At 37.6% G+C, this 65,460-nt stretch overlaps 5 protein-coding genes across 5 annotated transcripts in view; 3 read left to right on the top strand and 2 right to left on the bottom strand.

Annotated features, from left to right (window-relative positions):
• LOC111996828 (protein GOLVEN 7) overlaps positions 1-114 on the bottom strand; it is a 1,966-nt gene extending 1,852 nt beyond the window's left edge. Inside the window, exon 1 of the mRNA XM_065776074.1 lies at positions 40-114. The gene's annotated coding sequence lies outside the window, so the exon portion shown is untranslated. The remainder of the gene's footprint in view (positions 1-39) is intronic.
• Positions 115-28,242: 28,128 nt separating this feature from the next.
• On the top strand, positions 28,243-32,308 carry LOC111996829 (uncharacterized). Its single transcript, XM_024028860.2, has 6 exons — positions 28,243-28,907; positions 29,050-29,086; positions 29,950-30,186; positions 30,286-30,333; positions 31,128-31,570; positions 31,842-32,308. Exons 1-6 carry the CDS (start codon positions 28,594-28,596, stop codon positions 31,912-31,914), a joined length of 1,152 nt encoding a protein of 383 aa, XP_023884628.2. The 5' UTR covers positions 28,243-28,593; the 3' UTR covers positions 31,915-32,308.
• A 722-nt stretch (positions 32,309-33,030) lies between these two features.
• Positions 33,031-40,358, top strand: LOC111996826 (heat shock protein 90-5, chloroplastic). Its single transcript, XM_024028834.2, has 19 exons — positions 33,031-33,490; positions 33,953-34,026; positions 34,303-34,428; positions 34,511-34,604; positions 34,718-34,801; positions 34,930-35,073; positions 35,362-35,478; positions 35,932-35,979; positions 36,061-36,141; positions 36,286-36,390; positions 36,467-36,607; positions 37,909-38,001; positions 38,216-38,293; positions 38,382-38,636; positions 38,926-39,028; positions 39,146-39,320; positions 39,470-39,575; positions 39,676-39,765; positions 39,862-40,358. The coding sequence occupies exons 1-19, from the start codon at positions 33,203-33,205 to the stop codon at positions 40,084-40,086; spliced, it is 2,427 nt and encodes an 808-aa protein (XP_023884602.2). The 5' UTR covers positions 33,031-33,202; the 3' UTR covers positions 40,087-40,358.
• Positions 40,359-46,179: 5,821 nt separating this feature from the next.
• Positions 46,180-48,577, top strand: LOC112035311 (rust resistance kinase Lr10-like). Its single transcript, XM_065780583.1, has 3 exons — positions 46,180-46,263; positions 46,820-46,913; positions 47,478-48,577. Exons 1-3 carry the CDS (start codon positions 46,180-46,182, stop codon positions 48,575-48,577), a joined length of 1,278 nt encoding a protein of 425 aa, XP_065636655.1.
• A 3,908-nt stretch (positions 48,578-52,485) lies between these two features.
• On the bottom strand, positions 52,486-52,818 carry LOC136070667 (uncharacterized). The gene has a single exon (XM_065781047.1). It carries the CDS (start codon positions 52,816-52,818, stop codon positions 52,486-52,488), a length of 333 nt encoding a protein of 110 aa, XP_065637119.1.
• Positions 52,819-65,460: the final 12,642 nt, after the last annotated feature.

A 65,460-nucleotide genomic window follows, 5' to 3' on the forward strand; every position in this document is an offset into this window, starting at 1 on the left:
AAACAAATACACAACGCAAAAAGGTCAAAGCAAATATACCAGTTATGAAGTACTTCGTTGGATTGGTATAAGCTCTCTCTCCGTACTTGAATGTTACTAATCTATGAGGCTTCTTCTTTATATACTACTCCAAGTGTGATAAGCTTTAGGAGAAAATAAATAAGCTCATTAATTCTTTGAAGTGTCTCCTCGTTCATTTCATGCTCATGAATGATCAAAACAATACCCCATGAGTAAATACGCTGGTTCGGTTCACTTAGACAAATTGTTTAATTTTGAAGCCTATATATTGAACTTTCTCAACATTGTGCTGCGTCTTTTACGATTCTTCATGCGCATGGGAAAGGGAAGTCTTTAAGTGGGTCACAGTCATAGAGCAACATAGTATTGGGATGTGAATATGGGTGAGTGAGGATCACAATACTGATTACTCTTGTTTCAAAAAAAAAAAAAAAAATTACTGATTACTCTCTGTCCTTATTTTCAGGGAACAAGCGCGAATATGGGCTTTAGCTATTAACTTGGCTCTGCTATAATTAACCTAGCTAACAAATAGTTACAGAAAATTCTTTTTATTTTTATAATTGGGTCAATAGTTGGGGAAAGATGGATATTTGAACTCTGAATTGGAAACTTTAAAGATATGCCAATTAATAGAATTATAAAACTCTTGATAATTATAAACCAAACTTTAAATTAAAACAATTAAAATTGATAATTGCACGTTACTTACTTGTGGTTGGATCGAATTTGATATGACAATTTATAATTTAAAAAATTAAACTTTACTCAAACTTTTAATTAAAAGGAAGTATAAAATTGTTACAAAATCTCCACCTCCACCTCTGAATAACATTCTTTGAAAGGTAAAGTAAGTCTAGATAACAAAATAGCAACCTCATTGCAATCATAATACTACTTTAGGTTTATGAAAACCTTGAGGGACTAAAACGAACCTTTCTAAATCATAGGTTGACAAATCGATTTTGAACTCAAAATAACTGTAGCTTTAGTGTAATTAACCCGGGAAGTAATAAGAATATTACAAGAAAATAACATGAATATTGGAATCGTAGAATTTGTAATAATTAATCAATTATTAAACAATTGGTAGACACTTTTTTTTTTTTTAATAATCAATTGGTAGACACATTTACACACAACTAAGCAAAGTATGTTATGATATAAACTCAATTTCCCGCTTTCAAATCAACTCAATATAAAATATTTTAGAATTACTTTACTTTGCCTTTGATAAAAGCAGCAATATGGTCAACATGTTCCTCTATGAAAGTCAAAATTTGCTATCTGAAATTCCTTATGTCTTCTGGTAAAGAGAGCTTCCAATTCCAAGTAGTAAGAGTGACTCAGATATTTAATAACTAACATACCCTTTGTGAAAGTTCCAAAAATTATAGAATTTGATCAAGAATGTACGAAGTTTGGATTGTTTCTTTTGCAAAAAAAAAAAAAAAGTTTGGATTGTTTCTTTTTCCTTTTCTTTTCGAGGGGTGGCGTATAAAAGTTGTATTAAGTCTCCAAAACTCCCAATTTTGTAGTGTTTGGGAGAGATGATTAGTAGGCACTCTTACCATCAATTCATTTTCTTTTTAAGAGATTAATTCCTGGTTCGAGCCCACAACTTGTTGCTCTAGGTGGAAGACAATTGTTATCGCATCAAGATCTAACCTCTAAAACTAAAAATTCATATACATTTAGATTAAGTTAGAGTAGAATTTCTATCTTATATATAAAAAAAATAAATAAATAAATAAAAACTAAAAAAACATGAATAAAAAATTGACAAAATTGAAAATATAAAAAATTCTAAAATCAAAACTAAATTAATCATGAAAAAATATAAAATATATTCAATATTAACAAAAATGTAAGCAACATAAAAGATAAAATGATTTTTTTGTTACATTTAAACTTGCTCATTTGGAAATTTTTTTAACTCATTATCATTAATGTTTGATTATGTACTGAATTTTAAGAAATTTTTCATTTCAATTTGCAAAATCAAATAATCCATTAAAAATCATCTTTTATTGTTGCGAAGTAAATAAAAGTACTAATTTTGAAAATATTCATAATTAAAAATGCTTTTTTCATAATTGTAGCAAAACTAGAAAAGTAAATAGAATTACAACCCTTCTATGATGGAAATAGCTTTAACTACCCAAAAAAAAAAAAAAAAAAAGGAAAAAAAGAAGAAGAAGAAGAAGAAGAAGAGTAAACTACGTTTTTGGTCCTATCCTATACACTATTTAGTCAATTTGAATTGAGTGTTGGGTTTTCAGCCCAATAAGCCCAAACAATAAATTTATAGAGTAGGGCTCAAGAACTAGTACTGTTTTTCAGGAAGGGTTCTACTCATCAAGTAACAAGGGATACTATTGATTCGCTCTATGAGGAAAAACTCTCCTCGGCCCTCTTTCAATTGGTCTGTTATTCTCTCTATCTTTTTTCTTTTTTCTTTCTCTGATCAGAAGTCCCTTTGTTTTCTTCGTTTCTACATTATATACTTCGTTTCTCCTCTTGTTTCCTTTGTACACGTGTAGTTCTTATCCTGGGAGCTCCTTTCTGTCCCATCTAGTCCCTACCGGAACCTTCAGCTTAGTGGTCATAAAGCTGCTTAGTTACTATTCAAGTATCACCTCCACATTAATGCGCCAGAGTGTTAGGTGGACAGCATTTAATGAGGAGGTGATAGACTTTAAAGATATTTTCTACCTTCTCCGACGCCTCTTTAAGCTATATCCAACTTCCAATTCAGCTACAACCTGGCAGAATCTTTCAGTCAGTACGAAGATTACCTTCACCTCGGACTTTGGCGTCCTCGGACGTGTGCTATACCACCGTATATAACACCTGTTTATACCTTTCATATCACCTATTTAACGTGAATAAAACTTCTTTAGGCTGTCCTCGGACATACGCGTATCCTCGGATCGGGCCTTTGGGCCCTGGGCCCAATTCTGAGGGCTACTGTACCTTTTTTAGGTAACAGGCCCCACAACTATATTTCAATTTGATCCTTAACTTTTCAATTGTGTCAATTTGAACCTTAACCTTTCAGTATCATGTCAATTTACTTCCTACTGTTATTTTTTGAATGAAAATTGATGACGTGTTTAATGGCCAAAATAAAAAATTAGCTTTCATTGATGTGAGAATAAACTAAAATTTTATTTTGGTCATTTGCCATGTTAGTAATTATCATCCAAGATATAATGACAATGACTAAATTGACACAACACTAAAAAGTTAGGAACCAAATTTACACAATTGAAAAGTTAGGGACCAAATTGAAATATGATGTAAAGGATAGGGACCAAATATTCAGTTTACCAAAAAAAAAAAAAATCATATTTTACATTATATGGTCAATATTATTTCTACTTAAAAAAACCAATTAGTGTTGTTAATTTTTTCTAACGATTTAATTTTTTGTTGTTAAGTAAAAAATTAAAATAAACAAACAAAGCTACACATAAACAAAAAATAAAAATCACTCAAACAATCTTTTAAGTGCAAATAATTGATATTATCACTTAAAACCCAAAGATCCAAACTTTTAATATTGGATCCATCAAAACATGGAAACTGCAATGGCAAACATACATATAAGTTAAGATATATATATATATATTTTTTTTATAGATTAATTTAGGTTAGCGATTAATTTGGAGTTCTTAGTTTTAATTTGGAGGGAGGGATATATATATATATATATATATAAGTATTTTTTTTTTTTTTTTTTTTTATAGATTAATTTAGGTTAGCGATTAATTTGGAGTTCTTAGTTTTAATTTGGAGGGAGGGAGATATATATATATATATATATATATAAGTTTATTAGGGCAAAATGGGTATTTCTCCTAATTTGAAAACTATATAGCAAAATACTCATGTTTTGAAACTATTTAGCAAAATGCTCCTGTTTTGGAACTTAATTTTAACAAAATCGAGTTCTGTGTAAAACTCAATATCCTCAAAATCGAGTTCTATGTATATTTTAAAGTAAAACTTAACATTAATAATGTCGAGTTCCACTTAAATTTTCAAAAAAAATTAAGTGACAAAATATGCATAGAACATGATATTGCTAATGTTGAGTTTCACTTGTAACTCAACATTAGCATAGAACATGACAAAATATGCATAGAACATGATATTGCTAATTAGGTTCAAAAGATGGACATTTTGCTAAATAGTTTCAAAACATGAGCATTTTGCTCCATAGTTTTCAAATTAGAAGTAAATATCCATTTTGGCCCTTATATCTAAACTTTTTTACACACACACGCTAAGAAAACTTTAAAACATTTTCAGAGGGGAATGCATAGCCTCTCTCCATAACTATCTAAAGACGCTAGAATATGATATCATTTTCCCCTTACAATAAGTGGGGGTGATTTGAGTACAAATTCTATCTATGGAGAGGTATAAGCAATGCTATTAAGTTACACCACTCTTGGCACACACAAAAGATGATAACTTTATTGGAAGGAAAAAATGGATAATCCAATTTATGTATTTAGCAATAAGAGATCTTGCTTTAGTTGATCACTAATCCAAACTCCATGGACAGAGCCATGTTATGGCCATGGGGTTGGGGGGCATCGTCCCCCTAGCCCAACGAGCTCCCCCCTTAAGTAGACATGGCAAAACAGATCAAATTTTTTTGACCAATCTGACCCAGCCCAAAAAATACCCGATTTGAACCCGATTTTTTTGATCCTAAGCAAAAATGAGTTAACCCGTGACCCGACCTATGTTTTTTATGAGTCAACCTGACTTGTGACCTGAACCATTTTTTAAAACTTTTTTTTTTGGAAAAATAAAATAAAATAAAGACAATATTGGTTTAATTGTTTGTTGTAAGTTTTAAGGAAACAATTAAGACATTTACATAACTATATACAAATGAATTAAAAGATGAATGGTTGAGCATTCTGTAATGAGTAAAGATTTTTAGATATCAAATAACAAAGTACATGTTAAAATAATTTGGTTACAGTAAAGTTAAAAATATAAATTTAAAATTGTAGACATGTATGAGAAACATTCATAAGTGTGATAATAGTGAAACCAAAGTATCAAACTAGCATAAATTATGAATACTTAGACTTATTTTTTAACAATTGTTGATGCTCAAAAGCCCAATAGCAGGAAGAAGCCCAACAATATGGGCAGAAAAGAGTTAATAAATTGAGAGAAAAAATCATTAAGCCCGAATGGCAGGAATAATGGATCATAGACCTAGAAAATAAGAAATGGGCTTCAAAGGAAGCAAGCAGGCCTAAAGGATCCCAGAGAAAGAAGTAGTAAACTCATGGGCAGTATAAAAGCAAGGATGGGCCGAGGCAGGCCCAAAGTGATGAAGTAAGTGAGTAAGGGGTTGATGGAAAGCCCATAAACCCCAAAGGTAAAGGATATGGTAATTGGGTCGAGGAAGCTCAAAAGAGTTAGCAAAAACCTATGGGAATACAGGATTGGAATGGGCAAAGGATGATCAAGGAAAGAAAATGGGCTAAGGATGCCCAAAGAGGAAGAAATGGGCCAAGGAAGCCCGTAAGCAATGGAATGGGTCAAGAAGGCCCAAAGTAGCATGAATGTAAGCCTAATGACAATACTAGTTCACTGTAATTAAGTGAAAGAAAAGCATGCAGTAGGCCCAAAAGAAGCCCAGCAAGCATGGATCAAATAACACCACGGCAGGAATAACAGAGTGATATGGTTGGAATTCTGGCAAGTTTATGGAAAGAGCAAAGAGTGGATTAAGGAGAGAAAAGCCCATAATCAAGCAAAGGCCCAACCCTTGAAGGAAGCAAGCAATAAAGAATGAAGGATCAAGAAACTAGTTCATGCCACAAGAGGTCAAGAATGAGCAGCAAAACACACAGACGAGCCTCCAGGCCATGGCAAATGCATGAGCAACAGATAAGCTTTGGACACACACGGAAGTGGAGCATGCATAAGGCTCAGGCACCACCAACTTATACCTAGCCAATACAGGAATGGTGGGCCATGGGCTAGAGGTAAGAAAGGGTATGGTTTGGCGGTGGGGAGAAGGGGGAGCCTATTTTGGGGTTCCTGCTCAAACTCTTTGGGGAGAAAATGTCTTGTTGGGATGACATACCACCCAAAAGAGGGAAAGATGAGTTAGAACCACTGGGTGCATGCCATAAGGGATAGTGAGAGAGAATGCCCACCTTGTTCCAAATGGGAATGCCATGGTGAACAAGTAAACAAAATCAAATCTTTGGCTGGTGATAAGATGTGGCACGGCCAGCACAGGTAAGTGGTGATGGCAGCTGACAAACCAGTGAGTGGTCTGGAAGGACACCCACACCCAGACAAAAGGGGTTAAACAGTGAAATAGTAAAAAACCAGTCATGACATGTAGTATATAAGGAGCCCTCACCGTGCATAGTAAAGGCATCAACATTACAACAATCACATCACAGCAACATCAGTAAAAACAATATCACATGAGGAAGAACTAAAAAAAAGAAAAGAATGGAAAAAGCAAAGTAACGAAATAAGGAGAAGGAAAAAAAGATAGTAGGCAAGAGTGTGATGACAGGCATGCACCAATAGGCTAATCCATTCTCTTCCTCTAAAGCCTACACTCTATTAAGGATTAAGGATTTTATGGGCATAAGCCTTTTAGGCCCATGCTTATGTATTTGTGTAGGGTTTCTTTTCTCACAACCCTAGACATATATAAGGCTTATTTTTAGAAGCCGTCACATAAGAGAATACAAGGAGAATACAGGTAAAAAGTGACCAATGTCTTATTCTCTTTGAAAGAAGTTACTACGTTTTTGTGCCTTAGGGTTTTGTAACCAAGTGCTTCTTGATTTTCATTGCTGATGAAGTGAAGAACTTTGCAGCCAACATCTTTTTTAAGTTGGCGTGTTAGTCACGTACTGGGAGTCGTGCATCATTGGTTAGTCATGTACTGGATCTATGCAAAAAGGGTGACGTTCATATATTGAAGAGTTCAAAGGTTCTGAAGCAGTAGAAGGTTTCTACTTTAAATTTATCTACAGGGATTATAGAGTCTAGGGACAAAAGTTTTGTACTAGATCTAGAACTTTTCTTTACTATTGTGAATTGCTTTTCAGGAAGGTTTCCCTTAGGTTTTTTACTGTGAAACTAGTTTGTTTCATTGGATTTCCTAGGTCATCATATCTTGTCTCATTTACTTTTCCGCTATGCATGATTTTTACATGATATTGATATTAGTTTGTTTTAACAAGGTTTATTCATAATAAATCTAATTAACAACTTGGGTTTAAAACTTGCTAATTCTATCAACCGGGGTCTAAATTTTCCAACAAGTGGTATCAGAGCAAGTACACTCTAATTGGATTAATTTCTAAAGTGTGATTCTTGACCCCTGTTGTCATGGATAGTGGACAATCTCTTTTGATTCCTCATTTATTTGATGGCACTAATTATGCATACTGGAAAGTTATGAAAGTTTTTTTGCAGGCTCTAGGTGAACAAGTATGGTAAGCTATTGAAGTTGGCTGGATTAAGCCAAAGGAAGTGCTAGTGGATTGGGATGAAGCAATAATCATAGCAGCAAATTTCAACAGTAGGCCTTTAATGCTTTCTTTTGTGGGGTGACCAATGAGGAATTCAAGAAAATATCATCCACAGAAGTTGCTAAGGAAGCATGGATCATTCTTGAGACTACTTATGAAGGTACCAAGGCAGTAAAGACTGTAAAGCTTTAAAGACTCACTAGTAATTTTGAAGAAATAAGGATGGAAGAAGATGAGACTTTTGATGAGTTCTATGCTAAACTAAAGGATATTGTGAATTCTGCCTTCAACCTTGGAGAATCTATAGAAAAATCCAAGATTGTTAGGAAAATCCTTAGCTCCTTACTTGAAAGATTCCATGCCAAGATCACTACCATTAAAGAAGTGAAGGACATTGATCAACTTCCTTTGATTAAGCTTGTAGGGAACCTTCAAACCTATGAAATGGGATTAGGCTCAATGAGAAAAGGTGGAAAGAGTAAAAACTTGGCTTTTAAGGGTATAGAGGAAGAGATTGAAGACTTTGAAGATGAACATGAAAGTGAAGATGAAGATGAAGATGATCAATGGTGACTCTAGGAAATTTTGTTAGGGTATTCCTTAACAAGCATAAATTACACAATTTAATAAAAAGAAAATTTTATATATTGATAACAATAACAATAAAAAAAACACGCAAATACATAAAATTTACAATTGTCTTCTACGAGTTTTCATATTTTGAAATCGTTGCATGATAGTTTCATTATCAATGCTACAAGTTACATCTTTTTCAATATACACAATCAAGCAATCATTCATCCATTGATCTCTCATTCGATTGTACAGTTCATTCTTTATATATTTCATTGCTGAAAAATTTCTTTCTACTATTGCAGTAGCAATTGGAAGGGTCAAACCTAACTTCACAAGCAAATAGACTAAGAGATAAGTCTCATGCTTCCTTGTGCTGACTAACTTTTCAGCAAGTTCACTAACTCCTTGAAGCTCTAAAAAGAAGTCATTGCTGCGCATATCAAAAATATAATTCTGAAGTTGAGAATCAAGTGCCAAAATATCTGTCCTAAGAAAATCAGAGGGATAGAACTTAGCTAGACGTATCAATTTTTCCTTATCGAAAGCTGCAAATGAATTACTTGGATTTAAGCAAGCCATAAAAAGTAACAAATCGGTATTCACCTCAGATAAGCGGTTGTTAAGCTCTTCAAGTTACATATCTATGACTGTATAGAATAGCTCAACACGATGATGATGTAAATTTGTCTTTTGTTGAGTGTTGCGTTGCGGCCTCCCACTAACTACAAATGTTTCATCCATGTTCAAGATAGAAATATCGTGTGTGGTACAAAATGAAGATACTTCAACCAATAAACATCTCCATTCATCATCTCTCATCACTTGCAACCGTTACTTAAGCACTTTAACAAGATCCATAGCATTTACTATATCTTGATTTTTTTTTTCCAATACTATTGACAACTCATTTGTGATCCCTAAAATGTTTTTCATCAAGTGTAGAGTAAAGACAAATTCAAAAGATAGAATTGACCTTATAATAGATCAAGCTTCAACTTTTGGTCGGAAAGGCCATCTTCTTCAACAATCTCAAGTACATCAACAACAGCAGAGAACATCAAAATCAAGTTGAGAATAGTCCCATAATTTGATCCCCAACATGTATCACCAGGGCATTTAAGATTTGTCTCTTGATTCAAACCTTGCCCACTTTTACGTACACCATTCTCTAAATCTTCTTTAATTTTGGCAAATTGTGCATCTCGAAAAGCATCTTGTCTCTTACAAGAGCCTTCAACAACAGTTACTAAATTACTAACCACATAAAAAAATTTAGCAATATTAATGTGATTTTTAGCAACGGCAACAAGTGTCAATTGAAGTTGATGAGCAAAACAATGGACATAAAATGCTAACTTATTCTCTTTCAAAATTAAATTTTGAGACCATTGATATCACCTTGCATATTACTAGCCCGACCATAACCTTACTCACGTAGGTTCGACAAACTCAAATTATGTTCACAAAGTAAACATTCAATAGCACATTTGAGTTACAAAGCGGTGGTACTTGCAACATGTATAATACCAAGGAATCGCTCTATAATAATTCCTTTTTTGTTCACATAATGAAGAACGAGGGACATTTGTTATTTCACTGAGATATCATGTGACTCATCAATTAATATTGAAAAGAACCCATTGTCAAGATCTTTGATGATGGCTTTGGATGTTTCACGTGCAATTGCATTTACAATGTCTTTTTGAATATTCGAGTGGGTAAGCTTGCAATTTTTTAGAGTTGTTTGCAACACTTCATTGATAGATTCATTGTGATCCCCCAAAAATTGTACAAGCTTAAGAAAATTTCCCTTTTCACTTGAACCTTGAGATTCATCGTGACCACGAAAAGCTAATCCCCGGCATAAAAGGAATCTTATGCAATCAACTATTGCATTTAATTGAACCCGATAATCATGTTTATCTTTATTTGATTGCTTAACCAAAACACTTTGAATGTGTTGCTTTTCCTTTAGTAGATCTTCACTCTTCTTGACAGCTTGGTTATAAGCATTATTAACTCTTCCAACATGGGAATCCAACTTTGCAAGCTGATACCAAAGTTTGAATCACTTCGTTACAAAAGTCTCACCTCCTCCTTGCTTACCAACATCTTGCCGCCCAAATAGGTAGCAATAAAAACAAAAGACCACATCCTTGTCTATATTATATTCCAACCACTTTCTACACACATACCATTTGGATCTAAATCGACGGGGCTTTTCAGAAAAATATGATATAGGGTAATCATAAAGAACAGGTTGACAAGGGCCTTTTGTTAAATAATGTCTTCTTATCTCATCATGATTATTAGGATGATAAGATGATATCTTTTGTCATAGCCCAGGATCTAAAGAAAGATTTTCTACGTTAAAGTCAACACGAATTCGCTTAAAAGATGAAGATAAATCTTGCACAGGAAATGAATCTTGCAGAGGAGATGAATCTTGCATAGGAGATGAATTTAGGGTACGTGGTTTTCTTATCAAATATTTGTCCATAATTCTAGTAAAAGAATAAACAATAAACTATAAGTTCATTTGAAATATTAATAAAATTATTAATTATTGTTGTTTAATTGTTTCATTAATTTGTTTGTCTTTTATAAACTATAATTTGTTATATTGTAATTTAATTAATTATAAAATTATTAATTATTATTTAGCCTAACATAATTTAATTTATTTGTCTTTTATAATGCATTGGTTAATTATACAGTTTTAATTATTGTTGTTTAGCGTAACAATAAACTATATTACTTTAATTTGTTTGTCATTAATTATACAACTTTAATTTGTTATATTGTTTAGCCCCTTGTGCACATTACACTAAAAGAGCCTGACATTACACATCCCATGTGCAGCACAATAATTAAAGTAGTGTAATGTGCAGCACATTACACTGCTTTAATTATTATGCTCCCGGCTATGCCCATCAGCCCATCTACTCCCACCCCACTCAATGGACAAGCACAAGCCTCATGCCTGTTGCCCCAATCACAATAACCTGCCAATCAGAAAATTTCACAATCATAGGACACAAATTCACAAATCACAATACACATTAAAAGACAATTAATACCTAATCAGCACAGTGAACACACACTAACCAACCCAACGGATAAGATAAACACTAAAGCCAAATTCAAAAAGACAAAAAACAGGAAAAAGCAAAATATAAATAAAACCCATTCATTCGGCCAGCCAATCAGAGAGAGAGAGAGAGAGAGAGAGAGAGAAAGTTACTGAGTTAATTTAGTCTTAAAGAATAAAGACTAAAAAGAGAGAGACATTCATTATTTTAGTTTTCATTTCAGACTTCAGTGAGATAAAAAGAGAGAGAGAGAGAAAGACTGAGAGACTGAGAGAGAAAAAGAGAGAGAAATTAGAAATACCTTGAGGGAGCTTAGGGAGGGATCTACGATCTGCGAGCACCGGAGCTGAGCAGAGCGATTTGCGATCTACTATCTATGATCTGCGATCTGTGATGAGGGGCGAGCGATGATGACGAGGGGCGAGCAAGTGAGCGACGACGGGGAGGAGGAGCGAGCTACGGCGACGACGAGTGAGTATTGGGGTTTTTTTGGTTTGGTTTTGGTACAGAGGCTCTGCATTGGGTTTTTTTTTTTTTTTTTGATAAGCACAGTATTGGAGTTTGTTTTGCTCTGTATAGACTGTATCAGTGTATTGGGGTTTGGTTTTCTCTGCTTTCTCTACCAGTGATGTGACTGTGGGTACGGTGGGTTTGATTTTCGATTCTCTGTGTTGGTTTTTTTTTAGAATCCATGAGTGGGTTTGCTCTGTTGGGCTTGCCGTGGGCTTGGCTCTATTACAATTTTTTTTTTTTTTTTCAGATTTTAGTTCAATTTTGTTTTGGGCTTTTTTTTTTTTTTTTTTTGCTTGAAAGTTGAACAGATAAGTTTTGGCTTGGCTCTGTTACAATTTTTTTTTTTCAAATTTTAGTTCAATTTTTTTTCGAGTTTTTTTTATTTTTTTTTATTTTATTTTTTTATATATTATAATTTAAGGGTGTTCCTAATTTTGTAATTGAGGGTGTTCCTAATATAGCTTAAATATAATTTTTTTTTATAATTTTTTCAGGTCAAGGTGTTCCTAGGAACACCCTTACCTGTACGTGGCGTCGCCATTGAAGATGATGATGAGGATGAGGATCTAACATTCATAACTGATGAGATTATCAAGTTTCTTCAATTTAGGAAAAATGATAATGGCAAATCTCCTAGGAAATCTAAATCTTCTAGGAATGGCAAGAATGAGAAACCCCTTATTCAGTGCCATGAGTGCAAAGTTTTTGGTTATATGAGGATAGAGTGCCTAAACTATCTTATGAAGGAAAAGATCAAGAATTCAAAAGATAAAGGGTTGGTTGCTACCTGGAATGATACTGAGGATGACTCTTCCAATGAGTATATGGATGAATGTGGTCACTTTATAGCTTTTGCTGCCTCAACTGATAAGGTGATTATGGAAAGTGCTAGTGATAGTGAGGATTCTTCTGATGATGAAGTACCCAAGAAGATGACCCTTCAAGAAGCCTATGATAAGCTATGCATTAAATTTATAAAATCTGAAAAGACTTCTCATCTTTGTAGAAAAGAGCTTAATGAGGTAAAAACTGAAAAAGCTGATTTGTTAGTTAAACTAGATGAGACTACAAGGTTAGTTGAGACTCTTGTTATGGAGAACACCTCATTAGAAAAGAAAAGCCTAGTTCTGACAAGACTAGCTTAGGATAAGCTATCTCCTTCGACTCCTCCTCTTCCACGGCTTCTGGATCAAAGACTATCTTTGTGCCCCAGTTTGAGAAAGGTGATAAAAGTATGAAATTCAAAACTGTTTTGACTAATTCTAAATCCTTTGTTAGACCTCATGTTTGTCACCATTGTGGTGTTTCTAGACACATTCATCTTAATTGTTTTAAGTTGTATCCTCAAAAGTAAGTGTCCAAATGGTCGCAGGTTTCCTCTCAAGAACTTACACCTTTGTTTGGAGAGTTATTAAAATTATTGAGCTTTTTAACTCAATTTCAGAAGAATTTTAATTCTTCTATGTCCTTTAGTAGACATACTAGGACACATGCATTTTCATCTTCACAGCCAAAGACTCATACTGTGTGGGTGAGAAATGAGCCTAAAACTTAATTGTCTTTTTTGTTTGTCCTCTACTTTAATAATTTCTATCTAAAGTAGGACTCTCTTTACTCGATTTCTAATATGTTTTTGGAATCATGATTTTATGCATTTGCACCATTCTATCATGTCTTCATGCATATGCATCTTTCTTTCATGCTTTCATATTGTTTGTTTGTTTTTGTTTGGTTTTTTAGTTCTTATTTTTGTTTTGTTTTCAAAATAAATTAAAAAATTGAAAAATCAGAAAAAATACAAAAACAGAGTGTGTATGTGTACATTGGTACTTATATACCTTGGATAGCCATTGGAACAAAGTTCTCTAAATTTTGTATATTTTGTAGCTTAGATGAGCATCTCTATGCACAACTAAGCAAGTGAGTTTTGTGGCTTTTGTTTGTGATGAGTAAGATTAAGAAATCTCTTGTACTTAATATTACTCTTTTTGACAGGAATGACTAGAAAACCTAAGAGAAAGGCATAAATAACCATCTCACCACTGTTGTCCGCCAATCATGAAATGACATCCGTATGCTTCGGCATAGGAAAAGTGCAACGTTAAATGCTTAACATCATTGGGTATTTCTTTTCTTTTTCTTATATGCTCATACATGATTTGCTCAAAAAGAAAAATATGCAAATAAAAATAAAAAGGAAAAAGGGGTATTTCTTTTTCTTTCTCTTATATGTCCATTTATAATATCTTGTTTCATTACATTCATGTATTTTTATGGATTTCTTGTACCCCCTTGATCATCTTTATGTTTCTCGGGTGAAGCTTTATAGCTTCTTGTACCCTTTGTCAACGATGACAAAAAGGGGGAGAAAAAGTGGAGAAAATGTGATTTCTTTTTAAGATCTATATGTTAGGGGGAGAAATACATGCCCTTGAAAGGAGGAGTTGTGTTTCATCTTGTTAAGGGGAGTGTTTACCTTCTTGTTGTTCTGGGAGCTTCTTTTAGCTTCTTCTTCTTGTACGCCGATTTTGTGACCATGTTTACATATATTGTGTTTATCGTTGATATATATATGATGATGATGTATGTCTTCTTCACCTACCTTTACATGTGTTGTTTCTTTTCTATCTTTATACACATGTTTCTTATTTCTTGTATGTAATCTATTATTTCTGTTTCACACTAAGATGCCGTAATGAGTTTTGTTTAAAATATTTCAAAAATACAGGTTATCAAAGTCTTCCTTACCATGAACTTTCTTTTTGCATCGTTTTTCAAGAGTTTGTGTTAGGATAGATTTTATTGTATTTAACAAGTGAATATGAGTTGAGTGATTTATGACTTCTCTTATATTTTCATTTGTTTGTTGTGGTTTTGTCACGGATTGCCAAAAGGGGAGATTGTTAGGACATATGTGATTCATGTTAGGAACATATGTCATTATTTTGTGTAATTGACTAATCTTTTGACAAAATGCACTTTGCTTGTAATTGAGTAGATCTAGTGAAAGGCCAAAAACATATTGACCCCTTGTGATTAAATTAATTAATTAATTAGTCAAGTTATTAATTAATCAATTTAACATGCAAACGCGTAGTAGCATAAACAAATTACTAATAAACTAATTATGCGGCGAAAAAATAAATAACATTGTGATTTATTTACGAATGAAGAAAACTGACGGTAAAAACCCCATCGGGTGATTTTCAGGTCACCACTCTCGAAATTCTACTATTATCACAACAAGCGGTTACAAGTAAAGGAATTCCAAGTACCTTACCAACCTACAGTTGAACCCTTACCCTAATACCCAATTAGACTTATTCTGTAGTGACAATTTCTCCTTTTTATACACGACTTCCAAGTACGTGACTAACCAATTGTGTAGATCCCATTACGCGATTTCAATCACAAACTAAAGGAAGTTTGTTGGCTGCAAAGTTCTTCAGTTCATTCCAATGATGACGATCAAGAAGATGCTTGGTCACAAAACCCAAATTTGCACATGCACAACAACTTCTTCAGAAGAGATGAACTAGAGCAAAATTTTGTTTCCGGTCACAATTTGCTTGAACAAAATTTGCTCAATGCTTTCACAACTTATAAACCCTTTGACGGCTCTTAAAAGAATCATTTTATATGTCTAGAGTTAGGAGAAAAGAAGGCCCAAAAACACGTCCACAAATCCCAAGAAATCATATTAGAAATTCTGATTTTATAAACCTCGACAGATAGAAGTTGTCAAGCCATGGGCAAAATAGCTTCCTTAAATCTTGACATATGCTAGCTGTCGAGTTTTAGTAACTTTGCACTTTCAGCTTGTTTTCTTGAACAGACTTGAAGGCTTCAATGCTTTATCTTGAAACATGGTTTCTTGAAGTATTTCAACACATCCTAATTCTACCCAAATACAAGTAAAGTGTGTTTTGTCAAAAGATTAGCCAATTATATAAAAGAATGACATATGTTCTTAACAACTGAATCACATATGTCCTAACAATATCTCCCTTTGGCAATCCGTGACAAAACCACAACAAACAAATGAGATATGAGAGAAGTCATAAATCACTCAACTGATATTCACTTGTTGAATACAATAAAATCTATTATAACACAAACTTTTGAAAAATTTTGCAAGAAGAGAGTTTATGGCAAGTAGACTTTGACAATCTATATTTCTAAAACACTTTAAACAAAACTCATTAAGGCATCTTTGTATGAAATAGAAACAATAGATTGCATACAAGTATAAGAAGCATGTGTATAAAGAAAGAAAAGAAACAACACATGTAAGGTAGGTGAAAGAAATCTACATCAACATATAAGGAAGATAAATACAATGTATATAAAAATGATTATAAGACCCAATGTACAAGATCAGTGTATCTATAAAGAAAGAAAGAAAAAAGATACATCATATCCTCACTACATCCCTCAATGTATCAACATTCCCCTTAACAAAATGTCCTATACTAACTCTCCCCCTAAGATGATTACTTTCATATCCCGAAATTACTTTCTTTTTTTGTCACGAGTAAGAAAGGGTAGAGTGTCAAGTAGACATCTCATTAGTAGAGCTAGCATCTTCATCATCATCATTCTTAGCATCAAAATCAAAAGCCATTGGAGGAGGTGGTGAAGGAGTAGCCTTAAAAGCATAGCCACCCATAGCCACCTGTCATCGTGCAATACGACCGACACAAATGTTCACCTGATACAACTCCATAGAGAATGTATCAAGGCGAGCATCCATGTGCTGCAACTGCGCCATGATGTCTCCAAGAGATACATCGCCCATGGAAGAGGAGGGAGCAAATGTAGATGGAGCAGACTAAGAGGGTGCCGAGCGAGATGGAGTCGAATCAGAGTGAGGAGCTGCTAACTCCTGTCGTGACCTAAACTGAGCCTCACTACGTTTTACAGTAGCGGCGTCTATGGCATACATGACAGAAAAGTGATCAGAAGAGGGAAAAGGAATAGAAAAATGGCGTAGAATCCGCGTGATAGTTGAAGGAAAAATGAGCTTATCACGGGTAGCCATATCCCTAAACACATCTATGATGGAAAGAATGAAAAGTGAAGGAAAATCTATAGTAAGATGCTCTAATAAAGAAAACAAAAATCGAGCACAAGACTCAATGATAGAGTTATAGTGAGAAAGTGGGTGCAAAACAAAAGTCATCATCATGTTCATGAATCTAAGATCTTTAGCAAAAGGCCAACATGATGTAAACTGACACTCACCCTAAACAGATGGGTGCTCACAGAAAGCAGACATCATCTCGTCTTTGGACACAATCCTCAGACGCTCACAACTGGGATAATCAAGATGCTCTACCCTCGGAACTCAAAGTATATCCATAACAAGCTACAGTGTGATAACAAAGCGCGTACCTCGAATGTGAGTGTAAAAGAGAGGTACTGAAGAATCAATCCCGCGCATGTTGGAGTAAATCTCTTGAATAAGCACGAGAGGACAAGTGACCGAGACGTCACACAGTGACTCCCATCCCTGACTATGAATGACATTGGGAAGGTCAGTGTCGGCGAAGTCTGCCAAAATGACTCGGCGTTACGAATGAACACCTCGTCGAGAAAAGTTCTCCGAGTAGGCCTTTCAGGCATCCTCATCACGGAACCGAATGTTAGAAGGAGTAGGATCAGAAGAAGATAATGCCCAGAACGAAGAAGGTTCCGAGACGGAGCAAACTTATGTTTAGGTGCTATAGACACAACTAACGTAAACAAAGAGAGAGAGGGAGAGAAGGAGACAATTAGAAAAGTCCCAAAACATTTCAAATATATCAAGTATATTGAAAAGAAAGTACGGATGCATGAAAATGCATGACCATATGACATGCAAGGTAAAAAGCATCATGGACTTGGCCCAATCCAATCCTACCAGCACACAAGCATATTACACACATCTAAATGCATGAAAATATCATTATAATGCAAATGTGATGCAATGTATGAGGTTTTAAACACATTTAAATGAAAACCTAACCCAAAATTTCAACAAAAACTCATCAATTTTGAAAAACCGTAAAAGTTTTCAAAAACCCTAAAACCTAGGTTTCAAATCATGAAATGCATGAAGAATGAAGAGATAGTAAGCTTACCAAGTGAAGGAAAACTTGAAGAAGCTTGAAGAAACCTTGAGGAGCAAGATTGGAGTGAGATAAGAGTGTTTGGGAGAGAAAACAGAGAGCTATTGAGAGAGAGATTGAGAGAAATGAGGTTCAAATTACACGAGGAGCTTAAATAGAATCCTTAGTAAATCTTGACAGATGAGGTATCGAGAGGTGTCGAGACAGCTATCGAGGGAGGTTTCGAGAAAAAGAACGTCGACAGCTAAAGGTGTCAAAGAGGTATCGAGGGATAAAACACTAGACTGAGGACATAAGCTCGATCAATCGACCAGGTGTCGAGAAGCTATCAAGGAGGCAGGAGATTTCTCGATCAATCCACCAAATGTTGAAGAGGTGTCGGGATTGCGATAAGAAAAAGCTTGAGAAGTTCGACAGATAGCAAGGTATCGAGGAGGTGTCGAGCCAGCTTTTAAAAACAATTTTTCGAGAAGAGAAAAACACAGACATGAATGCAATCCAACATGCAACTCAAACACTGATCCAATCAACATATTAAGCTCTCAAAAACATCTCTCAATAAGAAATTTAAGCATATGGATCCTTACACACACACACACATACTAAACAAGTCTAACAAATTTTATATTTCAAAAACAAATCAAGATAGTTTAGTAAGTATACATTAGCACATGTAAAATCTTGTGATGGCCAAATCACATTGTACCTGCACATGTATCAAGAGTAATAAAGAATATTGCGTGTTGTGTGTAAAAAACATCGCAAGATTGCATATATGTATACATGTTATGACGATTTGAGATATGAGAAAATCACTTTAACTCACACATAATCATAACTATTTGATAGAGACTATCACCTTCGAGATACATCCTATAACTCTTACATCTCCTAGAATACATGCTTACAATCATATTTAAAGCATTTTGATCATTTTGCTTTTTATTTTCTTTGCATACTTTCTTTTATTTAGCATATCATGCATGGGCATATAAAAGAGAGAAAAAAAATACCTAAGATGTTAAGTATTTGACATTGTACTTTTGCTATGCCGAAGCATATGGATGTCTTTGACACTGCACTTTTGCTATGCCAAATCATATAGGTGTCATCTTATGATTGGCGGGCAACAGTGGTGAGATGGTTTATATGCCTTTCTCTTAGAATTTTTTAGTCATTTCCATCAAAAAGAGTGATATGAGTGTTAAGTTTAAGAGATAACTTAATCTTACTCATCACAAACAAAAGCCACAAAACTTACTTGCTTAGTTATGCACAGAGATGCTCATCTAAACTACAAAAGATACAAAATTTAGAAAATTTTGTTTTAATAACCATCCAAGGTACACAAGTATCAAAGTACACAAAAACACACACTGTTTTTATATTTTTCAATTATTTATTTATTTTTATATCAAAAATAAAATAAACAAAATTGAAAACAAATAAACAAAAACATGTTAAACAAAGTAAAGCAAAAAACTAGACTGGCTCAAAATAAAAGCAAAACACACAAGTAATGCAACAATCAAAAACAAGAAGATAGAAAAAAGTGATAAAATCACTTAGAGTCATTTTTCTTCCACACCTTGGAAGAGCCTTTCCTTTGATTAAATCCTTGAACCGGTAGTGAGGGGGAAGAATTGAAACTGTTCAAGTTTGAAAAGAACATGAGGGCTTTGAAAAGATCTCCAAGAGAAGCAAGAGAGGATTGAAGCTTATTCTGGCTTTCAGATGCTATCATGCCATTGCTCTGTTGAGTGGCTAACCACTTGTAGCAATTTGGTTGAGTATGACCGGCAGCTCCACAATAATGACAGAGATGTTGCTTCTTCTGTTTGGGCTTTTGAGAGTTAGCCTTCTTAGCCCTACAGTTCTTAACATCTTTCTTATCCTGCTTAGAGAGTGCTCCTAAGATAGATTTATCTTTATCTAAGTTCTTACTAGCTAATTCAGTTTTAACATCAATGTTCTTAATTTTTGTATTATTAGCAGGAGGAATAAACACAGAAGCACTAGTAGAAGCAATATTAGAGGAAGAAAGACCATATCCTAAACCTATTCGATCCGAAGCAAATTTTTGAATGTTGAGCATCTCATCAAGCTTTGCATTTGAAGTCCTCTCCAATTGAGCACTGACTTGAAACAGTTCCGCTTTAAGCTTCTTGGTGTTCTCAGCCAAGAAATTGTTCTCAAATCTCAATGCACTAATTGTTTGATTAGCTTCATTAGACTTTATGGAAAGCTCTTCACGATCAAGTTCCACATCACTGAGCTTCTTGGTGGCCAGCCTATACAGTTTCTCATACTTCTCAGAGAGCTTGTAAAGTTTCTCATAGACTATATGGATATCATCTTGATCATCTATCTTCTCACACTTAGAATCCACCAATTCTTCTTCTTCTTCCACGTCTTCAGCAATCCCTTTAGTAGGATTGACTGTGGTAGTGAAGGCATTCAAGATTCCGTCATCCTCATCGTCGGAATCATCCTTAGGCTCAGTGTCACTCAAGGTTGCAGTAAGTGCCTTACTCTTCCCAATGCTCTTGAGATATGGGGGGCATTCTTGCTTTATGTGACTAAATCCATGACACGCAAAACACTTTGGTCCTGCAGGAACAGTGTACTGACCGCCATCCTTAATATGATTTTTCCCTTTATCTTGGCCCTTAAACTGAGAAGAACTGGATTGTTTGCGGTCCTTGTCAAAGCTCCTCCCATTGGCATTCTTCATAAACTTCTTGAATTGCCTTATAATGTAGGACTTCATCTTGGAATCTTCATCATCAGAAGACTCATTTGTGTCACTGCTCTTTGCCTTCAAGGCTATGCTTTTGCCTTTACCTGACTTGTCAATCCTAGATAGCCTTAGCTCGTAGGTCTGCAAGTTTCCAACCAGCTCAGTCAAAGGAATCTTGTCAATATCCTTTGATTCCTTTATCGCCGTAATCTTCGCATGGAATCTCTCAGGTAGAGATCTGAGCACTTTCCTCATAATCTTGGGTTTAGGAATGGTTTCCCCAAGATTGAAGGCTGAGTTTACTATGTCCTTGAGCTTGACATAAAACTCATCAAACGACTCATCCTCCTCCATCTTTATTTCTTCAAAGCTTGTAGTGAGCCTTTGAAACTTTGAATCCTTGAAAGCCTTTGTACCCTCATAGATTGTCTAGAAGATGGTCTATGCTTCCTTAGTAGTTTCTGTGAAGGATATCTTCTTAAACTCCTCGTTGATGACTGCACTGAATAAGGCATTCAATGCTTTACTGTTGAAGTTTGCCACCTTGATCTTGGCTTCATCCTAATCGGCTGGTGCTTCCTTTGGCTGGATCCAGCCAATCTCCACAGCTTGCCACACCTTTTCATCAAAAGACTGTAAGAAAACTCTCATACGTACTTTCCAGTATGCATAGTTAGTGTTATCAAATAAAGGAGGTATGATTAATGACTGTCTTCTATCCATGACAAACAAAGGTCAATGAATCAACACAGCAAAGATTAAACATAATCAGAATGTGCCCGCTTTAATACCACTTGAAAGGCCAAAAACGTATTGACCCCTTGTGATTAAATTAATTAATTAATTAGCCAAGTTATTAATTAATCAATTTAACATGCAAACGTGTGGTAGCACAAACAAATCACCAATAAAATAATTATGTAGCGAAAAAATAAATAACACGGTGATTTGTTTACGAATGGGGAAAACCTGACGGCAAAAACTTCACTAGGTGATTTTCAGGTCATCACTCCCGAAACTCCACTATTATCATAATAAGCAGTTACAAGTAAAAGAATCCCAAGTACCTTACCAACATACAGTTGAACCCTTACCCCAATATTCAATTGGACTTGTTTTGTAGTGACAGTTTCCTCTTTTTATGCACAGCTCCTAAATACTTGACTAGTCAATTGTGCGGATCCCAGTACGTGACTTCAATCACAAACTAGAGGAAGTTTGTTTGCTACAAAGTTTTTCAGTTCATCCCAATGATGATGATAAAAAAGAGGCTTGGTCACAAAATCCAAAGGTGCATATACACAGCAACTTCTTTAAAAGAGATGAAATAGAGCAAAATTTTGTCTCCGGTCACAATTTGTTTGAACAGAGTTTGTTCAATGCTTTCGCAACTTGTAAACCCTTTGACGGCCCTTAAAACAATCATTTTATATGTCTAGGGTTAGGAGAAAAGAAAGCCCAAAGACACATCCACGGATCCCAAGAAATTAGATAAAAAATTCTGATTTTATAAACCTCGACAGATAGAAGTTGTCGAGCATCTGTCGAGATAGCTGTCGAGCTACGGGCAAAACAGCTTCCTTAAATCTTGACACATGCTAGCTGTCGAGTTTTAGTAACTTTGCACTTTCAGCTTGTTTTCTTGAACAAACTTGAAGGTTTCAACACTTGATTTTGAAACATGGTTTCTTGAAGTATTTCAACACATCTTAGATCCACCCAAATACAAGTAAAGTGCGTTTTGTCAAAGGATTAGCCAATTACATAAAAGAATTACATATGTTCTTAACAAGTGAACCACATATGTCCTAACATCTAGGATGTGTTTAATATTTCAAAGAACAAGAGTTCAAGTCTAGTATTGAAGCCATACAAATCTGTCCAAAAAATAAGTGAAGAAGTGCTGATTCATTAAAGCTCGACAAATAACTATCTATCGAGGTTTAATGATAGCTTTAATGAGGCTCGACAGATACTATCTATTAAGGTATCTATCGAGAATTACAAAAATCAGTTTTTAAAATCTAATTTTCAGCCCATGCTTATTTATTTGTGTAAGGTTTTTTTTCTTACAACCCTAGACATTTATAAAGCTTATTTTTAGAGGCCGTCACATAAGAGAATACAAGGAGAACACATGCAAAAAGTGACCGATGCCTTATTCTCTTTGAAAGAAGCTACTGCGTCTTTGCATTTTAAGGTTTTATAACCAAGTACTTCTTGATCTTCGTTGTTAATGAAGTGAAGAACTTTGCAGCCAATATTTTTTTCAAGTTAGTGTGTTAGTCACGTACTAGGAGCTGTGCATCATTGGTTAGTCACGTACTGAGATCCGTACAAAAAGAGTGGCGTTCATATATTGAAGAGTTCAAAGGTTCTGAAGCGGTAGAAGGTTTCTACTGTAAGTTCATTTATGAAGATTGTAGAGTTTAAGGACAAAGAGTTTAGGGACAAAGGTTTTGTACTAGATCTGAAACTTCTCTTTACTATAGTGAATTGTTTTTCGGGAAGGTTTCCCCCCAAGTTTTTTACAGTGAAATTAGTTTGTTTTATTGGTTTTCTTGGGTCATCATATCTTATCTTATTTATTATTTTGCTATGCATGATTTTGACATGATATTGATGTTAGTTTATTTTAACAAGGTTTATTTATAATAAATTTAATTAACAACTTGGGTTTAAAACTTGTTAATTCTATTAACCGGAGTCTAAATTTTCCAAAAAATGTCTATAGCTGCATTTTTCAAATGTGGCTATAGACCTCGTTTTTTGTAGTAATTGTCCGAATGTGTGTTTCTTCTCTCTCTCTCTTTAAAATTTTTTTGGGATAATAGTAGATTTGAAGTACACATTTTTCTTCCTTTTTATTCTTGGTGCCGAATAATACATTGTTAAGAATTAAAAGATCAACAATTCCTTTAACTTGTTTATAAAGTGATTATAGTTTCTACTATAACTACAAGATGAGCAATTTTAGTCAAAAATATTGTCAAAACTAGGTTTTATAAAAAGGAAAAAAAAAATAAAATAAAGGCTACTTGATTTTGTACATTAAAAAGGAAATTGCTTCAAAGTATATAATCAATCATAATTTTTTTAAGAATTTAAAACATTTTGAATTCATTTTCAATAAATGATTTTTTCTTGGTTGAGAAAACAATAAATGATTTTTTTTTAATTGATTGAAAATTAATTTTTTTGTACCTTTTCTTGATTTATACTCCCCCACATGTTTTGTGTAGACTTAACAAGGTTTATTCATAATAAATTTAATTAACAACTTGGATTTAAAACTTGTTAATTCTATTAACCGGAGTCTAAATTTCCCAAAAAATGTCAATAGCTGCATTTTTCAAACGTGGCTATAGACCTCGTTTTTTGTAGTGATTGTCCGAATGTGTGTTTCTTCTCTCTCTCTCTCTCCTTAAAATTTTTATGGGATAATAGTACATTTGAAGTACACATTTTTCTTCCTTTTTATTCTCGGTGCCGAACAATACATTGTTAAGAATTAAAAGATCAACAATTCCTTTAACTTGTTTATAAAGTGATTATAGTTTCTACTATAACTACAAGATGAGCAATTTTAGTCAAAAATATTGTCAAAACTAGGTTTTGTAAAAAGGAAAAAAAATAAATAAATAAAGGCTACTTGATTTTGTACATTAAAAAGGAAATTGCTTCAAAGTATATAATCAATCATAATTTTTTTAAGAATTTAAAACATTTTGAATTCATTTTCAATAAATGATTTTTTTTTGGTTGAGAAAACAATAAATGATTTTTTTTAATTGATTGAAAATTAATTTTTTTTGTACCTTTTCTTGATTTATACTCGCCCCCCCCACCCCCCCCAAAAAAAAGTTAAAGACCTAGCTCCATCCCTATCAAGCTCCAAGAAAAATCTACAAAAAGAAAATAGGGTGAGAATTTAGAATGGTGTCTAGCAATTGATATGCTTAAGTCAAATTTATCTCTTTTTTTAGCGGAAGTGTGGACTAAAAGTTCATTTAAGAATGGCTTATCATATTATTCTGGAACTAGTTTATAACTCTATGCATGTGCACGGATACAATTAAAAATAATTACAATTATTTGGTTTAAATTATGTTTTTTTATAAGAGGTTCAAATTATACATGTTATTAGCTTACATTTTTTTAAAACCATATATTTTAAAAATATATATGATTTAGAATTTAATTGGTTTTAAACTTTTCGGTTTTTATATCCAATAATTCACTTGCCACAAAAATTAAAAACTTAGATGGACATGTAGTGAAAAATTGGATTTCAATTGAAATCTAATTTAGAATCTAATTGGATTTAGACTCTTTTAATTTCTAAACTCAATAATTCACTTGGCACAAAAGTAAAAATTTAACGGGACACGTGGCATAATATTGAGAATCCAATTAAAATCTAATTTTTTTTTTTTTTTGAGAAAGCAATTAAATCTAATTGGTGCTAATTCATGGGAATGATGAATTGTAGTGGTGCTATTGATGTTAGTTTGAGTTATAAATATATAAGATATAGTTCTGCTAGGACATTTGGAGGTACTAATATAGTTTTTCCTTACAATTGTTATGGTATTAGTTACACCAAGTTTCTAATTACATTTCTATTACATATATAATTTTGAAAATCACTATTGGATACTACATATATAATATCTATTCACAATTATTGTTTGTGAAATTCTACTAAATACAACAAAAAATAAAATAATAAATTTGTCAAATAGTATCTACTAAATTGAATAGGGATAGATGCATGGGATTGTTTAACTCAATTACAGTTTATTATATTCAATGTTTTCACATACAAAATATCTAAATAGAAACAATATAAAAAGTATGTTCATTTGTTTAGAGAAAAAATAACAGCAAAAATCTAAACAATTTAATTTAATTTGTATATAAATCTAAAAAAAGTGAAATCCAATTTTGATTATAATTGAATTTTCTCTAAACTTTGGTTTAGAAAAACAAATATATACTACCTAGTTAGTAATGGACCATACATAATCGTGGTATATTATATAAATGACTTACAAATTTGAATTGTTTTTAGTTATAAAAAAAAAAAAAAAAAAAGGNAATTTAATTGGTTTTAAACTTTTCGGTTTTTATATCCAATAATTCACTTGCCACAAAAATTAAAAACTTAGATGGACATGTAGTGAAAAATTGGATTTCAATTGAAATCTAATTTAGAATCTAATTGGATTTAGACTCTTTTAATTTCTAAACTCAATAATTCACTTGGCACAAAAGTAAAAATTTAACGGGACACGTGGCATAATATTGAGAATCCAATTAAAATCTAATTTTTTTTTTTTTTTGAGAAAGCAATTAAATCTAATTGGTGCTAATTCATGGGAATGATGAATTGTAGTGGTGCTATTGATGTTAGTTTGAGTTATAAATATATAAGATATAGTTCTGCCAGGACATTTGGAGTACTAATATAGTTTTTCCTTACAATTGTTATGGTATTAGTTACACCAGCCCCCCCCCCCCCCCCCCCCGGATATGATTCTCGGGAGTCGGTCTTCGCGCTTTCATCCTCGGACCACTCTCGTATCCTCGGCGTGGGCCCTTTGGGCCTGGCTTGGAGTGGGCCGAGACTACCCAATATTCTGGCCCCACATATATATATATAGAGATTGGTTCCCTTTATTTATTTATTTATTTTTAAGTTGTTAAGATAGTTACCTCTTTACACAGTGTTCTCTATATATATGATGATTGTATTGGAATTCTTTCCATCTGAAATTGATCAATTTCTTAATCCATATTAAATCTTATAAATCTAAAGTTATATTAAGTGCCGCCAAAATGAAATTTAGTATTGAAATAACAATTTATCCCTCTCCCTAATACAGATGACTAAGAGGATAAATTAGTCTCTCAATATTAAATTTTGTTAGAGTTAACAACGAAACATATAACATGGGATTAAGTGTAATATGTGTTTTTAGAATTGGGGGTTAATTGTGCATTTCGATAATTCAAAGAATTAAGTATAATCGGAGCAATAATTTAAGGTGAAAAACTGTGATTTGCCTTTTTAAGTAGCCTTGCCGCCTGTCCTGGCGCTTCTTGATGACTATGATTGGATGCAATTGCATGCTCACCACTGTCCCAAACAAAGGAGGCAATGGGGCCAGGGACATTAACGAAAGTCCAAGGATGGTCTTATACCAAATAGCACTCACTATCCTTATCATGGGTATAAAAATTAAGTCTAAAGCTACCCAAATTTGTTAGACAAGACAATATTCAGTTGCCAATATTTTTTTCCAGAGAAGGGAATTGCTGGTAAATTAAAAAACCGTAACTGTAAAAAATGAATTCCAGTTTGGGGGGATATGGCAACTGATCAAGCTTTCATTGTTTCTCTAAAACTACTTAAAAAAAAAAAAAGAATATAACCTTTTTTGGTATGTGGCAATAAGGAGCGTGTAGGCTGTAGCACATAGCCAAAAAAGAAATGATATGTGGCTTTTCCTTTTAGCATATAGAAAGGGTTGAGTGAAGCTTGAGCTTAACCATAGTGAAAATGAAGATAACAAGTCATTCAAGGTTTAGATGTACTAATAATATGCAATCATGGGGTGTTCCCTCTCCTCTTAAAACTCAGACCCACCAATTCATTTTCCTTTTATCTTCTTTAATCCTCAGCCCCCACCATTCATCATTTCTTCACTTTTTTTGCTATTATCCTCTTATTCTTTTATTCGCTCAATTGTTTAGTCTATATACTAGTAAATTATTAAGCAGAAGAGTCATGAAAACGACTTTTAGCATTAATTACTCTAATTGGATTCTAGAATTATGAGAGGAACACATATTCACATTACATTCACGCTCTAGCTTGCCCTTAAAATCTTTGTTTTATTTTTTATTGAAAAATATTAACAGATACCTTAAAGTAGTTTGCTAATGAACCGTTATAGAAAAATTTTTATGGAAAGAGAAAAAATTAAATAATATTTTAACACTCTTTTCAAATTTTCATAAAATTTGCATTAAAACTTTTCTAAAATAACTGGTTAACAATGGTTTTATGGGCACCAATTAATCTTGAGTAGCTAGAGGATCATAGTCTTTATTAGTCGTGGGCTCACTCCACTGCCTACCTGCACTTTCAAATTTTAAGCTGTGTGAATTTCTAAATGGGTCTTAGTTAATTTGGCTCCTATGATCTAATAAAACTCTCATCGCTAATTCAGTTATATATTTCATCTTGCCATTACATTAGCAACATTTGATTTAGAGAAAGTAAAATATTAAAATCATAATTATATCGAATTGGATTACTTTTGCCTGTCAAATTTGCAAATTCTTATTTTTCTTCCTCATTGACTCAAAAAAAATGTGAGTTTTAATTAATTTAATTGATAAAAATTTTATTATTATTATTATTTTTTCTAATTTCTAAATTTAACAAAATGGATTTATAAAAGAAAATCTAGGACAGAAAACTAAATTCTTGGAAAGAAATTTCTAGAGTTCAATACTCCATAATATATGGGTTTGGTAGTTCGTACTCGTACTCGATCGTAGATTCGTAACTTATAACCATCTATACATATATATATATATATATATATAGGTCCCGGAAATCACTCTTAGCGTAAAATCCGACAAAAATTCTTTCCCCTGTCTTTGTCCTTTCTATGTTGTCTCTCTCTCTCTACACAGACCCACACACCCATAAACCAAAGCTCCAAAGATTTTCTCTAGAGCCAAACATAAACCATTAGACAGGCTACATATTCTTGAATTCTCCTAGAGTCATTCTTCCACTTCTCTTCTCTGCTGCCCTCTTACACACTCTCTCTAAGTCTCTACAAGCAAATAAACCAACTTCAAAGTCCAGCAGAGAGGCCAAAACTTTATCATGCAGTTCTCACCAATGTCCCTCATCCAAACCAGTTAATATATCACATACATAACCATACAGTTTTTGTTTTAATTTTGGGATCAAAATGGGGTCTGCAACATCTTCAATGGCAGCTAAGTTCGCATTTTTTCCACCGGACCCACCATCTTATGACATCTATGTTGATGCATCCACTGGGAAAATGAGAATGTCCGATGTTCTTAATCATCAGAGAGAGGACGTGGACGTGGACGTGTTGAAGATAAGCACCAAGAAAGGGAATGAGATTGTTGCTATGTACGTCAAAAACCCATCTGCGTCTATGACCCTGCTCTACTCTCACGGCAATGCTGCTGATCTTGGACAAATGTTTCACATTTTCACTGAGCTTAGCCTTCACCTTGGAGTTCACGTTATGGGGTCAGTTTGCTCTATATATTCTCTTTTTCTAAGCCAAAAAGAAATCCATCTTATCGTAATATAGAAATTTTTTTTCAATTATTTTTTGTGAATGTAATCTCTAGTCATTCAAAGAATCAGTATGTTTTTTTGTGCGTTGCAGATACGACTATTCTGGATATGGACAGTCATCTGGAAAGGTATTTATTTGCACAGCCTTTTACACATTTCTTGTGTGTATCTTTCATTTTTATTCCCCCTTTTTTTTTCCTTACAAGTGGGGTGGGGATTTTAACCAAGAAGAATGAGTTACAAAGCTCTTGACATCTTTCATTTTTACCATTAATTTACATTACATTTAGGTGTCATATCAATTATTAACTTTAAATTGACTGTACAGATGAGAGAGACGAAATAAAACGTGTACAAAAACTGTGAAAATAGCAATTTCCATAAAATAATATACAAAATCTTCTGCGTGGATGTATACAAATCTCATCTTTAGCCTGATTTTAGAAGGACTGGAAGCAAATTTACGCAAATAGCATTTTTTTTCCCATAAGCGCAAGCTTCAAGTCATCGGTTCTTCCCAATTGTTTGTTACTTTCTGATCAGTTTAATGGATGAAAAGTGAGCAAGCTTTTTATGTATATTTGAATTTCATTAGCACTTGTCACTTTCAGAATCATGTAGACCATAGGGGTGGTGTTTCCTTTTGGAAAATAATTTCTCAACTATCCATCCTACTTGATGCTGCAAGCTATATGTTATGGAAGTGGTGGGATGTCGGTGCTCAATTAGATTTGAATTGAAATAGTGGAATCATAAATGACAATCACATTATTTAGTCTAAATTTTATCACAAAGTCTAGCTTGTCTAGCATTTGCTTTGGAGACATTTTCACTCAGTTTCTTAACCAATTTAGATTATGACTTATGAGTCTATGATAAGTATTCATCCTACAAACCACTGTCCTAAAACTTGGTCACCAATCTTCTTTATTAGATTTGAATGTGACTAAAGAAGCAGACTACTTAATTATCTTGTGTCTGTGTCAATAAGCCAAGTGAGCAGGACACATATGCGGACATAGATGCTGCTTATAAATGCCTTGAAGAGACTTATGGAGTGAAGGAGGAAGACATTATATTGTATGGGCAGTCAGTTGGAAGTGGACCTGCACTGGAACTGGCTATCCATTTGCCACGATTGAGAGCTGTAATTCTTCACAGTCCCATCTTGTCTGGCCTGCGGGTCATGTACCCAGTGAAGCGAACATTCTGGTTTGACATATATAAGGTTTTTCCTCAACTTTATATTTTCAAACTATAGCTTTGTTGTTTTACATGAGATATAATTATGTCCTTTATTAAAAGGTACCTTTTGTTTCTGTTGCAGAACATTGATAAGATTCCACTAGTCAATTGCCCTGTTCTGGTAATTCATGTGAGTGTGGCTTTTGTTTGATCTTCCAAACCAAGTTAATCTCATAGTAAAGGTATCTTGAGCATGTTCACTGCTTTCATGGCCTGACAGCACAAGGGTTACCTTTTAGTTGGGTCAAATCAATATATGTAAAGGTTATTGCCCTCTCATAAATGGAAATTTATGTAGGTTTCGCCAATAAAAATACTTTAGAATTCCTTATATGTATGCATGAGATCTACCAGCATAAGGCCATAAATTTTGGTGTTTTTCCCCAACAGTCTTCAGTGATTGCAGATTTGGCCATGGACCAACCTGCGTGGTCAATGGTATAGGGGTGTATAGACTTAATAAATTCTTATTAATCTGTTTCTTTCCAAACTAAAAATTTTACGAAAGTGATTCTGTATGTGGAGTTTAATGAATATAATTTAAAATATTTCATATCCTACAAATTGACATGATAATGTGAGAACCTATTAATCTGTGTTTTTCAGATGCAAACCTTTATGAATGTGGTTTCTATAATGTGGCATGTAATAAGTACAATTTCAGAAAATTTTAGGATCTATAAATTTACATGACAATGTGAGAATGGCTAGCAATCCAGCCACTTCATACTGGTTAGTAAGACGCATTCTTGACAAAGTTGACACCCCTAATGGCTTTATCCCCAAACATGTAGGACTTGTACTACAGCCATAAAATTCCAGAACCCTATTTTCTTCCCCAAAAATTTTGACATTATAAGAAACTAATTTAGTTAAAGGGATTCTAGTCAGTGCTCCAGGTGACACTCTAGTTGCTAATGGCAGGGAACAGAAGATGAAGTAGTGGATTTCTCCCATGGTAAGCAGCTCTGGGAGCTTTGTAAAGAGAAGTACGAACCTTTGTGGGTCAAAGGAGGAAACCACTGCAACTTGGAACTCTATCCAGAGTACTTAAAGCATCTCAGGAAGTTCGTATCAGCCATAGAAAAACTACCGCGTCCTCAGTTTGTTTCTGAACAAAGTACAGAACAATTATCAGAGCAGTCACTCAGTACCACAGACCAAAAGTCCAGAGCAAGCTCAGAGCTTAGAGAGAAGTCTAGGCCAAGTACTGGGCAGAGAGAAAAATCTAGGCTGAGCACAGACAATAGGGAAAAATCAAGAACCAGCACTGACAAGAGGGAGAAGTCAAGAAGGAGCATGGAACGGTCTGGAAAGGCAAGGAACAGCACAGATCAGTCAGAGAGAGCAAGGAATAGCTTTGACCGGTTAGTTGAACTATTTAAGAAGCAACATTTATCTCCTGCATTGGATATATGCATCATTCCTCTCACATTGTATAGATCTCATAGTCTTATGGGATCCACATGCTGTATGTGAGAGAAAAATAATGCATATATCTAAAACATGAGATACCATTTAAGAAATTTGATTCATTTTCTTTACTTTTTTCATTACCTTACTCATTGCTGCGCTGATGCCTTAAGCTCTCTAAACAAATATGTCAATGTGACTAACTGTTGGAACCAATCATGGCAGCTTGGGAGACATGGTGAGATCAGTTGGATTATGTAATGTGGATTGTTTGAAGCAGACAGCTTTGGAGGCCTGAGGTTAAATGGTTAAAAGATTCAGTGCTTGTGATTGGGTTGTACATTTCTGTTGGACTTCCATGTTTGGTTGATTGGTTAGAACTTGGAAAGATTTAACTGAGTAGTATTACAGGAAAAGGTGAGGTCCGTGAGGAACATTCCAACTTCCAGTGTTGGTGGTTCAGGAGGGCAAGTTGTTTTGGCACAAAGTAAAATTTGTACATCTGTTTCAGATTTCATAAATTCATTTGGAATTATAACATTTTGGCAAATTTGACTTTCAATTTGAGACATACCCATATGCCTAATGTCTATACAGTGGATACAAATAGATTTGACCTGACAATTTGCTCCAAGCCACTTGAACTCTTCTATTATGAAATTCTCTCATAAATGCATTCATGACTTCAACAACTGCCTTGAAAGCTTTTTCTGTGATGTGGCAAATAAGAAAGGCCCTATGGTTTTATGGTGAGTTTGGTTCAAAATTTTGAAATTGTGCCTTTTGATAATAAAAAAAAAAAAAAAAAACCTTTTGTTAAAATTTTGAAATTGTGCCTTTTGAAAAAAAAAAAAAAAAAAAAAACCTTTTGTTATTGCTACTCACTTATTCTAATGTGAAAAAACATAAAAATTATGCTACAAGACCCAAAAGACAACATTTATAAATATTACAAAAAACATTAAATCAGGTTTTGAAATCGCAAATGCAATTTTTTTGCCTAAAACATATTAACCAAACGGGTACATTGCCTTTAATCACTAATGAGAAACATCATATTAAGATTGTGTATTTCAACTTATGAGCTATGGTGAAAATAGAAAAATCTTTCAAATTTTACCTATATCCTTATATATGGTTAAATTTTCAAAATTTATATTTAATAAAAAAAATGTAAGGCAAGTTTGAAGAGCTTCTTTCTAGGCTCCTTGCGCAAAGTCAGATGAGTTTTATTTTTCATTAATAAAAAAAGGAAAAAAAAAAAATGGAAGGATATTGTGGATGCTGAAATGGCAGCATCTTGGCCTTACAAAATTGCACACAAATAGCTCCCTCTACAGTATTGCAGCTAGTATGAAATACCAATAATATCCTCAGGCTGTGTGCAATTTATGTATAGAACCCTCTATTCTCTTCTTCGTCTTCTTCTTAAACCCCTAGCAAGCACAGCATATAATACAATATAAGAAGAAGAAAGTCACACACACTCTTTCAAGTCTCAAGTGTCAAGGGTTCAAGGGAAGGGTTTTGAGAAAGTTTGTGGTTTGTCTAGGAATTAGAATTTAGAAGAAAGGGGTTTTCATTCAATGGCTCCAGTGCTGAGTAGAAGCCTAGCTACAGCTTCTCTTGCTTCACTTCCCTCAGCCTCCTCCTCATTTTTACTGAGAAACAGCAACAGCAACAGGGTTTTAAATCTCACGACTGCCTTTGTGCCACAAAATGGTCTCAGAAAGCGCTTTTCTTCTTCTTCTGGGTTGAAGTGGAAGTATGAGAGAAGAAACCACCGGTTAGCGCTGCGGTGCGAGGCTGCCGCTGTGGCCGAGAAAGAGGCCGCCGACGACACTTCTGGTGAGAAATTTGAGTACCAAGCTGAGGTCCGTCTCTTTTCCATTTTCCCCTTTCAATTTCTTATACCCTCTTTGCTTGTTTCTAACATATATAGTTTCAAAAGTAGAGTCTTTTATTCTTACTACTGCTACAACTCTATCCAATAACTTCCACTTATTATTTCTTCTTACCAATTTAATTGATCTTTTACACTCAAATTCTGTTTCTTCTTATCCTTCTTTTTTTTAAAAAAAAAAAAATGAATATCAAAATTCATTTTTTCCCCCTTTTCGTTACCATGTTTTGGGCAGTAATCTGCTCACTTAATTTGGGTTATTTTTTTTCACTAACGAAATACAAGATGAAAACTTTGATGAGAACTCCTTTGATGAACTTTTAAATGGTTGAAAGTTTTGTTTTCATTTTCTTCTTTGGTTTTTATGGGCTTTAGAGGGACCAATTTGTTATGAGTTTTTAGTTGAAAGTTGATGCATTATGACAAATTGCAGGTCAGTCGCCTCCTAGATTTGATAGTTCATAGTTTATACAGCCACAAAGAGGTGTTCCTTCGAGAGCTTGTGAGGTGAGCAAATGCCTGCTTGTGCTTGTACAATATACACTCTAATATCTTTCTTTTGTACAACTTAATACTTGGGATTTATATGAGTGACATCTTGCAATAAAAAAAGCTCCATTTTTGTGTTTCTCATCTTCATAAAATGTATGATACATCTTGCAATAAAAAAAGCTCCATTTTTGTGTTTCTCATCTTCATAAAATGTGTGATTGCGTGTGCATGGTTAATTATGAGATTGTGTTTTGACCTATATGTTCACTTAATTCTGTTCTTCTTTTGCAGTAATGCAAGTGATGCTTTAGACAAGTTAAGATTCTTAAGCGTGACTGAACCCTCGCTGCTTGGAGATGCTGGTGATCTAGAGATACGTATCAAGCCTGATCAAGACAATGGGACTATCACTATAACGTATGGTGATGCTAAATTTTAGCTCATTCTTTTCCTGGATAATTGAGTGGTGTTTTTGAGATGGGATCTTATGAATTTGCAGAGATACTGGTATTGGAATGACCAAAGAAGAGCTCATTGACTGTCTTGGAACTATTGCTCAGAGTGGTACTTCAAAGTTCTTAAAGGCTCTGAAGGTACTTTTAAACTCTTTTATCCATAGGGTGCATTATTTTATTCCTTCCTGTGTGACTATTTTCAAGTTCTATGCTGCTTTGAAGCTTACACTTCCAGCCTTAAAATTTGTTAGGAAAATAAGGATCTTGGAGCAGACAATGGTCTGATTGGTCAATTTGGTGTGGGGTTCTATTCTGCCTTTCTTGTTGCTGAGAAGGTAACTTTTATAATTAAACTCAAGTCTTGTTGCAATTTTAAATTCCTTTTGAAGCTTTTAATGTGAATGCTTTTACTGGGTGGCCACTAATTGAGCTTAATTTGTGTACATCATACACCATTGATTAGGTTGTCGTGTCTACAAAGAGCCCTAGATCAGATAAGCAATATGTTTGGGAATCTGTTGCTGACAGTAGCTCGTATATGATTAAGGAAGAAACTGACCCTGAAAAGTTCCTACGTCGTGGAACACAGATCACACTCTATTTAAGGGTATGCCACTCTTCTTTTTTTCTTTTAATGAGATAGATTGTGCATGTTCCTGTCACACTCTGCTTGTTTCAATGGAAAACAAAATAATTGAGTGGAGCGTCTTGAGATGTTGCTTCTTCTCTGGTCTTTATCATAATGATTGTGTTGTTATTATTCCATATGATTCATGATTTTATGGAGTGAATTGAGGAGGGTATCTTGGCTGTTGCTGGAAGACTAGCAGCTTATCTTGTTATGGATATAGGAATAGAAGTTTAAGAACATCCTAATCTGTTGTTTTTCTTGCAGGGAGATGACAAGTATGAATTCTCAGACCCAGCTAGGATTCAGGGTTTGGTAAAGAATTACTCTCAGTTTGTTTCCTTCCCCATTTATACATGGCAAGAAAAATCAAGGACTGTTGAGGTGAGACGCCTTAAATTATCCTCTCTGTCAGGAAGGTTATTTGGGAGATTGAAAATTTTAGATCTCTGAATAGTTTTGTCTGTCCAATTGTAAAACAATTAGCTACTTGTTTTTTAAACAACCCCACCCCCCCCCCATTTTAAAACACCCCCCCCCCCCCCCCCCCCCCCAAAAAAAAAAACCCCAAACTAATTCTAATTTTACTACGTTTGCTACTTAAGAAATAGTGACAAACAAGGGTGTTACCCATAATTTTAGGAGTATTGGTGAGATCTTCATTCTGGGTCATTTTGTCTAACTCAGTTATTAGAGTGTCTCACTGTCTTAATCTCCTGATGTAATTTTTAACTTATGTCTTCATCACTGATGGTATTAGAACCTAGGTTCTGAATACAATAAAGCAAACCTCTTGTTGATTTGTTATCCAGTATTTACTAATTTAAACTTAAGCAGGTGGAAGAGGAGGAAAAATCAGAAGAAGGAGAAGAATTGAAGCCAGAGGTAGTTGACTTGGCATTCCCAATTGTGGGCATTGCACTTTTCTCAGTATGGTTTTGAGTGTGTTACTTTACTTTTGACTAGGGTGAAAAGAAAATGAAGAAGACTACAAAAACTGAGAAGTATTGGGACTGGGAATTAGCCAATGAGACAAAGCCAATTTGGGTGAGTTTAAGCTGTATCTGCTTTCAAAGGTCATGATATATTGTAGTAATTTTCTTTTATAGAGATATCACTTAATGGCATGCGTTTTGCATAATCTCTTATGCACATATTCTATTTTAGCTTACCTTGTCTGCCCTGCTGTAGATGCGGAATCCAAAGGAAATCCAGAAGGATGAGTACTATGAATTCTACAAGAAGACTTTCAATGAATTCTTGGATCCAGTTGCATACACTCACTTCACCACTGAGGTACGTAGGGTTCTTTTTTTTTTTTTTGGTAGCCACATCTGCAGTTAGGAATTACTTTACTCTGAAAACTGTGCAGGGTGAGGTTGAGTTTAGAAGTGTCCTCTATATTCCTGGGATGGGCCCTCTTAACAATGAGGATGTAGTTAATCCAAAAACGAAGAATATACGTTTGTATGTGAAGCGTGTATTCATCTCAGATGATTTTGATGGTGAGCTGGTAAGTTTTAACATATTAACTTGAGATTCTATGAAATTACCCTCTTGTGGTGTGAGTTTTATATTAATGATGTCTTTTATCACTTATACATTAGAGATGTAAAATTAATTTGTTATATATAGAGGATATTGGTGGTAACTATTATGTCTGTATTTTAACCCCAAAGGGTTGGCTTAGTGGTTCATAAGGCCTTATGATATCCATGAGATCTTGGGTTTGAAATCTCTTGCCAACGTCTTGGGGCCACCTCCAAGGGATTTCTCTTTGTAATTACTTGGTGTGTATGGGACGGGGAGACTGCATATATTTGAGGGAATAGTTAGATTCTTGAAGAGGTCTGGCTACCCTCATTTGTAAATAAAAAATAAAATAAAATAAAAACTAGTATTTCTGTATTTTACTCGGAGAAACTTCCATAATAAGCTGTACAATGTAACATTTTATGCATTTGAGTTATATTTGTGAACTTTTGAAGTATGAACATCTTTAAAATTATGAAACCTGAAAAGCAAACAGAAAGGGGACTCTAGATGGAAATGTTTATGTTTGCTGAAAAGTTATGCTTTGAACCTTTCTTGTTTACAACATATAGAAGCAAGAATGCAAAAATCAAGCTGAGAAAACCTGTATTTCTGAACATTGAAATCTAAATTGTCTTTAGACATGACACAGGCGTTGTACATCATCACTTGCAAAAAAAACTCAAGACAGAGGGAGCAGTTATATATACATCTGTGTCTGTGAATTTGTAGTATTAAGTATGACATAGACATAGTTTACTATCTGTTTGCATGTTTAAGAACGACAAACAGTTAAAAGAACAGAATTATTACAATGCTTTTCTTAACAAAATTGCATGGTACTTTGTTTTTTATTTTGTAATAAGTGAACGCACTTAATTTTTCTTTTAAGTTTCTACTTTCTAGTTCTATATTGAGTATTGGACACTGCTTCAAAAGGTCTCATTCCCTCAAGTGTTTGTCATGCCACTTTTTTAGTAGGAAAAAATTTCCTACAAATCTTCTGGAAAAGCCTTTTGTCCTTTTAATTAGAAGGATTGATGTGGTTTTTAAAAATACAGAAATACAAACTCTTGTACCCATATGGGGTTGAATCTATAGTTTTTACATTCTCAAGCTTCTGAGATAAGAATAAAGATACAAGTTGTCACGTGCCTTCTGTGTCTAGAAAAATTAATTTCTTATGTCTAATAATACTTGTACCCATATCGATGCTTGCTTACATTATTATTATTTTTATTTCTCATAGCACTGAATTAGAATTGGGTGTTTGATTTGCAGTTCCCGCGCTACTTGAGCTTTGTGAAGGGTGTGGTGGATTCAGATGACCTTCCTCTTAATGTTTCTCGAGAAATACTTCAAGAAAGCCGAATTGTAAGACCAAGTTTGTCAACATTTCTGTAGTATATACATAGGAAAAAAAAAAAATCACAGACATGTACAGGCACTTTATGATAGAACTACTTTACAATTTATGTGCATTTCTCAGTTATCAAGGGTTTATAATATCTCTGTTATTGGCTTATAGATTGGTTTAAAGGTCTATTATTGCATGTTTTTCTTATCTCTGTATATTTGATATTTTCAGGTAAGAATAATGAGGAAGAGACTTGTCAGGAAAACATTTGACATGATTCAAGATATCTCTGAAAGTGAAAATAAAGAGGTCTGTATCGATAAAATCTAGCCTTTCCCTTTAAGTGTTCCAACTGAGGCTTCTTAATGGACATTGAAAATTAATATTCTGATTCCAGGATTACAAGAAATTTTGGGAGAACTTTGGCAGGTTAATAAAATTAGGATGCATTGAGGACTCTGGAAATCACAAGCGCATAACTCCATTGTTGCGGTTCTACACTTCAAAAAGTGAGGAGGAGCTGAAAAGCTTAGATGATTATGTTGAAAACATGAGTGAAAACCAAAAGGCTATCTATTACTTGGCAACAGACAGCTTGAAAAGTGCCAAGACCGCTCCTTTCTTGGAGAAGTTGTTGCAAAAGGACATTGAGGTATGCATTCTATACTGTATTTTGGTGGGACTATATTAAGCTCAGTGCATACTGAGAGAATTTTGGGTTGCATGGTTGTAGGAAAAATGATCGAAGAAGTTTTTTTTTTTCCTTCGTTAAATAAAAATGTTAAGCATGGTTTATTTCCTGTCATTCTAGATACCTTTGGTTGCTGTTAAGCTGGACAACTTATTCCTATTGAAAAATGTTTCTTTTCCTTTTTTTTATGGGCAAATTTATTTAATATTTACATCCTTTCTGGATTGCTGCTGTGGGTTATATATTTTAGGTTCTGTACTTAATTGAACCTATAGATGAAGTCGCCATCCAGAACCTGCAGACTTACAAAGAAAAGAAATTTGTTGATATTAGCAAGGAAGACTTAGAGCTTGGTTAGTACTTTCTTCTTTTCTGTGTGATTATTGATGGCACTTATTTGAATATATTTGTTGTTGTAGCTTCACTTGGGATATTTGTTGTGAATCATTCTCATGACTGTTTTATACCAGGTGATGAGGATGAGGTGAAAGAAAGGGAAACAAAGCAAGAATACAATCTTCTCTGTGATTGGATAAAGCAACAACTTGGTGATAAGATAGCAAAAGTCCAAGTCTCAAAGCGTCTAAGCTCATCTCCCTGTGTGCTGGTTTCTGGCAAGTTTGGTTGGTCTGCTAATATGGAAAGGTCAGTTGTGGGCTATCAATGTTTACGAGCTGTGCTCAAGACAAATGTTATGAAAATAAAGACATATGCTATTGATTTTCAAAATAAAAGTTGGTTGTCATACTTAGTCAATGAAGGTTTAAATGATTTTTGTTTGTACACTTTTGTAGATTGATGAAGGCGCAGGCTCTTGGAGATACTTCAAGCTTGGAGTTCATGAGGGGAAGGAGAATATTGGAGATTAATCCAGATCATCCCATTGTCAAAGACCTCAATGTAAAACTATTTAACTCAATGCTGATTGTAGACTTAATTTTGAAATAACTGGTCCTGATGTTGACTAACAGTTATGTAATGTTTGTTATTCTACTTGCAGGCTGCATGCAAGAATGAACCTGACAGCACTGATGCCAAGAGAGCTGTTGAACTCTTGTATGATACAGCACTGATCTCCAGTGGATTCTCAGTAAGAGCCAACCCCAGATTTTCTCTCATTAGTTAAATAGTATGCATAAGTTTTAGCGGCTTAATGTTATTTGGATTTTTCCTTTTAATGATGCAGCCTGACAGTCCAGCTGAGTTGGGAAATAAGATCTATGAGATGATGGAAATGGCCCTTGGAGGAAGATGGGGCAGATCAGAAGAGGAAGAGGCAGAGGCAGAGGCAGAGGCAGACACACCAGAAGATGGTGCTGAAGAATCTGCTGCAGCAGTTGTTGAAGCCCCAGAGACGCAAGTGGTTGAACCATCTGAAGTAAGGGCAGAGAGTGATCCTTGGAGTGATTAAATTAAATGTCTTTTGGAAGACAGAAGTTTTGGCATTATTTCATTATTGTTAAAGGAAATAATGCATATGGAGGGGAAAAGAAAATAAGAAGAGAAAAGAAAAGATAACTTGGGAGAAAAAGGGGGGTTGGGGAAGAGAGTATAATGATTGAGTGTGGCTGGGAAGAGAAAAATAGTAAGTTTTGCTGCGATTGATCATTGGTGTTAATTTGACAAATGAATTCCTCTAATGTGGTTCTGGAAAGAGATAAAGAAGGTCCACTATTTTTATCAGGCTGGCATGAGTACAAATGCATTTTTCTCTATGATTGATTTTTGGTTTTTTAACATGTATGGCAAAAATGTATAACTCGGAACCACTCAACTCTACGCTATTTAGGCAAAACAAAAAAACATATGAAGTTTGAATTTGACAAGTTAGATTGCATTGGTTTTCCTAGAATGGTGTGGGCACACAATTGAGAAAAGAAGAAAATGAGAGTCAGTTAGGGAAGCGGAAGTTCATTTCTATACCATTCGAGCACGCAGTTGGCATTAAAAACTGCAGATAGAGTGATTAATAGTAATTAGTACCATTGATCTCATTTAGCTGAAAAAGGAATGGCAGCAGGGGGGTAAGGAAAATATATGAAGAGACCGCGGGGGGTGGGGGTGGTGGTGTAAGGAAAGGTTGAGTACATTAATGAGATAAGAGCGAGACTGTGAGAGAAATCCAACAAAAAAATGTGTATATGTACGCATTTGTGGTGGGTGGGGGTAAGGCGAGTCAAACTCGTCATTGCCCATCAGTTCTCTAAGGTAGGTAAAATTTGTCGTGAGTTAGATGAGTTCGGATGAGTTCGGTGGTGCAGGATATAGTTGCCATCTCCATTAAATAAGTGGAGAAGAGGATATTATTATAAGTGGAGAAGAGGATATTATTATGTTCACAGTATTTTTACAACATTTTCACAATAAATTATAGATGATTAGTTGTCATTAGTTTAAATTTGAACCTATCATTGAGATTACTTTTTTGCCTCAACAATAATAGTCAGTAATAACCTGTCACTTATGATTTGTTGTAAAAATCTTGTGAAAATGTTGTGGACATATCATTTTTCTATGGCTTACGACAAGTTTTGTTTTTCTCTAATAATCTATATCTATATATTACTAAAAATTGAAGCGTAGCGTTTAATGCTGTTGCTCTTATGTTGTGCCACATGAGTTACCACATCATTTTTTTTAATATAATTTGTCCTACAATTTTAAAATGGTTTTTACAATTTTTAGCTCTTGTGAGAGTGCCCTTTTTTTTTTTAGCACTATGGCCCAAGGATCCTGGGCTGTGTGAGAGGTTCTTGGTGGACTGGGATCAATTCTCCGCAGCTAACGGGCTGATTTAAGAATAGATTGGTGCACAGAACAAACTTCCTACGATTACAAAACAACTAAAAAATATTCGTATTGAATGACATTTAACAGTAAAGGAAATGCATAATAGATGAAATATAATGCAAAGAACACGTTAGGGATCCTCTAATTAGTGAGGTATGTCTCATTAGTTTCTTTTTAATTATGATTACAAAACTCACTAAGACATGATGCAAGGTTCAAATGAGTTCAAAATTACAGACTTTGATAGCCATTCAAGCTTCAAAGACTTGCAAAGTTTGAATTCGTTGAATCCGAGCGTGTACTGTAGTGGCTGCCTCTGGGATACCGGGAACAGATTCCTCTGTTTTCCCTTTAGCTTTACAGAGTCTCTCCTCAATCTTTTTGAAACTTTTGAGAAATGACTTTGAATGCCTTGACGAATGACCTAAGCATCCAGAATCGAATACCCTATCCTTTTCCTTTCCCCCCTTTTTATAGCACAGCTTCGGGCTCCTAGGGGTACTACCGATTTTTCCTTTTTGCCCTTTGAAGTCGGTTCAGAGCCTGGTTGTTTCAGGATTATGTCATTTCCCTTTTTCTCATAGTTCCTTTCTTTTTTGCTGCGACCGGATGAAAGTCTCCCAGCTAGTTTTCCATTTCCAGATTTTCCCGTTGGTTGACCTGAGGTGTTTTGGCTTTTGCTCTAGCTTTTCCAGCTTTCCCAGTTGTACTTTTCTTGTCTCTTTCTTTAAATGGTTGGAACCAAATCTCCTGCATCTTTGCTTTGTACTTCCACTGTGTGCCTGGTTCATAAGGTCCGCGTGCCTTTTGTCTTTTTTTTCTCTCTTCAAATCTGCTTCAGTTTCACCTCACGCGTCCGGGGATCCTCTGCCTCTGGTATTGCTTCTGGGCGTCCCGACCCAATTCTTCCTTCTGGGCTTGCTGTTTCCTTTATCTGTTTTCTTGGGCCCTTTTCTTCGTAGACCTCTGGATCAGATCCTCTGGGCTCCTTTCCTTTTCTTTCTTTTCTCCTTCCTTTCCTTTGTTGTGAGAGCCCACCCTTTATTCTCTCTCTCTCTCTCTCTCTCTCTCTCTCTCTTTTTGTGTGAAATGGGCCTAAAGTCTTTTTCATCTCTTTTTTGGGCCTATTTGTGGCTATTTAATTATTTTGCACCTCAACATTTAGCCCTCCGAGCTCATGGGTTGCCTGCAGCCCATGCGTGAGTTTGTTTGTTTGTTTGTTTTTTTTTTTTTTTTGTAGGATCTTCTTTTGTTTTGATCCTTCTGCGGGATCCTGATCTTCCATTTCTTCGGTGTACTGGCTTTTTTGCTTCTTCCCTCCTTTTTTGTGACTCTTCCCTTTCTCGTGGTACGTGGCAGTTGGGTTGAAATAAAACTCCCACCACCTACTTTTACGTTTCCCATAACACTCATTAATAATTGCCGCTAACTTCTTCTCTTTTAAATTTAATTCTTGGTAACTGGCGCGTCTTTTCATACATCTTCTTCTCTAACTGCTCTTATTCTAGCATTTTCTCTTTTACTCTCTTTTGCCTACCTGAGTCTTCTGTTCTCAACCCTTTTTCTTTTCTTTCGATCAGTCTCGTCGTCATCTTCTTTTCTTCTTTCCAGATACCCATTACTCCAATGGCTTCTTCTTCTTCTTCTCGAAAAAGAAAGGAGCGTACTCCTAGTCCCTTTGAAGGCGAGGGCTCCTCTAGTTCTGCGCAAGATGAGCTTGTCGTTGGGCGCCCTGCTTTCCCTTTGCGAGACTCCTGGTATACTCCTAGCTTATTCTTTCCTCGGGTGTCTCATGGCGAAACCCCTCCATCTTCTCACGTCTGGGTATTTTCCGGTCAAGCGGGTTTTGCTGGTTCTGCACAAGTTCCAGACCCTAGGGAGATTTTTGATCTTCAAATTAGGCGAGGACTTCGGGAGGCTGTCCCCATCTTCTTCGATTTTGTTGCTAGAAAGATCCAAGGCTAGCCCATTTGGGTAGATAATGAGCTTTCTGACGAGGAGTTTGTGGGTCGCTTGGATCGTGCCGGCGTCCTGAAGGCAGTGGCTATTTCCAGGAATCTCGAGGGTTTCAGAGATGCCAAAGGCCTTAGGCATTTGGTGCGCCGTTGGTGCCCTACTCTGCACACTTTCTCCTTTTCTGTTGGTGAACTGACTGTTACTTTGGAGGATGTGGTCAATAATTTTCTCCTTCCGGTGCTTGGGGATGAAAACCCCTTTAATATCAAGCTTTCTGATGAGGATCTCGAAGTGGAAGAGAAATTATTCGCTCACTTTGGTGGACGTACTGCTTCTCCTGGTGGGAAACCGGCCAGGATGGGTAGGTGGGTTATGACTCTTTCGCGTGAAAAGGATAAGCAAGTCAGACGTGCCGGGTTCCTTGCATTCTGGCTTAGCAAGTTTTTGTTCAGCGAGTTCCCCGGGTATGGAATCAAGTCTACTCTTTTTCCTCTAGCGATTAAGTTGGCTTAGGGTGCCCAATATCCTCTGGCCCCCATGTTTTTGGGCCATGTTTACTCTCAATTGGATCAACTTCATGGAGATGAGGCTGAGGGTGATTCTTGTTACGTTATCACTTCTTCGCTTCATTGCGCCATTCTCCGGGTATTTATGTGGGACCGTTCTTCAGTTACTTTAGCAAAATGTAGGAATCTAAAGTTTGTGAAAGATAAGTTTCAGGGATCTCCTGACGTGGTAAAAGGGCTTTGTGGCAGTTCCACTGACAGCCTCCCCATTATTTTCCGTTGGCTGAGTCTGAAAGGTGGCAGTCTTAATTTGGTTGAGTTATTTGATTAAACAGGTCATTTGAATTGGCGCTCCCCCTGGGAGTTTGGTACTAGTTTTGTTTGCAATTCTGCGTTATCTCCCTTTCTGTCCTTTACAGGGAATACTTTTGATTTACGTAGTGGTGATGAAGGCAGCTTAGCTTACTTGGCTTGCATTAGTCCTTCCTGGCTTCCTGTGCTTTCCTCAACTGGCCCACGGTACACCCATTACTCGGCGCATCGAGTACTTCGGCAATTTGGCTTTGATCAAGGTGTTCCCCCAGCGTTCAATGACATAGTTCCTTCTCTTCCTTCCTTGGATCCTTTCATGAGACTCCAGGCCTTCTCCTATTGGTCAAAACGGAGTCCTCAGTTTGTAGTGCCTAACTCTCAGAGAGGAGTTTTTGCCTCCAGTGGCTATGTTGGTTATTGGAGGATGGTTCAGAAGTCCTCTGCTGATTATGCTGGCTCTGGGGCAATTGGGAGAGTACCCAACCCTGACATTTCTTCCGCCCCAACATCTAACAGGCGTCTGTCCCTTCCTACTGCTGGTGTTGTTTCCACGGCTGTGAGCAGCAAAACTGGCTTTGCAGAATGACATGCTTCCAGGGAAGGTTGGGTGACTTATGCGTAGGATTTCCCAGAGAACTGGTTGGGGTGTGATCTTGTTGTTGGTGCTTCTGCTGGGGTACCAATTAAAAAGGGGGCAGTAGAGGCCATAAGTGCCAGTACTCCCGTTGGCATGAGTAGAGAGAAATCAGTTAAACAGGAAAAGTTGAAGGAGGCCGCGGCTGAAAAGAGTGCAGAGGATGTTGGCCCTAAGTCAAAGAGGAAGAAGAAGACTGGGAAATCCTAGAAGCAGTTGATACTTGTTGAAAAGAAGGCAGTGGAGCAACCTTTGGCTGCAAGGGGCCGATTGAAGACTAAGGTAGAGTCTTCTCTTCCCCAGGTTCCTGTGAGTTCTTCAGTTCATGATCCCTCGAGACCCTCTGGGCGTACCCGTAGTAAACAACAGAGACCTGAAGACCCTGTTGAAAGAGAGAGAAGGGCAAGGCCTCGTCCCTCCTTTGCTCTTTTAAGTTGCAGTTTTGTCGTTTCTCCCCTTTTTCTTTTTCGGACTAATGGGTGATTGTGTTTTTTTTTTTTTTTTTTTTTGCAGTCTAAGCGTAAGTTAGATCCCAAGAACACATCTAAGTTGCCAATTGCACTTTCTCAAAAAAAAAAAAAAAAAAAGTTACCAGTTGCAAGTCTGTTCTTTTTCCCTCACTTGGCATGGAAAATTATCAAAGCTTTAAAACTCTAATTGTATCATTTCATGCAAAAATAATTTCTCCTATTACTGCTATAAGTTTTGTACTATATTACTCTATAGCATGGAATAGAAATAGAAAGAAGTTTAGAGTACTATACACTCTTGTCTGTGAATTGTGATATTTGTTTTTTTGCTAGTGAATTGGGAATTTTGGGATGGCTTCTGTCTCTCTGTTTGTTTTCTTTCTTCTCTCACACCTCCTCCTGCTTCACTCATCTGAATAAGAAGAGAAAGCATACCCTAATTATTGTTCTCTCTTTCGGTGTGGAAAATCCGGTCCCATCAGCTTTCCATTCACCAATAACTCACCGCCATCGTGAGGTTTACTGCCAGTAAATTGTGATGGAACATCTCCGTAGATCCTCCTGCCACTGGGGCAGGGGAGTGAAATACCATATGAAGTTATATACATCTATTACGATTACACCACAACAAACACACGTATCTGACCCTATTTCAATGTAATCGCACTCTTGATAGTGGCGTCCCAATTTTTAGAAAAAAACTGCGGAGACTAATATCTACTATAGTCATATAAACGAGGCTTATGAGAGTATTCCTTCTGAACGTTCAACTATTCAGCTCCCATTACAAGGGCTGAATATAACTGCTGAGTTCGACCTCGAAGTCCATATACCTGATGTTTGTAGCAGTTGTTATATTAGAGGAGGTCTATGTGAGCTTGACAACAGGGGAAAATTTCATTGTACCATTACAGAGAAAGGTATAGATATAGGAATAACACAAATTTTTGGTGCTACGTACATATATTGAAAATGCTTATAGATTTATTTGCATATAAGTTTCTTTACATTCTCATGTTATAGTAAATCCTACAAGTGCGGCTATTTCTATTCCATGCCTTGATCCACTCCTCTACAGCAATAGTTTTAGCCAATTCATATTTGTTTCAGAATTAGTTTATGAGAAATACAAATAACTTTGTTACTGGTAGGCTTCCTATTCTGAAATGGCTCACACCCAGAAAGTAGTTTGTGCATCTTGCATAGTTATAAAAAGAGAACTTTTAAAATACCTCCAAAGATCCAACTACAGAGCAGTGGAAGACAGTACAATTTTGAAATCATCTCTCACCCTGATATCATGTTACCACGAAACAATAAACCACAGAGTTTTATAGTGAAGTTTATGCGATTGATGAATATTCCAATTGTTATAGTAGGGAATTTTTCATTGTGCCAATTTGGAACGAGGTATTGACATGGGAATTTTCAAATTAGTAAAAATTCTTATAAATTTCGTTTGTTTCTATGTATTAGTTTTTCTTAATACATGTATATGGCTTGCTGCTATTCTATTCTATGCCACCATCCACATACCACTCTTCTGCAGCACTAGATTTAGTAGATTCAGGTTTGCTCCTTGTTTTAGGAAAATAGAAATATATTGAACCTTCTTGTAATAAAATCTGTATCAGATAAATGTACACCGAAGTTCATTGCTCTTTGTTAAATACTGTTGATATTTCAAAGATTACCAATTTTGCTCTGTCAATATGTTGTATTAATTATTATTATTTTAACCCCTTCTCACGGTGTGTCTAATTATCAAATCTTTTAGAGTATTATTCATGCAATGGTATAAGGTTTTGTTGTCAATTTTGGTAATGGCTCCATTTGCTCCATTTTTTTTATAATTCAATACCATGTACTTATGTGTATGAAATCCATCGGTACAATAGCTAATTTTTCATAGTTCATGATTTTCCTCCAAAGCTCCCTATCTCCCGTCCATCAAAACATATATCCTTTAATCTGCTTATAATACTGGATGCCAAGTCATCCTTAGCATGTCCTTCATTGTTATTCTTGTGTCACCACAAGAAAATGCAATTGAGCTTCAAGACATTATCAACATATAGTTTGAGTTATTGTCGTGTCACCATATTACTTCATAACCTCTATTCTTTTATTACAGCCATTTCTTTTGCGGGAACTGGAGTTTTGATGGTTATAATCTGCTGCTCCTGGAGAAAGCTCTCATCAATTAAAAGTATTAATTTTTGGAAGAAGGAAAATTTAACTCATCAGAGAGTCAAGGCGTTTCTAAGGAATCATGGACCTCTTGCTGTTAGAAGATACAATTATTCAGATATAAAGACAATGACCAAGTCCTTTAATGATAAATTAGGCCAAGGGGGCTATGGTAGTGTTTATAAGGGGAAGTTACAAGACGGCAGTTTTGTGGCTGTGAAGGTTTTGAATAATTCGAAAGGAAATGGAGAGGAATTCATTAACAAGGTTGCAACCATTAGTAGGACCTTCCATATTAACATTGTCACTACTAAGGGCTTTTGCTTTGAGGGATCTAAAAGAGCTCTTATCTATGAGTTTATGCCTAATGGATCTCTTGAGAAGTTCATATGTAAAGGAAATCCTTCAAGTTCTAATCATCAGTTGGGGTGGGAAACATTATACAAGATTGCTATTGGCATTGCACGAGGCTTAGAGTACTTGCATAGAGGCTGCAACACACGAATTTTTCATTTTGACATAAAGCCTCACAACATTCTTTTGGATGAGAACTTTTGGCCAAAATTTTCTGATTTTGGCCTTGCAAAGATATGCCCTAGAGAAAATAGTATTATATCAACGGTTTGTGCAAGAGGGACTACTGCATATATTGCTCCTAAAATATTTTGTAGAAATTTTAGAGGGATCTCTCATAAGTCAGATGTCTATAGCTATGGAATGATAGTTTTAGAAATGGTAGGAGGCCAAAATAATATTGATGATAGTGTTGATTTTACTAGTGAGATATATTTTCCACATTGGATTTACAAGCGTCTTGAACTAAATGAAGAATTAGGCTTGCTAGGCCTTTTAAATGAAGGAGATGAAGATAATGCGAGGAAGATGATAATAGTGAGTTTGTGGTGCATACAAATTGATCCCTCAAACCGACCATCAATAAGTAGAGTGGTGGAAATGTTGGAAGGGAGTATCAACTCGCAAATCCCCCCCAAACCTTTCTTGTTTTCTCCACCAAGAAGATCACGGACAAGTCTTCAATTGTAATGGTGTCAAAACAATAGGACTCTTTGTCCTAGATAGAATGCACCTCTTCTTTAAGGGAAACATTCATTCTAGGAGGTATTGAACTTTGTGAAGTGTATTTAGTTTTAGCTTGTCAATGAACATCTTTTCATTATTGCCTAAAATATTTTATGAAACCTTTATGGTATTCGCAATGAAATCAGTAATGTTGACAGTCCAGTACTAATTGAGAACTACGGTATACCCTTTTTTTTTTTTGAGAAAGAACTACGGTATACTTGACAATACAATGAACACAAATAGTATCTTAGGCAAACTTTTAAGTTTTAGATTGAAGGATACATTTTTTATCTTTTTTAATTTTCCTTTTTCATCATGGAAAGTTGTGGACCTTATTTCTCTTGCGATCCTTAGCCCAAGTACTTTTCCAGAGGCAAGCTTCTAAAGGCATTGATGCTGAGATTACTGCTGCTAAGGAAGCTTTGGCTCGTGCTCACAAGACCTTGCAAGATCTGAAGGTCAAAAGGCAGGAGGTTCTTTCCTCTTCGGCTGTTCTTGCTTTACCCTCGGATGGCTCTTTGTTGGCTGGCCTCCTTTCTTAGTCTTCTTTTTTTTTTATATGTATGAACAATTTGGGGTTGTATAAGTCTTCTATTTCTTTGGTTGGACAATGCTTTCTGATGGCTTCTAGGTGTTAATCCCCTTTTTTTTTAATGGCATGTGGGTCTTCTTTTCTTGTTTCTTTCTGAGTCTTGATCTGTGATCCTCACAAGTTTGTTGTTGGTTCTAGTCAGGTACCCCTTTTTTTTTTTATCGCACAAGTACTGAACTGGGTACATTGGATGATGTACATATATATTTTTGTCCCAGTGCATGAATCTTGGCAGGTTTTCTCTTTTTTTTTTTATTATCAAGTACTGGGCTAGGTATCCTCGGTATATGCCCAGGATCCTGGACCATGTATTTGAGACTTAGCTACTTCATAGCTCTTTTATGGGGTGATCCTGGGTTATGCATCAAAAGATTTCCCCAGGTATCCTCCCTCTTCTTCTTGGTTGCGCAAGTACTGAACTGGGTACATTGGGCAATGTATTTTACCTGTCCCAGCTCATGAATCTTGGCAGTTTTTTATTTATTACTAAGTACTGGGCTAGGTATCCTCAGTATATACCTGGGATCCCAGACCATGTATTTGAGAATTTGCTGCTTTGTAGCTATCCGTGAGGTGGTCCTGTGCTAGGCATCAAAAAGATTTCCCCAGGTACCCTCCCTCTGATTTCGTCTGTATTAGGACTTTGCGATATTTAGGATTTAATAACTGAGAAAAAGAAGAAATTTCATTGAATTTAAAACATAAATGTCACTTAAGGAATACAGCAAATTGAGGCAAAGATAGTAAGGATCGTGTAGTGTCCTTCTACCTAGGGCTTTAAAATAATAACATATATATATAAAGCAAAACAGAAACACTTAGCAGATTGGAGATCTTGGCAAAAGGGGTCCCAGTGTACTGAGACCTTTCCCTTCTTATGCGTAGTATGGTTTCAGCCACTTCCCATTTATGGGCTCTGTCAGGTTTGTTCCATCCTCCTTTGTAAGATAGTAGTATCCGCTATCATGGGCCTCCCTGATGATGTAGGGCCCTTCCCACTTTGGGGCAAATTTGGAAGGTCCTGGTAGATTTCTTCTTACATGTTCCGCTATCCTTAGTACCAACTGCCCTTTAGTGAAAGTCCTCGGGCGTACTGCTTGTGAATATGCTCTTGTCATCCTTTGCTGGTACCTCTAGCTTCTTCTCCTGGCTAGCTCTCTTTCTTCTTCTACTCCTTCCAGGTCTGCTAATCTTCTTTCATTGTTCGTGTCCTCGGCGTCCTCCTGACTTTCCTCGAGTACTACTCTTGGTGTGGGAACAATTAGTTCTACTGGGCTGATGGCTTCTGTCCCATAGACCAGGGAGAATGGTGAGAATCTCGTGGCTGTTTTCACAAAGTTCCTGCATGCCCAAAGTACATCTGCCAGGTGGTCACTCCATTTTCCCCCATACTCTTGCCTCATTTTCTTAAGGATCTTTAATATCACCCTATTAGTGGCCTCTGCTTGGCCATTTCCTTGTGGGTAGTAGGGTGTAGACCTTCCATGCTTGATGTAGTAAGCATCTGTTAGCCCCTTCATGTCTTTATTTATGAATGGGGTTCCGTTGTCACTAATCAGCCTTCTGGGGATCCCAAACCTTGTAATGATATGGGCTCGAATGAAATTTGCTACAACTGCTCCGGTGGCCTTTTTCAAGGGGATGGCCTCTACCCATTTTGTAAAGTATTCAGTGGCTACCAAGATCCATATGTAGCCGCCGGATGGAGGATTTAGAGGCCCTATGAGATCAAGCCCCTAAGTGTGGAAAGGCCATAGAGTTGTCATGTCTTGTAACACGTTTGGGTGAGTATGGATGGCATCTCCGAGGACTTGGCATGCGTGGCAGGTCTTGACTACCTCTTCGGAGTCCTTTTTCATTGTTAGCTAGTAGTACCCTAACAGCAGTAACTGTTTATAGAGCCTCCTCTTTCCTGGGTGGCTTCCACAATCACCAGAGTGAACCTCCCTGACTACCTCTCTTGCTTCCTTTGGTCCCAGGCATCTTAGGGGATCTCCGCTGTACCCCTTTTTGAATAGGATCCCGTTTTGTAAGAAATATCTGGCTGTGAGTTTCTTGAGCTGGTGGGCCAGTGTCCTGTCAGTTGGTAGGATCCCTTGAGCCAAGTATTCCATGAAGGGAGTCCTCCAATCTTCTGTAACAAATACAGCATAGCTTTCTTCCTTGTCCACCGAGGATTGGCACTCTTGACCCAGGTATCCTCCCTCTTCTTCTTGGTTGCGCAAGTACTGAACTGGGTACATTGGGCAATATATTTTACCTGTCCCAGCTCATGAATCTTGGCAAGTTTTTTTTTTTTTTTTTTTATCAAGTACTGGGCTAGGTATCCTCAGTATATACCTGGGATCCTAGACCATGTATTTGAGACTTAGCTGCTTTGTAGCTATCCGTGGGGTGGTCCTGTGTTATGCATCAAAAAGATTTCCCCAGGTATCCTCCCTCTGATTTCGTCTGTATTAGGACTTTGTGATACTTAGGATTTAATAACTGAGAAAAAAGAAGAAATTTCATTGAATTTAAAACATAAATGTCACTTAAGGAATATAGCAAATCGAAGCAAAGATAGTAAGGATCATGTAATGTCCTTCTACCTCGAGCTTTGAGCAAAATTACTTAAATAATAATATATATATAAAAAAAACAGAAACACTTAGCAGGTTGGAGATCTTGGCAAAAAGGGTTCCAGTGTACTGAGACCTCTCCCTTCTCATGCATAGTATGGTTTCAGCCACTTCCTATTTATGGGCTCTGTCAGGGTTGTTCCATCCTCCTTTGTAAGGTAGTAGTATCCACTATCATGGGCCTCCCTGATGATGTAGGGTCCTTCCCACTTTGGGGCAAATTTGGAAGGTCCTGGTAGGTTTCTTCTTACATGTTCCGCTGTCCTTAGTACCAACTGCCCTTTAGTGAAAGTCCTCAGGCGTACTGCTTGTGAATATGCTCTTGTCATCCTTTGCTGGTACCTCTGGCTTCTTCTCCTGGCTAGCTCTCTTTCTTCTTCTACTCCTTCCAGGTCTGCTAATTTCTTTTTATTGTTCGTGTCCTCGGTGTCCTCCTAACTTTCCTCGAGTACTACTCTTGGTGTGGGAACAATTAGTTCTACTGGGCTGATGGCTTCTGTCCCATAGACCAGGGAGAATGGTGAGAATCCCGTGGCTGTTTTCACAGAGTTCCTGCATGCCCAAAGTACATCTGCCAGGTGGTCGCTCCACTTTCCCCCATACTCTTGCTTCATTTTTTTAAGGATCTTCAATATCACCCTATTAGTGGCCTCTGCCTAGCGATTTCCTTGTGGGTAGTAGGGCGTAGACCTTCCATGCTTGATGTAGTAAGCGTCTGTTAGCCCCTTCATGTCTTTATTTATGAATGGGGTTCCGTTGTCACTGATCAACCTTCTGGGGATCCCAAACTTTGTAATGATATGGCCTCGAATGAAGTCTGCTACAGCTGCTCCAGTGGCCTTTTTCAAGGGGATGGCCTCTACCCACTTTGTAAAGTATTCAGTGGCTGCCAAGATCCATATGTAACCACCGGATGGAGGATTTATAGGCCCTATGAGATCAAGCCCCCAAGTGTGGAAAGGCCATGGAGTTGTCATATCCTGTAACATGTTTGGGTGAGTATGGATGGCATCTCCGAGGACTTGGCATGCGTGGCAGGTTTTGACTACCTCTTCGGAGTCTTTTTTCATTGTTGGCCAGTAGTACCCCAATAGTAGTAACTGTTTATAGAGCCTCCTCTATCTTGGGTGGCTTCCACAATCACCAGAATGAACCTTCCTGACTACTTCCCTTGCTTCCTTTGGTCCCAGGCATCTTAGGGGATCTCCGCTGTATCCCTTTTTGAATAGGATCTCGTTTTGTAAGAAATATCTGGCTGTGAGTTCCTTGAGCTGGTGGGCCAGTGTCCTGTCAGTTGGTAGGATCCTTTGAGCCAAGTATTCCATGAAGGGAGTCCTCCAATCTTCTGTAACAAATACAGCATAGCTTTCTTCCTTGTCCACCGAGGATTGGCATTCTTGACATTTTTCCTGTATAGTTGATGCCTCTTTGTTCATATCTGGCCAGTAGTACCCCATGCGTTGCATCCTTCTGTATAGACTGATTTTTTCTGAGGTCCCGCAGACTTGAGTATGTAGTTCTTCCAACCTTAGCTTCCCTTCTTTCTCATTGATACATCTGGATAGGATCCCTCTGGGTAGTCTTCTGTATAGTTCTCCTTCTATCAGAGTGTAGTCCCTCAGCTCCTTGACACTCCCTCCGGATCCTGTTTCTTTCATTTTTTCTTTTACCTCGTTCCTCCAGTCCCACTACTTGGACTCTCCGGGGGATATCTGTTGGATGATTTTTAAGATGGAGTGTTCTTGCCTTCCTATTCTGACCAGAGTGTCTTTTCCCTGGAATGGTACTTGGGATCCCAGGGTGGCAAGTGCATCTGCAAACCTATTTTCACTTCTCTGTGTATACTCTATGCTAAAGGTCAGGAACTCCCGCTCCAGCCTCTGTGCCCATGTCCTGTAGGCCGCCAAACTTTGTTCTCTTAGTACAAAGTCGCCTTTCACCTGAGAGACTACAAGATTGGAATCTCCCAGTACTCTCATGTGTTTCACCCCAATATTGAGTGCTATAGTTAGCCCGGTTAAGTACGCCTCGTACTCAGCTGTATTATTGGAGCAAGAAAAACCGACATTAAAAGATAGAGGTATGGTGTCCCCATTTTCACAGCTCAGTACAATCCTCACCCCATTTGAGGTTGCTGTAGCTGATCCATCGAATCTCATTGTCCATTTCTTTCCTGGGATTTCTGCTACTGCTACTTCACCCGGGATCTCTTCACTTAGCGAGCTTTCCTCCTTTCCTGGGAACTGTGCCAAGAGGTCAGCTATAGCTTGACTCTTGATGGCCTTGAGGGTCCTCAGGTCTATGTCATATTGAGAAAGCAGGACCAGCCATTGTGCGATTCTTCCCGTTAGGAGGGGCTGATGCAGGAGTGCTTTTATGGGGTGTGACTTAGTCACTAAAAGGATTTGGTGAGCTGAGAAATATCTCTTCAGCCTCTGTGATGCGTAAATAACCACTAGACAAGCCTTTTCTATCCTGGGATACCTGGTCTCGGCGTCCTTGAGTGTTCTGCTCACGTAGTAAACAGGTTGCTCGTTCCCATCATCATCCTCTTGCGCTAGCAGGGCTCTTATTGCTTGGGCATTTGATGCCAAGTACAATAACAGGGGTCGCCCACGTACTGGTGCCTGGAGAGTGGGCAGATGATTCATGATCTGTTGGACCCTTTGGAAGGCTTCCTGTTGTTCTGCTCCCCATGTGAACTCAGTTCCTTTCTTTAATAGCTTAGATAAGCCTCTTGTGGCCGAAGCCAGTCCTGGCACGAATCTCCTGATGTAGAAGACCCTTCCCAGGAAGCTTTTGAGTTCCTTCACTGTTGTTGGTCTTTTCATTGTGGCAATGGCTGCGGCTTTGGCTGGATCTACATTTATTCCTTTGTGATGTACCAGGAACCCAAGGAACTTTCCTGCAGATACTCCGAAGGCACATTTCATGGGGTTCATGCGTAGCTTGTACTCTCTGCATCTTTTAAAAACTCGTTCAAGTACCTGAAGGTGTCCTGTCCTAGTTTTTGACTTAACCACAATATCATCCACGTAGTCTTCCATTTCCTCATGCATCATATCATGGAAGATGGCTGTCATGGTTCGCTGGTATGTGGCTCCTGCATTTTTGAGGCCAAAGGGCATCACAGTGTAATAAAAATTTTCGATTGGTGTCCTGAATGCTGTCTTCTCGGCATCCTTGGCAACCATGCGAATCTGGTTGTACCCACTGTACCCATCCATGAATGAGAACATAGAACTTCCCGCAGCAGAATCCACAAGGAGATCGATATTAGGGAGTGGGAACTCGTCTTTAGGACATGCTTTATTCAGGTTGCGGAAGTCTACACAGCAACGGATCTGGCCGTTCTTTTTCTTCACAGGTACTACGTTAGAAAGCCATCTGGGGTGCTGAATGGGCTTAATAAAACCAGCTGCTAGCAGTTCTTGACCTCTTGAGTTATCTGGGCTTCTATGTCGGTGTGAAAGACCCTGACTGGTTGGATTACTGGTCTAACTCCTGGGTCCACATTGAGGGCATGGACTACTAGGCCGGGATCCAGACCAGGCATCTTATCATAGCTCCATGCAAACACATCTGTGTATTCTTTGAGCAAAGCCACCAGTGGCCCCTTTTCTTGTGCTGCCAATTGACTACTGACGAAAACAGGCTTCTGGGATCCCAGTTCAGCCCCCAAGTTTACTTCTTGCAATTCTTCCTCAGGCTGGATTTGTGTCTCTTTAACTGGTTCATCTGGGACTTCCTCTTGGGCTATCATACATTCTGGTGGTCCGGGACCTTCCTACACGATGCACTCAGGTCCCGTGCACCTTCACAAGCGGTATATTAATCTTCCCCCGGGTTTCTGTACCACTACACACTCCCGGGATCCTGAGGTGCTGGGCTCCTTCTTTTGCCTTTTTCTCTTCAGGAGGTCCCTCAAGTCATGGGTACCTCCTCCTTCTTCTTTTTCCAAGATAGGTGTTCCTGGGGTCCCTGGCATGGGACTTTCATCATCGGGTTCTAGCTCATCATAGAACATTGTTTCTGCAAAGTTTACTTCTCCTTGGCTAAAAGGGTTATGGTTGGCAGGGATCCTTACAGGCCTCCCATTCAATCTCCCTTTAACACACTGATGGTATGTAGATGGTATAAGGCGGTGCTTATGGAGCCATGGCCGTCCCAGCAGTACATGGTAGGACACCTCTGAATTGATTACATGAAACCTGGTCAAGGCTACTATTGGCCTCACCCTTAGAGCTAGTTGTATATATCCTTCGGTTGATTCTACGGATCCCCCAAATCCGGTTATCTCCATGGGAGCCCCCAGGATCCTCCTTCCAGCTAAGCCCACGGCTTCCAAGGTACTTAGGGCTATGAGGTTGAGTGATGCTCCTGTGTCTACTAGTGCTCTCCTGATTTGGACACCATTTATGGTGGCCATTAGGTAGAGAGGTCTGCGGTGGTTTGAATGCTCAACCTCCATGTCTTCGTCAGTGAAAGTTATGGCATTGGTTGTCTCCAAGAAAGCTCGACTGGCATGTGATTTTGCTGTGAAACATTCCATTCCTGAGTCTGCTGCTATGGTCATGAGAGATTCCGTAGCCACCCTCCTTGCTTCTGGTCCAAATCCCAGCTGATTGAATAGTGATCTGAACTTGGAATTCTTTTGGAGGTTCCTGACTGTGCTTGGGTGGAAGGATCCTTCTGGCTCTTCTGCTTCTGCCAGGTTCCCATGAATTACCACAGCTGCCACCCCCTTTCCTTTGTGGTTGGACAGGGGGTTCCTTTGTACTTCTGGTTCCTTCTGGGTGAGCTCCAGGGTTCCTTCTCTTAGCTTCCTGTGAAAAAGCCTGCAGAGAGTCCAGCAATCTTTGGTGGAATGTTTAACATAGTTATGAATCCTGCAAAACAAAGGATTTTTCCTTTCTTCCTCGGTCGGTGGCCTGGACACAGTGAACGGCCTAACCACTCCATCCCCGATCCATTTGTCCAGGACGTGGTTTAATTCTTCTTCAGTACATAGGATCACCGGTGGTTCCTCGAATGTTTTTCCATCGGGCCTCTTCCTTTTTTCTCCTACTGATGCTGTCATGGCTTGGGATGCTGGCACCCGCTTCGCCCTCATAGTTTGTGCTGTCCTTCTTGTTTTCTGTAACAGGTCAGCAAACTGTGTGATACATAAATTTTCGAGGTTGAGTCTGTAATCGAAAAGCATGTTAGAGACACAAGTCTCCACGAGTTCCCTTTCTTCATGGTCCCCATAACAGTCTAGGGACACATCTTCAAATCTTTGATGAACTAGACAGGATCCTCTCCAGGCCTCTGCCTTACCATCTGAAGACTTTGGAAGGTGACTTTGTCCTCACCAGGGTAATATTTTGCACAAAACCTTTCCATCATTTCGTCCTAGGTCTTAATGGACCTAGGCCCCAAAGTGGTGTACCAAGTGTATGCTCTGTCCACTAGGGACTTAACAAACTCCCTTAGACACAGCTCCCGGTCTCCTGCGTAGGGGCCCATGGTGTGGACGAACCTACTAACGTGTTCTACTGTACTTCCATTCCTTCCATCAAAAGGATGGAACTTTGGTGGCTCATATCCTTTGGGATATGGCTTGCCAAGGAGTTCTGGTGGGAATGGGGGATTCCGAGAAAATTGCTTGGGGATCCCGGAAAGTTTTCCCCTTTCTTGTTCCAGGAGGGCACTGACATCTGCCAGTGTTAGGTATTGAGGGTTAGTTCCTCCTCCCACTGCTGACCCTCCCACAGCTGACCCTCCCTCTAGCTGGGCTTCATCTTGGTTGCCCACGTGGGGGGCATTGTCTCTAACTTCCTGTGTCTTGCCTTCTTTAAGAAGGCGAACTTCTTGTTGCAAATCTTTCAACATCGTTGTCATCTGAGCTATAGGGTCTAGCTCCTGCCTTGCATTCCTCTGTTCTGACACGGCCTCGTGCTCTGCTAGGGGCACCTCGCCTCTTTGTCTGGAGGTCACTTCATTTTCTCCCACGAGCTTAGAGGTCGTGGGTGGCACATTAGTACCTTTACTGTTCCTTTGTCTTGGAGGCATGTTCCGCGAAGGGATTGCTTCTTCCCTTTTCTTTACCCAGTCCCCAGTGAAGTTGCCAAAAATGTGAGAGTGCTTTTTTTTTCTTTAGCATTATGGCCCAAGGATCCTGGGCTGTGTGAGAGGTTCTTGGTGGACTGGGATCAATTCTCCGCAGCTAACGGGCTATTTTAAGAATAGATTGGCGCACAGAACAAATTTCCTACAATTACAAACAACTAAAAAAAAAGTATTCGTATTGAATGACATTTAACAGTAAAGGAAATGCATAATAAATGAAATATAATGCAAAGAACACGTTAGGGATCCTCTAATTAGTGAGGTATGTTTCATTAGTTTCTTTTTAATTGTGATTACAAAGCTCACTAAGACATAATGCAAGGTTCAAATGAGTTCAAAAATTACAGACTTTGATAGCCATTCAAGCTTCAAAGACTTGCAAAGTTTGAATTCGTTGAATCCGAGCGTGTACTGTAGTGGCTGCCTCTGGGATACCGGGAACAGATTCCTCTGTTTTCCCTTTAGTTTTACAGAGTCTCTTCTACAATCTTTTTGAAACTTTAGAAAAATGACTTTGAATGCCTTAACGAATGATCTAAGCATCCAGAATCGAATGCCTTATCCTTTTTCCTTCCCCCCCTTTTATAGCACAGCTTCGGGCTCCCAGGGTACTACCGATTTTTCCTTTTTGCCCTTTGAAGTCGGTTCCGTGCCTAGTTGCTTCAGGATCATGTCGTTTCCCTTTTCTTCATAGCTTCTTTCTTTTTGTTGCGACCAGATGAAAGTCTCCCAGCTAGCTTCCCATTTCCAGATTTTCCCGTTAGTTGACCTGAAGCCTTTTGGCTTTTGCTCCAGCTTTCCCAGTTGTACTTTTCCTTGTCTATTTCTTCAAATGGTTGAAACCAAATCTCCTGCATTTTTGCTTTGTACTTCCACTGTGTGCCTGGTTCATAAGGTCCGCGTGCCTTTTGTCTCTTTTCTCTCTTCAAATCTGCTTTAGTTTCACCTCACGCGTCCAGGGATCCTCTGGCTCACTTTTAAAGGCTCAGAAATATATGAACGCCGAAGACGCCCTGGCAGCTATAGATGGGGCAGAAAAGACGAAGGATAAAAAGAAGGACAGAGAGGACGATTGTAGGGGGCAGAAGAGAGATCGGGCTAAACGACGTAATGACGACGGGAATAGACGAAGAGATGATAAGAACCCTCAGCAGACGAAATTTACACACCTAGTGATGCCCGTCGATCAAATCTTGACAGAAATCAGGGATGAGCAATGACTCAAGTGGCCCAGACCACTCCAATCGCCACCTAGTATGCGCGATAAGAGGAAATATTGCCGTTTTCACAAGGACCACGAACATTACACAGAGGATTGCCGAGATCTAAAGGAGCAGATAGAAGAGCTTATCCAAAAAGGAAAGCTTCAAAGATATGTGAAGAAGGGAGAAGCCACCAAGTACAATAAGAAGGATCAGCACAGAGGATTCCAAAGAAGTGAAGATCAACCACCTCGTCCACAGAATGCAAGAGGAGAGATAAAAACCATCACCAGAGGACCGTCCATAGGAGGGTTGTTCAGATCCCTCAAGAAGTCATACCAAAGGCAAATAAACAGTGTTCACAGCATGCCTCCCTCAAAGCAACTACGAACGAACCAAGGCATGTACTTCTCTGACGAAGTTGCCCGAGGAGTGAAGCAACCTCATGACGACCCACTAGTCATCATGATTATGATTGAGGGCTTCAACAGAAGGAGAGTGCTGGTAGATAATGGGAGCTCAGCGGACATTATTTACCTATCTGCCTTTCAGTAATTGAAGGTAGACCCAAAGAAACTTCCTCCCTTCGAATCACCTCTCGTTAGCTTCAGTGGAGACAAGGTTTACCCCCATGGGATAGTGACATTAACGGTCACAGCTAGCTCATATCCACTCCAAGTAACTAACCAGCATAATTTTCTGGTTGTAGATTCACCATCGTCTTACAATGTGATCATAAGACGGCCTACCCTAAACCGCTGGAAGGCTGCCACTTCCACATACTGCCTGAAGGTAAAGTTTCTGACGGAACAGGGAATAGGAGAAATAAGAGGAGACCAAGTTTTGGCAAGAGAATGCTAACAGGCCGTCCTAGCCTCGAAAGAAAACCATACTTGGATAATCGAAGATAAGACCCCCGAGATTGTGGAGAAGTTAGAAATGGTGGAGCTGGTCAAAGGGGACTCGTCCAAGATGACTCAATTAGGGACGAATTTAAACCCAGTGATGAGAGAAGGAATTATCAATTTCCTAAAAGACAATCTCGATGTATTCGTGTGGAGCCACGAAGATATGCCTGGGATGCCGGCAGACATCATCCAACATCGTCTGAACGTAGACCCGGGAAAGAAGCCCGTCCAGCAGAAAAGAAGGGTCTTCGCCCCAGAATGAAACAAAGCGGTAATGGACGAGGTCAATAAACTGCTTGCAGCGAACTTTATTCGAGAAGTTTATTATCCAAAGTGGTTAGCAAATGTCGTCATGGTGAAAAAAGCGAATAGGAAATGAAGGATGTGCGTCGACTTCACAAATTTAAATCAGGCGTGCCCCAAGGACAGTTTCCCCTTGCCAAGAATTGACCAACTGGTAGACTCCACTGCTGGGCACAAACTCCTCACTTTTATGGATGCATTTTCAGGGTACAACCAGACACAAATGGCCAAGGAAGATCAAGAAAAAACTGCCTTCATCACCAGCCAAGGACTTTATTGCTACAGGGTTATGCCTTTCGGCTTGAAGAACGCAGGGGCCACATACCAAAGATTGGTAAACCAGATGTTCAGTAAACAAATTGGGAAGAATATGGAAGTATACGTGACGATATGCTCGTCAAGAGCAAAGAAGAAGAGGATCATCTGGACGATCTGAAGGAGACATTCAACACGCTCAGGCAATATAGCATGAAGTTGAACCCCTCCAAATGTGCCTTTGGGGTCTCCTCAGGAAAGTTCCTCGGGTTCATGGTTTCACGAAGGGGAATTGAAGCAAACCCGGAGAAAGTAAAGGCCATCCTTGAAATGACTTCACCAAGGACGACAAAGGAGGTACAATCACCCACGGGAAGAATAGCGGTCCTCAACAGATTTGTCTCGAGGGCTACAGACAAGTGCCTCCCTTTCTTTAAAATCTTGAAGAAGGCTTTCGCATAGACAGAGGAATGCGAGACGGCGTTCCAGGAGTTGAAGCGATACATGAGCAACCCCCCGCTTCTGAGTCCGTCCAAAGAAGGGGAAGATTTATTCCTATACTTGGCAGTGTCGGCCACAGTAGTAAGTGCAGCCTTGATCAGGGAAGAAAACAAGATACAACTTCCTGTGTATTACGTCAGCCAGGCCTTCCAGGGAGCTGAGACTCGATATCCAAGAATAGAAAAAATTACCTTTGCCTTAATAATAGCCTCCAGAAAACTGTGTCCTTACTTCCAGGCTAACTTTATCAAAGTCATGACAGACCAATCCGTCAAGAAAGCAATGAACAAACCTGAGGCAGCTGGACGAATGGTACAGTGGGCGATCGAACTCAGCCAATTCGATATCAAATACCGCTCACGAACCACCATAAAAGCCCAAGCATTAGCAGACTTTGTAGCAGAATTCACCATCAAGGAGCAAGAAGAGAATCGGGAAGACGTCTGGATGATTAACACTGATGGCTCGTTCACGCAAAAGGGAGGTGGAGCAGGCATCGTGATCGTTTCCCCTCAAGAGGATGTCCTCAAGTATGGGGTCCAGCTAAAATTCCCCGTGACTAATAACGAAGCAGAGTACGAAGCTCTGTTAAGAGGGCTCAGATTAGCCCAGGCATTGGGGGCTGAAAAAATCGTGGTCAAAAGTGATTCACAGCTCGTCATAGGACAAGCCAGAGGAGATTTCGAAGCTAAGGAGATAAGGATGCAAAAATATCTTAAATTAACAAATTAGCTGGTAAGCAACTTTAGCCGGGTAGAGTTTATACAGGTTCCCTGAGAACAGAACGCAGAAGCCGACGAGGTAGCTCGCAGCGCATCAGCAGATAACCATGACAAGTCAAGTGACTGGAAAATTGAAAAACAAAACCTCCCCAGCATCAAAGAATTACAAACCTGCTCCGTGCACGCCATCTAGGGATGGACGAACCCAATCTTGTCTTTTCTCAAAGATGGATGACTACCATTAGATGCTAAAAAAGCCAAGAAAGTAAGAAGACGAGCTGCCCGATTCACTGTATTGAATGATCAACTTTATAGAAGAGGTTTCTCTCAACTATACCTAAGATGCATTGAAGAAGAAGAGGCCAGATATGTCCTCGAGGAAGTGCATGGAGGAGTTTGTGGAGATCATATGGGTTCAAGGTCCCTCGTGAGGAAGATCCTGAAGGCGGGTTACTTTTGGCCCACGATGCAACAAGATGCGGAAGACTTCGTGAAGAAGTGTGATAGTTGTCAAAGATATGAGAATGTTCAACAAGTCCCAAGGGAAAGGATGACAAGCATTTCCTTACCTTGGCCATTTGCACAATGGGGGATCGACATCATGGGCCCCCTACTGCAAGGAAAGAGACAAATGAAGTTCCTGCTCATCGTAATTGATTATTTCACGAAGTGGGTTGAGGCAGAAGCCCTTGCAACGATCACAGAGGCAAAGGTACAGAATTTTGTATGGAGAAATATTGTTTGCAGGTTCAGGATTCCAAAGACGATCATATCAGACAATGGTCGTCAGTTCAATTGTCAAGAGTTCAGGTCATTTTGCTCGAACTTAGGTATCAAAAACAGGTATTCTTCACTAAGACATCCTCAGGCCAATGGATAGACGGAAGTAACAAACCAGACCTTGCTCAAGATCATCAAGTCCCGATTAGTGAGGGCAAAGGGAGCATGGCTTGAGGAACTGCCTGGCGTCTTATGGGCATACAGGACGACGGCAAGGACACCAACAGGAGAAACTCCTTTCAACCTGACGTATGGCACGGAAGCAGTCATTCCATTCGAAGTGGGGCTCACCAGCATCAGGACAGAATTTTTTGACGAGAAGGACAATGACGGCCAATTGAGATTAAACCTAGATTGTGTGGACGAAGTCAGAGACCAGGCCTCCCAAAGAATGACCAGGTACCAGCAAAAGATGGCAGGATACTACAATCAAAGAGTAAAGTTGAAAAGATTCAGCATCGGTGACCTCGTCCTCCGAAAAGTAACTACAGCAATGAAGGACCCTGCACAAGGAAAATTGGGCCCAACCTGGGAAGGGCCTTACCACATCGTCCACTACTCACGACAAGGGAGCTACCATCTAGAAGATCTGGACAGAAACAAGCTACCTCGTCTGTGGAATGTCGAGCACCTAAAAAGGTATTATGAGAAAGAATCTGTGGCCTCATTGTAAGCAATTACCACAATTTAATGCCACATTTTCCATTAAAGCAAGTTATTTCTATGCTTTTTACTACAAGTTATATATTTATGCAAAAAAGTGTATAAGTAATTATTCAGGATTCTATAAGTGATTATTCAGCATTTCAATAGTCTCGTTCAAAGAAATCGTCGTGTTCTAATTATTTTTCCCAAAGTTAAACGATTATTCGTCCAAATCGAAAAGACAATGGTATCTTTCGAAAGGATGCACATCGTCCAGATCAAAAAGACAAACCCCGTGGAAAAGCGCGCATCACTCAGTTCACAAAAGGAATGAAATTCCTCAAAAAAGAATATACATCGTCCAAATCGAAAAGACGATGAAACCCACACCAGGGATAAAACATTGTCCAGATCTAAAAGACGATGAAATTCATTCAGAGGGCACACATTGCCCTAATAAAAAACAAATGGCAGAATTTTCCAAGTAGACATACATCGTCCAAATAAACTACCATGAAAATCATCCAAGTCCAAAGAGGGACGAAGGGAATTTTTTCAAGAGACGAAGAACTCAAATTCTTCTAAGTCTAATGAAAAGAAATTTTGAAAACATATATGGAAGGAAGCAATAAACATAACACAAATATATATATACGCCCGAAGGTGCAGATTGTTCAAAAAGAAAGAAAAGAAAAACCCCAAAACATACGGGGACCAAAAGAAATGTTTTCACCATGACAGCCCAGGACACACAGGGCACACAAAAAAAGGTACACTATATAAAAACAAATTATTGTGCAGGAGCATCGTCTCCACCTTCGTCAACCGTCAAAGGGTCCTCACCTGAAGCCATTGAAGCCTGAGCAGCCGAGGCAGCCTCGTCCGCTTCAATTTCTTTATCGACGGCTTCGAAATCCAGATCGTCCAGATTGACCCCCTGCCCGTGCTTGACCAAGTATCTCCTCAACAACTCAAAACCTTTAAAGTACCATTGAAATAGAATGGTGTTGTATTCATCGGTCGTTTGGAAACCAAGGACGGCCTTGGCCACAACTGCTTTCATCTTTTGGCTTGCAGCAGCAAGAAGCTCGTCCTTCTGCTTCACTTGAGATTTTTCAGCTTCGAGCTACTCGGTCAGGACTTTGACCTGCTCCATGGAGGTATTATGAGCGTCCATCGCAGCAATCAAATCTTTTCGTAAACCTAAAGCCTCGGCCTCCAGAACCTCCACCTTTGAAGTAGCCATGACGGCCTTCTCCTCATTTGCCAAAAATTGTGAGGTAAGGTGCATAGTTTCCCTCAGCACCTGTGGATAAAAACTTAAGTTAAAAAAAAAAAAAAAAATTTTGGAGAATGACAAAGACAACTCAAAAGATACCTGTACAAGCTTGTGCACGTGCTGGTTCACCATTTGATGAGAAGGCACAAGTGAAATTTCCCTCTTTTCCTCAAGAGTAAAGAACTCGTTTGCCCGGGCAACAGCAGTGTCAGCATCCTCCCAAATGGAGGAGCCTACCTTTTCCTTACCCTTTTTTCTCGTCTTTTGCCTCTTTGGAGCAGGGACCTCTTCAAGAGAAATTGCTGGGGAAGCTGTCCTTGCTTCATCCAAAGTAGGGGTAGACGAGCCCCTCTCCGTCGTCTCCCTCTCTTTCTCTTTCTCCTTTTCTCTTTCTCTGTCAGTGAACTTCAGAGTCTTCTGTCCAATGCTCGAAAGGGGTTCGTTCTTCTTCCCCTTGATCTTCGCATACATATCCTTATTAAATTTACTCGTCATCTCTGCACCAAAAAAAAAAAAAAAAAAAGAGAGAAAGAGTTAGAATAATAAATAACGATTTCCAAGGCAGATTTTAACCTCTACTTTTCCTAACTTCTTCATTTTTATCCCCATTTGGCTTTTTCTGGTCTTTTTCTCCTATCTCTTCTGTGTCTGAGTTTTCTGCTGCTGCTTCTTTGCTTTTCCGATTTCAGATTTTCTTCCCTTCTTTTTTAAGGTGCGTATCCCTTCTTTTTTGCTTCTTTCCTTTGCTATATATATATATATATATTGGTTTACTTTCCTTTTTCGAAATGCATATGTCCCTTCTTAATGGTACATTACACTGATTTTGAGCGTATTATTTATATATGGGTATATATAGCGTATTATTTATTTTTTTTTTATTTATTATTCTAACTCTTTCTCTCTTTTTTTTTTTTTTTTTTTT

This window comes from Quercus suber, unplaced genomic scaffold (assembly GCF_002906115.3).
Source record: "Quercus suber isolate HL8 unplaced genomic scaffold, Cork oak 2.0 scaffold_1, whole genome shotgun sequence".
NCBI classification, from domain to species: Eukaryota; Viridiplantae; Streptophyta; class Magnoliopsida; order Fagales; family Fagaceae; genus Quercus; species Quercus suber.

Excerpts from the sequence above, each read along its gene's own strand:
- LOC111996829 (XM_024028860.2), top strand. The coding sequence starts at position 28,594 with ATGGGGTCTGCAACATCTTCAATGGCAGCTAAGTTCGCATTTTTTCCA. Across the intron at positions 28,908-29,049 it reads CTTGGAGTTCACGTTATGGG|ATACGACTATTCTGGATATG; the intron begins GTCAGTTTGCTC and ends TGTGCGTTGCAG. Across the intron at positions 30,187-30,285 it reads TCTGGTTTGACATATATAAG|AACATTGATAAGATTCCACT; the intron begins GTTTTTCCTCAA and ends TTTCTGTTGCAG.
- LOC111996826 (XM_024028834.2), top strand. The coding sequence starts at position 33,203 with ATGGCTCCAGTGCTGAGTAGAAGCCTAGCTACAGCTTCTCTTGCTTCA. Across the intron at positions 33,491-33,952 it reads AATTTGAGTACCAAGCTGAG|GTCAGTCGCCTCCTAGATTT; the intron begins GTCCGTCTCTTT and ends GACAAATTGCAG. Across the intron at positions 35,980-36,060 it reads GAGAAGAATTGAAGCCAGAG|GGTGAAAAGAAAATGAAGAA; the intron begins GTAGTTGACTTG and ends ACTTTTGACTAG.
- LOC112035311 (XM_065780583.1), top strand. The coding sequence starts at position 46,180 with ATGTTTGTAGCAGTTGTTATATTAGAGGAGGTCTATGTGAGCTTGACA. Across the intron at positions 46,264-46,819 it reads TTGTACCATTACAGAGAAAG|TTTTTCTTAATACATGTATA; the intron begins GTATAGATATAG and ends TCTATGTATTAG. Across the intron at positions 46,914-47,477 it reads ACTAGATTTAGTAGATTCAG|CCATTTCTTTTGCGGGAACT; the intron begins GTTTGCTCCTTG and ends CTTTTATTACAG.
- LOC136070667 (XM_065781047.1), bottom strand. The coding sequence starts at position 52,818 with ATGTTACAGGATATGACAACTCCATGGCCTTTCCACACTTGGGGGCTT.